This window comes from Quercus lobata, unplaced genomic scaffold (genome assembly GCF_001633185.2).
Source record: "Quercus lobata isolate SW786 unplaced genomic scaffold, ValleyOak3.0 Primary Assembly Scq3eQI_2023, whole genome shotgun sequence".
Classification (NCBI taxonomy): Eukaryota; Viridiplantae; Streptophyta; class Magnoliopsida; order Fagales; family Fagaceae; genus Quercus; species Quercus lobata.
In genome coordinates, this window is record NW_022154727.1 from 57,873 (window position 1) to 126,457 (window position 68,585).

Genomic DNA, 68,585 nt, shown 5'->3' on the forward strand with positions numbered 1-68,585 from the left:
AGTGGGCTTGAAAAGCTAGCCGTTGGTCGAGTGGCGTTGTCCGGTCATGGCTTTAGAGGAATCTACGTAGAAAAAGGGAATTGGGTATGAACATTTAAGCCCTAAAGCGTCGTACCCCGTGGGATGGAGCTCCTCGGAGTTGATCCGAGGTCCTGTTGAGGTCTTCTCTCGGTTGCCCAACGACGGACTTTCTTCCATGAAGTCCGGTGTTCCTGAGATGTTTTCCCATGTAGTCTCTCTTTTTTCGGAGGTGGAAAAAAGGGCCTCCTTCAGATCTACTTACTTCCTTATTTTATACTAGCTTGCATTCATTGCCCTTCGTCCACGTGTAGGGTCAATCTTTACGAACATTGACATTTGTCCCATCAGTCCAATCCCAGAATTGTTGGGGATGGTTTGATAAAGCTGCAGAGTACGGCTCTGTCAGGCGTCGGGCCTTATCTAGAAGGGTAGTATGGATAACTTCCCCAAGATATTCTGGATTTCCTTACTAATTCGTCCCTATTCCAGTTTTGCCCCTTTATTCTGGTGGGATTATGGATCTGCCGAGGACTAAACTGTCCTCGGCTGCTTCCCAAAAATTGTTTTGTGCTCTGCGTTGTAGAGCTTGGGCCACAACTCTCCTCGGATTGGGCCTTCGGACGCTCTAAGGATAAATGGGCTTGGTCCACGAATTGTTGGGCCCCACAAAAATTATCTCAAAATTTAAGGATGCAAATTGCAACTTAATTATTTTAAAAAACATTCAATCATCTCATTCTCTCTCGTACCCTCAATTCACCCATGTCTATATTTTGATATACAAAAGATTTTGCTTTGTTATAATGGGATAGGGATATGAAATAGGATTAAACAAATTGATTTATGCTCTTTCAAAGACAAATGTTCACAAATCTTTTTAAATTTCAATTACATCATTGATTTTGAAATATAATTCAACAGTTTGTAAATTGAAAGGAAAGATCAATGTAAAGATTTTCCAACCAATTGACTTCGAAAGTTATGCAATGAGACTTGACTTGGTCGTACAATATTAGTATATGACCAATCCCTGCTTTTGTTTGTTTATAAAAGTAAAAGTTCACTTTGCATGACCCCGTCCCCGCATGCTATCCCTATCTGCACAATATAATATCCAAAAGCTTCTGTACCCTTTTGAGTTTTCAACTTTACTGCTAATCTTCCATTCATTCTTGCCAGAGAAATAGAAGTTTACAGTTCATTCTTCATCGTCTCTACTCTGAACCATCCAATTCAAGTGAGTACCAGCTTCTCAAGCTTGATTACAATAAATTATCTGGATGCCTTTATGTTTGGTTTCTTTCTTTTGCTCTATTGATTGGAGTAATTAATTCTCTCGTGTTGGGTATCTTTTTTTCTTCTTCTTCTTCTAGTTCTTGGTGGAAAACAACCCATAAGCTTGTTTTGTGCTAGGTTGGTTTTTTTTTTTTTTTTTTTCTAAAGCACTAATATTTGGTTACCCTTTAACCACAAAGATGAAGAGAAATTTATGTCCAGGGCTTTTAGTGCCTCAAGAAATAAGCAATCACACCAAAATTTCTCTTGCATGCATGAACGTTGTTTCCAGGGGTGGAGCCACATAATGGCTTGGGGGGGCCGTGGCCCCTGCAAAAAATAAAAAAAATTTCCCATTAGACTATGAAGAAAAAATAATTAGGCCCCCCCAACCTTAGACAGTCGGCCCCCCCTACCAATTTCTCACCCATTTTCCCAGGCCTCAATCAAAAATTAGGAACATCCTCAAATTAAAAAATAAAATAAATAAATTATCTGTTCTACTTTCAAGCAAAAAAAAAAAAAAAAGCCCAAAAAAAAAATTGAACTAAAATCTGGAAAAAAAAAAAAAAAAATTTACAGAGAAGCCCACGGCAAGCTAAGCCCACAGTGAGCTCAGTAGCTCGCTCACGGCAAGCCCACGCATTCTCAACCAAAAAAAAAAAAATTACAGAGAAACAAAAAATCCAACCATCACGTCACTGGCAGAGAAATCAAATCTGTAAGGTTGAATTTAATCAACCATGTGTTGGTTTTATTCCATGACAAATTTGCTTGTAATATAGCACTTAGAAACCTTGTATTTAGGTGGGAATCATGTAAGGGTAGTGTGTGAGAGAGTGTGAAAAAATGCTCAAGACAGTGCAGTGAAGCAGAGACTCGCGACTAGGACTCGCAGGTGGCTCGCGGCTTGCAAGCCGCCAAAAGTTGCTCACGTGCAGAGCATGCAGGGGAGCTGAACAGTCACGCCACCTGGAGCACTACACGACAAAAATCCAGACTGGCCATTAAGTTAGCTCGCGACTTGAACTCGCGACTCAGTCAAGTCGCGAGGTCAAGTTGCCAGCCAGCCCTGTTTTTGGAAAAATTGACTCTTCATATTCCATTCTCACACCAGTATAAATACCCCTCATTCCCACAAGATATGTGTGGCCATTCAGAAAGAAAAACCCTAAGAGAGGTTTCTTCAAAACACCCACCCATTTAGAGAGAGCTACTCATTCTTAGAGAGAAATCTTTGTAGTCTCTTCTCATTCCCTCTCTCATTGTCATACCTATTGAGAGGAGATTTCTATCCAAACACTACCCACACCCATTTAGAGTGTTGAGTGTTTTAGGAGTTTTGGGAAGCATTGGAAGATGCCAAGGATGGCAGATGCTATGGTCTAGTAGCGGAATCCGGTAAGCTAGAAAAGAAAAAGGTTCGGGGCAACCTCGTTGGAGCAAGAAGCTTGGAGGGCTTAGGTACATTAGGTAGATTAGGCTTGGAGGGTCTATTGCTGTTCATGTATCCCAACTACATTTTCTAGTGGATTATTGACCGCTTGGAGGGCGGCGGAGAGGTTTTACGCCGAGGGCTTCGGTTTCCTCTTCGATAACACATCGTGTGTTGTCCTTGTGTTTGCATCTCTCTTCCCTTTATCTTTACCTTTTATTTTCTGCTGTGGATGTGATTTATAATTGGCTTAGATTGATTTCCAATTCTGTTTATAACTTATGTTCAATTTCCGCACACTTGTTGTTTGTCATAAAGCTTGAATTGGTTATTTTGTATTTGGGGGTCTAAACGTTCAAGGGTGTTTTATGCACGTTTTTGAACTTTCATTTGGTATCAGAGCGGGTACACTTGTTGTGGTTTAAATACCTAAGTGTGATCCTTGACCCCTTGTGTTTATTTGCCATGGATTGTGCTTTGTATGCCTCTTTGCATGATTTGGTTGGTGATGAATGTAACATGCCACATGTTTGTGAAAATGCCTCTATGAGTGTTAATCCTCATAAGTGTGATGACATGTTATTTGAATCCATAGGTGTTGTTGACAAACTCTTGAAGAAAAATGCTAAGAAATTTCAAAAGAATTTGAGCAAGTTATTTTGTGAAAAGGATGATTTGATTGCTAAGCTCAATGAATCCAATAAATTGGTTGAGAAATATAAAAAACTTGCTGAAATTTCTCTTGAAAAGCTGAAAGAGTTTGAATGTTTGAATATGGACTTGGATGCTAAACTTGTTTTGTCTAATAAACTTGTTGATGATCTTAAATGTGAAAATGAATCCCTTAAGATGCATGCCAAGTGTTTGATTGCTGAACCCATTGATAAAATGGATAATAATATTTGTTGCAATCATGTTGTGGTACCCGATTTTGTGCCTAGTGTGTGTTCTACCTTAAAAGACAAATCGGTGTACATTCCTCCACATAAAAGAAATCAAAAGGTGGAGAGAAAGACTGTTAAGTCAAAACCTTCGTTTAGGTCTCAACCTAAGGCTTTGGATGGATCTAAGTTTGTCCCAACTTGCCACCATTGTGGTGTGATTGGTCATATAAGACCTCAATGTCATAAGTTGAAGAGGGAACAAAACCATGTTGCTAGATCCATTCCCAAAAAGCCTAGTGGACCTAAACACATTGTTTGTCATCATTGTGGTGTCTTTGGTCATCTAAGACCTCATTGCTCTAAGTTTCAAGCTCTTAAAAGAATTAAAAGAAAAGAGAAACTTGAGCTTTTTGGAAGTTGTGCTAAAAAAAGTAAACTGGATTTGAGTGAAAATAGCATGTTGTTAAAGAAAATGTTTAATGCTCTTAACTCCTTGACTATGTGCATCTCCGATTCTCATTCTTCCAACCCTCGTCTCGCTTCTCTTGAGACACTCATTCCAAAAAATCGTTCCGTTTGGATGAGGAAGGGTTCCTATGGTTGAGCCTTTGCTCTTTTGGTCCTTGATTTAATTCTTTCGATCTTTATAGGACCCTTCATGCATTAAATGTCATAACTTCATGCATTTTATGCATCTTGCATCTATTTATATGCATTGTTTTGTTTTTTATCTTACTTTTATATTTCAGTTTTGTGTGAGTAAAAAATCCAAAACCACATAAAAAGTGAAAAATTCAAAAAGTTTGATCGTATATGTTTGAGCACATATCACATGTGAGTTTGGCCTTGTACCTTTGTACAAATGGCTTTGTGCATTTACGAGCTTAGCTTGTTATTTTTGCACTTATATCTTTGTGGGAAAAATCTTGACATCTTTGTGTGATTGTTGTAAATCGATCTTCAAGCTTATCATGAACGATTTGTCAATAGTCATGTTGGTTTTGATACATGCGTAGACTCGTGCTTATATCTATTCCCACTCTTTTATTTTTATTGTTTAAAGAGCTCAATAAATGTAAATCTCAAAATGAAAAGAGATAATGAGCTGCAAAAGCCGTCGCACATACTAGTATTCGACTAGGAAAAAAGGAAAGCGACTTATATGAAAATGTATGATGCCCAAAAAGTCAAAGGCTTGTTCATCAATTTGAAATATCAAAAATTTCAGGCATCAATCTCAAAAATGAGATGTATTGCTCAAAATGAGTTGTATTGCTCAAAATGAGTTGTATTGATTCAAAATGATCAAATGTTATGAATTGTAAAGAAGCCAAATGAAAAGCTTCATCATATGTAATCATTTTCTTGTGGGAGGTCATATATGTTCATTTCTATAATTGAGATAGACCACTTGATTTAGCACTAGTTGTGTATGACTTGATTGAATTGATCATTGAAGCTTCACTCTAGACTAAGGACTATTCCACATTTGATACACACACACAATACACATGCCTAATGTTCAATGAATGTCTTATTCATTTGTTAGATTGTACTTGTCTAAATGTGATGTGTGTGTGCTCAATCTTATATGGATTAATCTAAAAATATTTTTGATCATTTTATATGTTTTTGGAAGTGATTTTTATCATTTTTTGTGTTTATGTTTAGTGCTTACTGTGTTTTTCAATGTTTAAACATGTTCTGGTTTGAAAAACAAGTGTCAGATTTTTTGGCCACTCATTTTGGCTACTTGCGTGAGCTGCCAGTTTTGGCTACTCGGTTTGGCGGCTTGCAAGCCGCGAGTCTAAGCCGCAAGTTCATACAGAGAGGTTTCGCGGCTCACTCGCGACTCGCCAGTCGCGAGTCGCCCAGAATCAGCTTTTTAAAGAGCTTTTTCGTGGGAAACTTGTTTTAAACTTCTCCCATCCTCTCTAAAACCCCTCTTTCAATATTTTTACATCAAAACCCAACCAATTTGAATGGTTTTTCAATCCATTAACATCTCTAAGGTAATTATAAACTCTTTTCATTGATTTTGATCCTTAGATTATGTTTTGGAGAGTTTTGTGCTCTTGGTTGGGATTTTCATCATAGGGGTTGGGAAAACTTATTTTTTGTCTATTTTCTTCATGGGATTGGTTTCTTTTGTTGATATGCATTGGATGTTGGCCCCTTGTGGCAAAAAGAACATGTATTAAGGGTAGATTTCATGATGTTCATGCATTGTTTCACATTGTTGTTCATAGTGTGCATGCTAGGTGTTTGATAAAATGCCTCTTAGACATTTTCTCGCTTGTTTGGACTCCGATGAGTACCAAACTTTGGGGTTTCTCATGTTTCCTCATTAGGAACATGTTTGGTTCATTGGTTGTGTATTCTACACACCTTGCCCCACATGTGCATTTTTCATGCATTGGTCATGCATTGCACTTAGTCACCTCTTGCACACACCTTTGCTACCCTTGTCATGCATTGGTCTATACCTTGCTTCTTCCTCCTAGTATGTCATGTCTGTCTTATGCTTTGTAGCATTTTACTTTGTCATGGGTTTGAGTTTCATTTTCTCATTCATCTTGCACCCCTCATGCATCATTAGCATTGTTCATACCTTCTTCTCTTGCCCTCTTTTCTCATTGACCCTTTGTCTATTCCTAACAAAAAGGGGGAGAGTATACTCTAGAGAGTATTCCGGAGTGTTTTGTCATTTCTATATGACTCTTGTTATGACTCTTGTGCACATCCTTAGGGGGAGAAATTCTATTTCTCGTGCACATTTGTAGGGAGAGAGATTTTCCATAGTAGAGATGCATATACCAAGGGGGAGAAGACATTGTGTTAACTAGAAAACTTTGTTATGTTTGTTTTCTTGTTGGCTTTATGGGGCTTTGAATTATGCTTTGTTGTTCTCATTGCATCATGTTTGTGCTTTGGACATGCATACTTCCTTATGCTATTGTGCTTCATATGCATGTTCGGATGATTAATTGCTTTGCTATGTGTTCATTGTAGTCATTTCTATATGACTGTTTTGGTGTTTGATCAAGTTGCGCATATGTTTTACATCATGTTTACTTGCTCGCAATTTGCTTGTTACATTATACTTGTCCTTTTATTACTTGCTTTACCTTGAGGGTCTAATGTGTTTTGTGCAAGTGTTTCAGGTTACAAGTATATATGTTCCAAGTGCATCACAGCTTCTCATCACTTTGAAGGAGAGAAATTTTATGCACTTTTAGTTTATATTGTTTAAGTTTTTATTCAATATAATGTGTTTGTACCCATGTGCTTTTGTAAGCTTTTAGGGTTAATGTTTTATGCATAGTTTGTAGGCTATATGGTTTGTACCTTGCTTAGTGCAGCCTTTATGCTATGTTGAAATCAGTACTTTAATCTAAATGTTCTGCATTTTGGTTTATGTACTGTCACTCTTGTGCCCTTGTAGGATTGTTCCTAGATGCATATACCTTGTGTACTATGCATTGGTTGAGTGTTGAACATACAAGTGACTTGCCTTGTGCTTGTTAACTTGTATGTCCTTGTGTTCATTCCAAGTGTGAATGAGCACTGTGATCACTACCTTGTGGTGTTCACTTGGTTGATCAAGCCATGGTTTGTTTCTTAACTCCATCTTTGCTTGATCACATATTGCCTGTTTCATAAGCATTTTATGATTTTCTGCTTACAATGATCATGGTGTATTGTTGTGTTTCAGGAGATTCATGTTTATATGATTCAAGAGCTGCACAGCTTCTAGATTTAGGTGTGAGTGAGTTTTGCCATTGTTCCCAAACTCACGTTTAAGTCTAGAGTCTGTTTTAGGGTGTTTTGTCATAGAATAGCCAAAGGAGGAGATTGTAAGGTTGAATTTAATTAACCATGTGTTGGCTTTATTCCATGATAAATTTGCTTGTAATATAGCACTTAGAAACCTTGTATTTAGGTAGGAATCATGTAAGGGTAGTGTGTGAGAGAGTGTGAAGAAATGCTCAAGACAGTGCAGTGAAGCAGAGACTCACGACTAGGACTCGCGGGTGGCTCACGGCTTGCAAGCCGCCAAAAGTTGCTCACGTGCAGAGCATGCAGGGGAGCTGAACAGTCACGCCACCTGAAGCACTACACGACAAAAATCCAGACTGGCCATTAAGTTAGCTCGCGACTTGAACTCGCGACTCAGTCAAGTCGCGAGGTCAAGTCGCTAGCCAGCCTTGTTTTTGGAAAAACTGACTCTTCGTATTCCATTCTCACACCAGTATAAATACCCCTCATTCCCACAAGATATGTGTGGCCATTCAGAAAGAAAAACCCTAAAAGAGGTTTCTTCAAAACACCCACCCATTTAGAGAGAGCTACTCATTCTTAAAGAGAAATCTTTGTAGTCTCTTCTCATTCCCTCTCTTATTGTCATACCTATTGAGAGGAGATTTCTATCCAAACACTACCCACACCCATTTAGAGTGTTGAGTGTTTTTGGAGTTTTGGGAAGCATTGGAAGATGCCAAGGATGGCGAATGCTATGGTCTAGTAGCGGAATCCGGTAAGCTAGAAAAGAAAAAGGTTCGGCGCAACCTCGTTGGAGCAAAAAGCTTGGAGGGCTTAGGTACATCGGGTAGATTAGGTTTGGAAGGTCTATTGCTGTTCATGTATCCCAACTACATTTTCTAGTGGATTATTGACCGCTTGGAGGGCGGCGGAGAGGTTTTACGCCGAGGGCTTCGGTTTCCTCTTCGATAACACATCGTGTGTTGTCCTTGTGTTTGCATCTCTCTTCCCTTTATCTTTGCCTTTTATTTTCTGCTGTGGATGTGATTTATAATTGGCTTAGATTGATTTCCAATTCTGTTTATAGCTTATGTTCAATTTCCGCACACTTATTGTTTGTCATAAAGCTTGAATTGGTTATTTTGTATTTGGGGGTCTAAACGTTCAAGGGTGTTTTATACACGTTTTTGAACTTTCAAAATCGGTGGCAGAGAAAGCATACCCCAATGCCCAATACTGCCTATACAGAGCAAATCAGCCAGAGCAAATCAAACTCAACAACAAACCAAACACAGAGAACATAGAGAGACAGAGGTTTTTATCTTAAAAAAAAAAAATCCCCAATACACAAATAAAAACCAAACCCCAGCAAACCCACGGTCACGTCGCCGCAACGCCACAGCTCGCTCGTCGTCGCCGTTGTCGCTCGCCCCTCATCGCAGATCGAAGATCGCAGATTGCAAATCCCTCTGCCTCTGCTTCGGTGCTCCCTCCGGCCCTCCTTCAAGGTATTTCTCTCTTTTTCTCTCTCACTGTCACTAAAATGAAAAATGAAACGAAATTTTTGTAGATCGTAGACGCCAGACGGTAGATCGGTCATCACTCATCGGAGATCTGTCGTTGACTCGTTGCTTCCTCCGCTCCGGCTTCGGCAGTCTGGCCCTCCCTCAAGGTTTTTCTCTCTGACTCTCTCTCAGTCTCTCTCTCTCTCTCTCTCTCTCTCTCTCTCATTGAATGACCGAATGGAAAAATGGAAATGAAATCTCTCTGAGTCTCTTTATTCTTTAACTTTAATAGCATCTCACTCTTTAATTGGTTGATTTTTACTTTTTTTCTGTTTGTCTTTATAAATTTGTCTTATCCGGTTATTCCTTTTTGTTGGTCAATGGTCAATGTGTTGGTTTTTAGTGTAAACCAACATTATTAAATAATAATTAATATTTATTTAAAAGCTAATAATTAAATTATTAGCTATCATTTATTGCAATTTTTTAGGAATTGTTTAATTGCTTATTGCTATATTTTAGGAATTGTAACAAAGGATATGTGTTTCACTCTTTTAAGGCTATTTCTTAGGAATTGTTTAATCATTTATTGCTGTAGTTGACTTCAACTTTATCTCTTTAGTATTTTATAGCCCGTATGTTTCCGCAGTTTATAACTTTTGTGCGTTACAAACGGGAATGAAACTCTCATTCCAAAATAACGCATAATTTACTGTACAATTGGAAACAAATCGGCAAACCAGAGTTTTATTAATTGTTACGTATGTACGCGTATTTTACGTGTAACATACGCGTAATTACCAACTAGGATTAAAACATTATAATTAATGACAAATAAATTAAAGCAATATAGTTTATTGTTACGCTAAACAACAATAATTAAAGCTATATAATTAAATTAACCAATACATTATAAAAGACAAATTAATTAAATTATTTTTGTTTTTGTTTAAGGGGTTATTATTAATTAAAGTTGTATTAAAAATGGGTTGACTGTTTAAATTATATGGGAGATTTACTAAGGCTTAGTCCATGGAGCGGAGGCTTGGGCCGACAAAAAATTTTTGGCCCGTTTTTGTAGCCCATTGTGAATCCTGTGCGGAGGATATAAAAGCTGTTTTTTTTTGTGATTAGGGTTTTGTCTTCTTGTTGTTTTTGAGAAAGAAAAACACTGTAACTGCACACTGTAATTTTCTTTTATAATAGTGAAATCCTTGCAACTCTGTGGACGTAGGCAAATTGCCGAACCACGTAACTACTGTCTTGTGCATGTGATTGTTTTTCTTTTGGCGTTTTCTTTTCTCTATTTTTTTGTTTCTCACAGGTTTGGAATTTCGGTTGAATTCCCAACATGTTCAAGTATATGATGATATATGAAAGTTGATAATTTTGTATCCAATAGACTTAAGAATTATATTTAGTATATTTCTGTTATAACCCGACCCCCCCCAAGTATTCATTCCTGGCTACGCCCCTAGTTGTTTCTGTTTTTGACCATATATGTTCACATCTTTAGTTTTGCTTCTTTGCATTGTTAACTTCTTTAGTTTACCCATTCCAGATAGTATTTAAAGCAGAATATATATTGTTAAATGTTGTTGCGATTGAGCTCCAAGAAAAATGAAATCTTGGCTTAAAATATAACAGTAAAGGTATGTTTGGATATCGCTTATTTTGTTGAAAATTGAAAACTGAAAACACTATAACAAAATAATTTTTAAATGTGTGAATAGTGCTATGAGATCCATTTTTAATAAAAGTTTTGGTGCAAAAAAAGGTTTGTAGGTCCCGTAAACAGTGCATGAGACCCACTAGAAAAGACAAAAGCGTTGTTCTCAAAAAAAAAAAAAAAGGGTGAAACACTGGATGCCAGACATGGACTTGTATAAAAACGTACACTAAGATGTTGGAATAATTTTAATGTATACCTGTCCCGTACTCTAACATTTACCTGTTTTCAATTCAGTTATTTAATTTTCATTTCAGTCAATTAACTTCCATTCATTTTTAATGCAGTCCTTCTGTTCAATCAGCCCCATTATCCACCAAAACAATATCGTTTTTGAATGTTAAAAATAATAAATTGAAAAAAATTAAAGGACTAAAATGTAAAAGTATTGAATTGAAAATATGTTAAAATTATATGGTGTAATTTGTAATTTTAGCCCTTTTTCTATAAAACAATATTAATACTACAACATGAAAGTATTGTAAATTCTCATAACTAAAGATCCTTGAAAGGAGAAATTGGCCTATTAGTGTAAAGTATGTTTCTTCCCATCAGTACATTGTAGTTTTGTTCACTCCTTCTCTTAGACACCAATTAATTCTGAAAATTTCCATCTCACAATCTTGTTCCATTCTAATTCATGCTAAGGAAGACCAGAATCTGTTCTGCTCGCTTTGGATTGCATGTGTGATTTTTTTTCTACATTCAAGTACTTTTAAGATATCTACGTTAGACCAATATTTGTTATATGCTGATGCTAGGTCCTCTGTAAATTCTGTTTGAGTAATCTTAGACAGCTTTATCTGTCTTAGAATGTTGCCAAGTTGTCACTGCATCTCCATTGTTATATGCCCTGTGGTCAACTTATCTATGCAGGCTGTTAATTACATCAAGTTAAGATAGCTCTTTACGCATCAGTTGTTGAACTGAGTATCTGAAGCCACATTGCCAGCAATCATTCACTATTCTTTTCAGCAATTCCTTAAAAAGAGATGATGATATTTTGAATCATGAAAGAATATGACTGTATTAATTAATTTATTTTCATTAAAAATTAAGATAGGCTAAAAATTTATTTTAAATCATGAAAGAATAGTACCATCTTCTTCTTTATACCTTTATATCCTTTTTAGTATGACTATTTTTGGAGCCGTAATGATATCTTAGCCATAAAGAATTGGTCCTTAATATCAAATTTTGTTTTACTTCATCTTCCCTCTTAATAGGCATGTTGTCAACCTAGCAAAAAAGTTCTCCTATTCTTTTGCTTAATATGTTGATCCCTCTGTGTGTGTGTGTGGAACATCTCACATGGAAACAATGTGTTGTTGTGTACAAAACTTTCTTTTATATTGATTTCATTCCCAAGTCAAATGTGAAAGACTAAATTTTGCCTCTTTGGTATTAGGTATGGCAAAATTGGGAAAAATAATTGACATGGGGGAACAGCTATGCTATTGCAATAGCCTTGATGAAAAGATGCAAAAACTAAAAAGAAAATTGGAAGATCTGAGCTGCAGGGAAGCTGACATAAATAAAGAACTAGAATATGCAGAATCACTATATTTAAAGAAACGAAGGCAGCAAGTTGAAAATTGGCTGAAGAATGTAGAGAGAATAAACAGGCAAGTGCATAGCCTGGAGCAAACACTGGAAGAAAGGAGATTGCTTGGGCGTGTACAGTTGTGGAAACGAGTGGAAGAGCTGACTGGAGAAGTGACACAACTTGTGGATCAAGGAAGATTTCCTGGAGGGCTCACATTTGAAGCACATGAGACCAAGGGAGATGCATTGTTGACAACAAAATTGGTGGGTCAAACATTTCAAACAAATATGGATAAGATTTGGACATGCCTAATGCAGGATGAGGTCTTAATCATTGGCATTTATGGAATGGGGGGAGTGGGGAAAACAACCTTGGTGACTCATATCCATAACAAACTTATAGAAAATCCAAACACTTTCGATCATGTTTTTTGGGTCACAGTATCACAAGATTTTAGCATTCATAAATTGCAGAATGATATTGCAAAAATACTGCATCTAGACCTTTCAAACGTGGATGATGAAAAGAAACGGGCGGCAAAATTGGCCCAGGCTTTGATGAGAAGACAACAATCTGTACTCATTTTAGATGATGTATGGAATCATTTTGTTTTAGAGAAGGTGGGAATTCCTGTCAGAGTCAATGGGTGCAAATTGATTTTAACCACGAGATCATTAGATGTGTGTCGAAGGATGGGTTGCCAAGTTAAAATCAAAGTGGAGCCCCTTTCAAAGGAAGAAGCTTGGAGCTTATTTTTGGAGAAAGTGGGGAACGAAATTTCACTTTCTCCTGAAGTAAAAGATATTGCAAGGTCTATTGCAAAAGAATGTGCAGGTCTGCCACTTGCCATAACTGTACTGGCTGGAAGCATGAGAGGAGTGGATGACATCTGTGAATGGAGGAATGCATTGGAGATTTTGAAAGAATCAAAACTGGGACAAGATGACATGGAAACTGAGGTTTTTCAAGTACTGAGATTTAGCTATTGGAGCTTGAATGATTCAAAAGTGCAACATTGTTTTCTATACTGCTCACTATATCCTGAAGATTGTAAAATTAAAAGAGAGGAGTTGATAGAAAGGTTTATTGATGAAGGTTTCGTTGACAGAATGAAGAGTAGGCAGGTAGAGTTTGACAGGGGTCACACTATTCTGAATAAACTTGAAAATTCTTGCTTATTGGAGGGCATTATAGACAATTTCCCAAATGAGAAAAAGTGCGTCAAGATGCGTGATTTGGTTAGGGACATGGCACTTCAAATTGTGATTGTAAGTCCTCGATTCATGGTAGAAGCTGGCGTTGGGTTGGAGGATATACCAGATGAAGAAAAATGGACAAAGGATCTTGAGAAGGTTTCTTTGATGCACAACAAAATATCTGATATTCCTTCTAGTTTATCACCAAGGTGTCCTAAACTTTCAACATTGATGCTTCAACATAATAGTCTAAGAAGAATACCAGATTCTTTTTTTGTGCATATGCATGGTCTTGAGGTTCTTGATCTATCCTATAATGGCATCGAATATTTGCCAAATTCACTCTCCCACTTGGAGAATCTTACATCATTGTTGCTTAGAGAATGTGATAAAATAGAACATGTCCCTTCGTTAGCAAAGCTTTCTGCTTTGAGGAGGTTGGATCTTTGGCACACAGGAATTAGTGAAGTACCTAATGGTATGGAAATGTTGGTCAATCTCAGATACTTGGATCTCTATGCACCCAATCTAAAGATGTTGCCTGTTGGGACTTTCACTAAACTCTCTCATCTCCAATATTTTGTTGTTTACCGGTCATCTGAAACATTGAAAGTGAATGGAGAGGAGGTAGCACACTTGAAAAGATTGGAAACTTTTAGCGGACAATTCAGTGAACTCCAAAACTTTAATGCATATGTCAAATCCCTAAAAGTGGGAGGACCTAGCAATTACCTACTTCAAATGGGATTAGATGATCCAGATGTCACACCAATTGAATGCGACACCTTTGACAAACGTGTAATCTTAAAAAGGTGCATTTTAATTACAAGTAGAGGTGGAGGAGAATATTCCCTTTTGCTCCCAGAAGATATTGAGTTCCTATATATTCAAGAGTGCAATGATTTAAGAAGTTTATGTGGTATTTCATCATTGAAAAATGCCAATAACTTGAAGGCCTGTGTAATTAAGAAGTGCAATAGAGTAGAACATGTGTTGTCTCATTATTCATCCCCCTCTTCCATTCTCACTCTCCAAAGCCTTGAGACACTGCAGCTTGCATTTTTGCAAAACTTAAGTGACTTTATTAGATGTTGTTAGAGATATATATTAGACCTATTAGCCCAATGTAATAGGCCCAAGCCCACTCCTGCTTGTACTAGTAGTCTAGGGTTTAGTCGCCTATATATACTCATGTTAGGGTTCATTGTAACACAGGTTATTATACTACACTCTTATACATAATAAAGATGTAGCCCTTAAGGGATTCCTCCGTGGATATAAGCTGTCAAGGCTGAACCACGTAACCCTCGTGTTCTCGATGTTCCTATTCTATGCTTCCTCTTCCGCATCCACTCTAGCATACACAACATGGTATAACACATCACGTTGCTAATATTAATAATTATATTTAACATGGTATCAGAGCCAAACTTCGTTCTTGGCATCAAACAAACATCTCTACACAACAAAGAAGATTCTCACGTGCACACCACCATCAGAAGTCACACATGCTTGTCTGCTGGATCTAGACTCCATGGCATCTCGCAGCTACCATGGCTCACTGCTGTGTCCAGATTCTCAAGCCCAAGCAATCCGTGCCTCTCCCTATAAGATCTATGCACATCAAGCCTTCGCCTGATGAAACCAATAAGACATATGTGCTCCATGGCATATCGCGACCAAAACCCAGAAACCTGACCTCCAACGGCAGCCGCACGAGCTCCCACGCGCCGACAACGGCTCTTGGAACACTCACACGCGCCACCTTAGATTCCTGACTTCCAGATCGTGTTCTTGGTACACGCGCCGCCATGACGGCCTCCTCGTCCACCGATCTACAGAACCTGAGATTCCGACCCTCATCCGACATTACATGCACCTCCACGCGCCTCCCTAGTTTCTGGCGTCTCCTCCACACGCCGGTGAACATTGCACGCTCCTGCCAGGCACCGGAAAACTATTGCTGATGTCATCTGACGTCACCGGATGACGTCGTCACTCCACGTCAGCAGCCATGCAAGCACCTCCACATCAGCCCTAGTCCACGTCAGCAACATGTCATCAGCCACGTCAGCAGTGTCGTCTCGTCAGCACCACGTCACCTAGCTGACCGTTGACCATGGTGGCTGCGAGATGCCGTGGAGTCTAGATCCAGCAGACAAGCATGTGTGACTTCTGATGATGGTGTGCACGTGAGAATCTTCTTTGTTGTGTAGAGATGTTTATTTGATGCCAAGAACGAAGTTTGGCTCTGATACCATGTTAAATATAATTATTAATATTAGCAACGTGATGTGTTATACCATGTTGTGTATGTTAGAGTGGATGCAGAAGAGGAAGTATAAAATAGGAACACCGAGAACACGAGAGTTACGTGGTTCAGCCTTGACAACTTATATCCACGGAGGAATCCCTTAAGGGATACATCTTTATTATGTATAAGAGTGTAGTATAATAACTTGTGTTACAATGAACCCTAACATGAGTATATATAGGCGACTAAACCCTAGACTACTAGTACAAGCAGGAGTGGGCTTGGGCCTATTACATTGGGCTAATAGGCCCAAGTACATCAGTGCCTTTACAAGCAGGAGTGGGTTTGGGCCTATTACATTGGCTAATAGGCCCAAGTACACGTCATCTAGCCATGTTCTTTGTACACGCGCCGCCATGACGGCCTCCTTGTCCACCGATCTACAGAACCTGAGATTCCGGCCCTCATCCGACATTACACGCGCCTCCTTAGTTTCTGGCGTCTCCTCCACGCGCCGGTGAACATCGCACGCTCCTGCCAGGCACCGGAAAACTACTGCTGATGTCATCTAACGTCACCGGATGACATCATCACTCCACGTCAGCAGCCATGCAAGCACCTCCACATCAGCCCTAGTCCACGTCAGCGACACGTCATCAGCCACGTCAGCAGTGTCGTCTCGTCAACACCACGTCACCTAGCTGACCGTTGACCCGGACCGACCCGACCCGGACCACCCAGATCTGACCCGTGAGCATTTTGACTGTTGACTTTGACCCTGGACCAGTTGACTTTAACTTTTTGCGTTGACCTTTGACCAAAAGTCAAAATTTCCAAAAGGGCCTATCTTACTCAGTTTTTCGCGTAGATTCCAATTTTGGACTCTGTTTCTTCATTTGAAACTCCAAAATTGGTCAATTGGCACATTCTTCATTGTGGTTTCTTCAAAGGCATTCTTCAAGGCATCTCCAAGTGATCTTCTAATGCTTATCCAACCTCAAGCCTTCATCGAGCTTCCGCCTTGAGTTTGAGGGAGGGTGTTAGAGATATATATTAGACATATTAGCCCAATGTAATAGGCCCAAGTCCACTCCTGTTTGTACTAGTAGTCTAGGGTTTAGTCGCCTATATATACTCATGTTAGGGTTCATTGTAACACAGGTTATTATACTACACTCTTATACATAATAAAGATGTAGCCCTTAAGGGATTCCTCCGTGGATATAAGCTGTCAAGGCTGAACCACGTAACCCTCGTGTTCTCGGTGTTCCTATTCTATGCTTCCTCTTCCGCATCCACTCTAACATACACAACATGATATAACACGTCACGTTACTAATATTAATAATTATATTTAACAGATGTGACAGAGCTTTATCACAATCTCCACCATCAGGCACCTTAGCCTGTCTCAAAGAATTTAGAATATATAACTATCCAAATATAAAGAAGTTATTCATGCCTAGGTTGTTGATGTGCCTCCAAAACTTGGAAGAGATTCACGTAGAAGATTGTCGCCAAATTGAAGAAATAGTGGCAGCAGCATCTGATGATAATGAAGTAGAAGAAAATAAGGACAAAGGCCTTGGCACTACCATATTCACTCTCCCCAAATTAAGGTGTTTGCAATTGTGGGATCTACCACAATTGAAGAGCATCTGCAATGATAATGCAGTACTAGTTTTTGATTCCCTCCCAAGAAATAATAGTACGCTATTGCCGGAAGCTTAAGCGGATCCCTCTCTCACTGCCCCTGCTTGATGGTCAACCATCCCCACATCCCTCTCTTCAAATAATAAAAGCATTTCCAGAACAATGGTGGGAATCACTGGAGTGGGACCATCCCAATGCCAAGAATTTACTTCAACCCTTTTGTCAATTCACACGATATGTGTAACATCCCCATGTTGATAATTTCTTTCTTTCCGTCACACTTTTATTTGTAATTTAAGAAAAATTTCCCCTTAAGAATTTTAGACCAACTTGGACATGTGTTCAAATTGTTTACTTTGCATTGAGAGTTTCTAATTATAGCCCCTTCAGGTTACTAATCTTGCTCTTTGAATTTTCCAAATGTCTTTGTTGATATATCTTTTACCACTGAATCTTAACATAAAGCATATCATTCTTTATTGGGCTTTTTTTTTCATTTGTTTTTGTGTGTGTGTTCTTTTATAAGCTTCTGCCCCCCACAAATGGTGAGGTGTTGATTGAGAGAAATTCATCTTGGTGTACAGTTTATAGGTGAATATTGGTAAAATAATATAGTGTTTATACCAAAAGCATTTGTATGATTCTGCTTTATGCTCAATTTTGTTTTCGAATCATTCCAAAATGTCCTTCACCTTTGTGTAAACTTCAATGAACAGTGTGAGATGTTGTTAGGAACTGGGTATGGCTCTTTTCACTCTATGGTTAGTTCAATTTATTTAAACACAGTCATCAATATCCCACTTTTGTCTAGTTTCTCTTCCTCAAGCTCACATTGATATAGCACAGCAAGTGTCTGGAGAAATCACAAATAGAAAGAGAATCAGAGTAATGAAGAATAAAGAGCCGAGAGAAATTATATTATTACAGAGAAGAGAACTGAAACAATGACTACACAAAACAACGTGAGAAGCCTGGCCCTATATATAGAGGTGTGAGTCTCTCCTCTCTAATTTACACATTTAGAAGATTAACAAATTCATTTTTTATACTAACTAAACTGCTTAACAATAACTTAACAAATTCAACAACTCCAGGTTTACTTGGGCTAACCAATTACTGACTAGGACTGGAGGTATCACACGTATCTGTTTCTTTTCATCTTATTCTTATTTTTACTTTGTTTCTTGTAAGCTAATCACTTTTATTTATTTAATGCCCCTTTTAGACCAGCTATTTTACTTCTTTATAAGTATTAATTAAAATGCTTATCGTCGAGAATAGGGTCAAGGATGGCTGCACTTATGACATGATTCCATTGGCATGGTGTTATAGTGGTGCAAGAAGCATGTGGAAGAGACAGTCAGCAAGGACGAACTCAACTAGCTACTACAATTTACAAAGCTGATTTTGTTAAAGTTGATCAGGCAGTTCTCTATGATATCATCAAGGCTGCAAGTTGTCCCAAAGGCAAGGACTTGTTATACCAAGTATGCCAGAGAGCTGCAAACATAATTAAAGGTAAACAACTAGAGGATATACACAAAACATTTGTCATCAAGAATAATTTTACTCCTAAAGAGTAAAGCAAAAACAGCAAGGTGAATGCTTGGTCCTTTGAGTGATGTTTTAGTATTCCTTTTCCTATTTATGGTTAATTTTAAAAGTTAGGATTTGATACCCGGATTATGTGGATTGGATTAGATAAGTGTGTGTTATGGGAACGTGTGCTAAGTCATATTGATCTTTCCAAAATAATAGACGATGACGATGACGAAAATTTAGAGGTGTTTGGATTTTATATCCTGAAATATTAGAATTTGAATTTCACCCCTAAAATTTATATTCGGTTTGCAAAAGTAGCTTCTCTGTTCATATTTTCCATTAAGTGTCACATAAACATGTCACGTGTGTTTAGTTCATCCAATAAAATGATGTCACATAATTGATTATGCCAAGACATTTTTATTTTAATTGTTTGAAGTTTTGTTAAGCTCCTAAAATGATGTGGCATTGTTCTATTGGACTAACTAAACATGTGTGACACTCTTATGTGACATTTAATGAAATATATAAATAGAAGGATCGCTGATGCAAATGGAGTATAACTTCATGATATAAAATCTAAAATCTAAAAAGAAAGTAAAATCCAAAGATCTCCAAAGTTTAAGGGTGAAGTTTACACTTTAACCCCAAAAATAAAACATTTTAAACATGTTTAGAAGCAAAATTTTTTCCTAAATGTACTCATTACTTAAAGGAAAATGCTAAAGTTACAATTTTTTTTTACAAACTACTGATGTGGTAAATAGTTATTGAAGAAAAAAAAAAAAAGTGATATCAACGATAGGCCTAAATAAAAATCAGTAAGAATTTACCTAAAATGTTTTTTCGATATATAACACTCATGTCGATAAAATGATTTGAACCCTTTATATTATATTATAATATTTTTTTTTCTATTTATTTATTATTTATTGGAAAAAATTCTGAGTATTTCAACCCCTTTTTTTTATCCAATACTAAATCAATGATCTATGTATAAATTAAGAAAAATAATGTTATTGACAATTATTTATTTGTTCAGACGTAAATATTTATAAAATTGTTGTAAAAATGTTTTTGTTTGTATCATTACTATTACCTAAAGTACTAAATAGCCTCTATAAAAAGTCCTTAAAATGCTCCCTCGCCAATTGTAAGTATCCAATTGAAAAAAAAAAAAAAAAAAAAAAAAAAAAAAAAAAAAAAAAAGCCTTTATCCTTCCAAGTACCAACTACCAAGGAATTTAAAGAATTAAAAATAAAAATGAAAAAGAAAAAGAAAATAAAAAAGAAGACAAGTAGACAATATATTATTACATTGATATGATACGATAGGAAATGCTCACAAAACCCATTACACAAAGTACACACCACCGTGTTTGAATCGGAACGAAAACAAAATGGCTGACGCCGTTAGAATTGACAGAATCCGTATGCTGAAAGAGCAAGCGACCAATCCTGATCGACGGGACAAGATCAACCGGATCCTAACGGACCTAGGCAAGTTCGCCGTTGATTCCGCCGTCAACGACTCTCTCAAAGCCGTTAACGGTTGGTCCCTTCTCTCTCTGTCTCTCTCATTACGTTTATATGTGATTGTTTTTTAATTTTTAATTTTATTTTTTATATAAGGTTTGAATTTGATTTGTTCAGTTCAGTGCTCCCATCGTTTAGGCTTTGTTTGTACTTTGTACCTAGAAGTTGCTCATAAAACATCATAAATGATACAATTTCAGCCATATCAAAATCTAAGTGTGTGTTTTGCTAAGTCCCATATCGGAGAACGTATTTGGTATCAAAAGATAGAATGCGTGTGCAAATATGACCACCCACTAACACTCTTGAGAGTAGCAGTGGAATGCTGATACGGTTATTTTTGCATGCATGTCTCTTAAGTATTGATGATTTTATTAAGTATTAATGATTTTAATACGGCTGACATAGTATCATTTAATACTGAATACTTTTTTCCCACATCGGGTGTTTACAAGGTCAAATTAGTACACAATGAATCCCAATTGTAACTTGACTGGTCATTTTAGGGTATACCCCAAATGTGCCTAGCCATACCTATCATCACAATGTATTCTTCTTAAAAAAGCTATAATATGTATGAAATGTTTTTTTGAATATGCCTGGGTCATGTTTCCTGCCACAAACCAGCAGCAGGTGGAGCAATGAACTTCCCCTTCCCTGAAGTACTCAATGGGGAGGATAAAACCCATCCTATTTGGATCAGGCCGGAGTGGGAACTCTTGGGGAGAAATTAAACTTCGATCCCTAGTTGGATTTACTAGTTTAGATTTGTTGACTTTGGTGCTTTATTAGAAAGTGTGATTTGTTCTAAAATTGTTATGATTCTACTTTTTAATAAGTGTCACCTTTTTTTTGGGGGGCGCTTTAAGCCTTAGAAAGCTAGAGGAGCCTGATACTGGAAGAATATACAGTTCAAATTAGATTCACCGACGTAAAATTGAGTAAATTTTGTCATTTATTTATTTAACTTGTTTAGTGGTTGGGTTAGTCTTATAATGATACTATGCATTTCTTTCACTATGCAATTTTTTGGTAATTATATTGTTACAACAAGTGGGAGAAGACAGATTTGAACCCCGGTTCTTCTTAAAAGGGAGACTAGGTTATGCCACTGAGCTACAAGGCTATTGGCTATTCACTGTGCAATTTTTTTACCTCCTAGTAATTGTTTAAATTTGACACTAGTTTTGTTGTGTTCCATTGCTTTTTTGATTCTTTATTGAAAATTTTCAAACTCTCTAACAATGATCACCAATAAGACAATTTAAGATATAGAGATTTCCTTAAGCAAGCCATCAAAGGAAATCACCCATTTCGCCAAACTGCAATAGCCCTAGCTAATTAAATATGTGTCAGTGATGATATTCTGTAGCTCTATTATGTTTGATGTGGTGCATTTGGAGGGAGCTTAATAATCGCAAATTTGAAGATGTGGAGAGTTTGGGTAATTAGCTTTTGGCCTTGTTTATGGGCTCTTTGTTTGATTGGTCTTGGGCTTGGGACTCACATCTGTGCTGGTGATGATCCATTGCTAGAAAGTAGCTACATCCAAGGATGAGAGAGACTGAGATAGAAATGGAAAGGGAGAGGTGGTGGTGAAAGGGGTTGAGTAAAATAAAATGTGAGAAATAGGCGAACTTATAAGGAGGGAAATCGGAGGCATATATGTGTTCGTATGAACCTGTTCTAAAATCATATTCATTTACAGAAAAATTAATGAATGGAACAGAGAAAGAATAGAGAGTCCGATAGGGGTGTAGTTGAAAAAGTGGGCTACAATATAGGGAAAAAAAAAGTAGGATTTTTAGCTGCAATTTTGCTAAGAATTTACTCCGCTTGATGTGAATCCTTTGCCCCATAAACTTCTTTAGAGATGCATAAGCCTAATGATTTGCTATGAATTTCTGTAAAGTGCAAATTCCCAAGATGTTGGTATATCCCTGGCAATCTTTGATGGTTTCTCATTGAATATCTGCTTCTTTGCTGAAACTAGTTTTAAAATGCCAGTCTTATGCAGTATTAATTCTTTAGTCATAGTCATCATCTCAGGAAATCCTGGGTTCCTTATGACATTAGTTTTGAAAAATTATAAGATTCTGAAGCTCCTCTCGGACACTGCACATAGCATCGTTGAGAGATGCCCAATATTTGTTAAACCTAAAAATGGGACATGCTGCAGTATTTCAAGCTTAGAACATAGCCTATCCCATACCCATACTGGTGACCTTCAAAACAATGAGAAGATTGCTACTTCTACATTAAAGGACAAGGTCTGGCTATGCTACAACCAACAATAGGAAGATGACATGTGCAATGCACATGACTCGCTTAAGATGATTGTATACAATCACTTAAATGTGGTTTAGTAAGTCATGTGCATTGCATATGACGAGGACATATGACATCTTCCTATCATTAGTTGTAGCCAAACTTTGTCCTACATTAAATGCGGTTTTTTTTTACATGAAGCTGTTATTTTCTGTGTATATTTGATGATATTGCTTTCTTTTCAGTTGCATTATTAAGAAGTTATTGACTATCCAAATGATAATGCTTGTTAGTGATTCCAAGGTGTCCATGTGTTAACCTGTTATTTGACCAAGCGAAAGGTTTATGTCGTGAAACCTGATCAGCTGGAATAAATTTTATTGAGCTGTGTAGATTTCATACCTTTATGGCCTAATGGGTTATGGTTATGGGTAGATTTCACGCTGAGTAGATTTCACTTTTTTCTTAGCATGGGTTATGGGTTCAACTTTAGAAAGTACACAGTGCAAGATCACATCTTTCGATTAGACAACAGGTTGTCAACTTGGATATGCTAATGGTCCAAATCAAGTTGAACTTTACAATTATCATTTTGGATCTTTTGTTCTTGTAGAGCTATGACTCCATCTTGGGTTATGTTTGGTTTAATGTCTCAGAGTTGTTTTATTGAATTTGTAACTATCTATGCTGTCATTTGTAAATAGATCTTCTCTGTCATCTTCATTAACTGCATCTTTAGCTTTGAAGTTAATAAGGATGTATATTGTCATACACCATTATTTCTGTTTCCCAACCTTTAAAATCTCTCTTCTCACACTTGAGTATTGCAGGTAGGAAGCAGGTGCATCAGATTGTGCAGGAAGGGTTCAAGCATCAACCTCCTTCACCCTCTTTAAATGATGAGAAGAAGTCTGAAGATCTTAAATTAGTAATGGAGGAGCTGCAAGCTGTGATGGAGGAAACGCAAGAAGACATGCATAAAGCAAAGCAAGGAAATACGATAGCCAAATCTGTCAGTACATCAGAGAATCCAGAGCCTCAGAAGAAGACACCAAACGAAGGCAACAAGGAATTGCATCTTCCAAAAATGGATAAGAAAAGAGTTTTTATTCGTTCTCGGCTTTAAAATGGGATGAGTTTAACGACCTTGATGCCTGAAATATCGCAAATCATATTGTCGACATGTAATGGTAGTAGACTTAGAATAACATGTTGAGGATTTGTATATGCATTCTGCTCTACCTTATGCCTGAAATATTGCAAATTGTACTGTCAAAATGTAATGTAATAGAATCAGAATAATATGTTGAGGATCTGTATATGCATTCTGCTCTACCTTATGCCTGAAATATCACTAATTGTACTGTCAACATGTAATTGTAATAGAATCAGAATAATATGTTGAGGATTTGTATTTATGCATTCTGCTCTATCAAGTGCTTGTTCAGTATAAGTTTGAATTATTGATAACCTTGTGAATTAAAAATTCTAAAGACACTTTTGCATGCACTTTACTACAAATAGTACACGTCTAAGTGGAGATTGGTAGTGGGGGTCTTCATGTGTAAATGATGTAATCTGATCATACATTAATAAATGTGGAAGTTGTGTCAAAGTATGTGCAAAAGTACGTATCCAACCAGGGACGAACCCAAGTGGGGCCCAAGTATCCAACCAAGGACAGGCCTGAGTCACCCCTAGATCCAATTTTTTTTTTTTTTTTTTTAGTTATTATATATATATATATATATATATATTTTTTTTTGTAATTGGGCTGCCTTCCAAAATCTTAGGCCCCTCTTCTCTTCAATAAGCCTAATTAGCCTCACCCAAATAGTAACTATCCAATCCCAAAACTTAACAAAATCAATAAAAACATTCACAATGGTGATTGTATTTTAACCAAAAAAAAAAAAAAAAACTATTTTACCACCAAAGAACCAAAAAATTATATGTCATTGGAAAAGTTAAAACTTTTTTTTTTGCAACTATAGTAAACTGCTATAAATACCAGTTGACTGTAGTAAATTGTTAAAAATAAAATAAAATATTTTATTAAGATTATATCTCTTCTTTTAGTTAAAAAACTCAAATTATCTCACTTCCTTTATTATTTTAATGAGTTGTTTATATTATTTTAAATGAAGTGATTAAAAAAAATAGAACATTTATTTGACAATAAAATATTTTATCAATAAAACTAATTAAAACTCAATCATTACTAGTTTCTAATGAAAGTTTATTTTTCTAACAAAGAAAAACATCCATGTGTGACCCCTGATGCATGGCTTAGTGTTCGTATTCGATAATTAAATGAATCAAACCTTGATATATAAAATTTTTTAAAACTCAATTCAACTTAAATATGAAAAATAAATAAATAAATAGACATTCTTGGACTTGCACTCAATTCGTTTATGATCTTTTATTTTTTATTTTTTTAAAATCATCCCTAAGCTATTGTTTTCCAAACATATTTTCTATAAAATTAGTAAAAAGAGTATTTTTGTTAATAAACCATTTTAGAAAGTATTGATACCCCTTTTTTAATAAATAAATAAAATAAAATAAAATAAACACTTAGACATAGGCTTGGACGCTTGTTTGGTTGGTAATAAACCATTTTAGAAAGTATTGATACCCCTTTTTTAATAAATAAATAAAATAAAATAAAATAAACACTTAGACATAGGCTTGGACGCTTGTTTGGTTGGTACATCTTTAGCTCTTCCCAAAAAGAAAACATAAAAGCCCAAGGGCAATTTCAGTCATTTGGAAAAACAATTTCCTTTTTTTTCCTTTTGTTTTGTTTTGTTATTTTTTACTGTATTACACTCAAACTCAGCAGTCAAGTGTCAACACAACTGACTCTCTCAACTTCCATACACAGCACAGATACACACACTGAGTCAGTGTCTGGAACAATCTAACAAAGACTACACAAAACAAAACTAAAGAACACCGAACATCTTCTTATGGCGGCGTGGACAGGCGCGGCTCGCCAAGCCGTGAATCTCGCTCGGCTTTCCTCCCCAAAAACGCCTTCAACTGCTCAGGCCGCCTCCCTCATCCATCGGCGTGGTCTCGCCGGTGGTGGCGGTAATCTCTCATTCATTCCTTTTTACTTTCTTTACTCCTTGTTTGGTTGCTGAGAAAAAAAAAAATTAAAGAATGTAAATTTTCTTAAAACTAGTTCAGACTTTGGTATGTCATTTCATTCGTGTACTTGGGTTTTGTTTGGTTCTTACGTTTGTGTGTGATGGAATGTTTGTTTGAGAAACTTTCGTTTGGGCTTTTGAGTTGTTGAATGTGACCCTTGTGGTATTCAATTATGCGCTTTAAAATGCTCAATGCTCAAAGTCCCAAGGATTAAGCTCTTTGCTTGGCCGAAGCAAAAGCTGGTTTTATAAAACATGCATATGGTGCTTTTTGATTAAGCACAAAGCACACCTAGGTGGGCTTTTTTATTTCTGCTTCAAAATATAAGAATCTTTGAAATCAATCTTGAAGAGACTGACATGAGCCATTGATACACACACACACACACACACACACACACACACACATATATATATATATAAAAGGTGTTGTATACACATACAATTTTTTGTTCACATATCAAATGGAATGAACAGGGATAATTTACTATTCTTATGATTTTTTTATCTTTGTGTTTTAACCATATTCTTAATCATAGCTATTACCGTTATATGTTTTTATAAAGCGTAAAAGATTTATATATAATGTTATGTTCAAACTTCATATGACTAGATTATTATTGACTATTGTTTTCAAATTTGCAATATAAAAATATTAAGAAATTGAATTAACTTTTGTGTCATTGAACCAACCATTTGAGCTTAAAGGCAAAACATATTCTTATTTTAAATTTAATAACTTTTTTTTTTTTTTAAAATTATAAGTTATGAATCTTGCATTGTTTCGTAGTAAGCAGATGCACAATTTGTGTATTTGACGTACTTCCTCTATTAAAAGGTCATGCATAGTGTGCACAAAACTCCTATTTTTGTGAGATTTGGAAGAGGTGATTGAATAAAATTATTGTACTTATTATAAAAATATGTACTGAATCCTGCTTTCAAAGGTTATTTTATATTTTATATTTCAAAAATGTATGCTTTATTTTAGTCATGTTCACGCTTGTGCTTTGTTCTTTGCATTTAGGCTCAATGCTTTTACAAACAATATTTAGTTTGAGCATATTGCAGATCATCATGGACCTCCAAAGGTGAACTTTTGGCAAGACCCATTGAGCCCATCTAAATGGAAAGAAGAACATGTAAGTCCTTTTCTTTTTTGGAATTTTTTACAATGTGTGTTCTTCTTATGATGGGATTGCTTGCTGACCCAGTGAGATTAAGATTATACATTACTTTTTCATGGTGCTGGAGAAGTAACCATGTATCATATGTATGTCACTAGACACTTAGTTGTGGTTCTATTGAAAATAAAAGTTTTTTTTTTTTTTAAAGTAATGTTATGCACCATTACTTACTAAAACAAAAATGCTATACATATTGTAATGGTTGGTTACCTTTTTTTTATTCATTTTTTAATATGTTATGGTTGAGCTCTACCTCAAACGGCACATCTTCTCTCATCCGAACGGGGTGGTTGGAGGTTAAGGGCGGGCTTCTAGAAAAAAAGGAGTTCGTATGCAAATTATCAATTAAAAAAAGAATGAGTTATCTCTCCTCTATATTTTGACTTCTCATAAGAAAGAGAATCATCTCTTCTACATTTTGTGTTCATAACTATGTTGGTCATTGGAAAGACTTGTGACATAACTGAGAGCCACTCTGATTTCTGGGACTAAATTACTGATGCTAGGCTGTCTTAAGCATTTAGGGGGGAGAGATGTCCTGGATCCTTTTAGCCTCCAAGAAAAGAATGCTTTTCAGTTTTAATAATAATGGGTGTAGTACAAATTTGAGCTTGGGATCAAGGGAGAATGTAGTGAGAGAGGATATATATTCAACTATGAAATGAATTAGAAAATGGGATCATTTCAGTAAGAGTCTTACTACAGAGGGTCAAGCTGATTGAAGAATTACTTTGTTTATTGTTAATGAAATGTTTCACCAAGTTTTTTTTTATTTTAAAAATACCTTTTGCAGTTTGTGATTGCCTCTTTGACTGGATGGGGGTTACTTTTCTATGGAGGTTACAAATTTTTCACTAAAGGCAAAAACGGCAAGAAGGAAGAGGTATTGTGCTCTACCTTTTGATTTATGACCTTTGTTTGTTTCATATTTATGGTATGATTTTGCTTATCACATTATCCTTTCTAATCAAAAATGAATTTTGTAGCAAATGAACGAAAATATTGTTACATTAGTTGTTCATACTTTGCAACTAATGTAGAAAAATTTAACTTTAGGGATTTTCTGGGCACCTGTAGGTTAAAAAACAAGGTGCTCTACCATGTGAGTTAGTAATTTTGGTCTGGTTCAGATTTACAAATGAGTGCTCTTAGATGTCCCAAAGATAAAGGGTGTTTATATATATATATATATATATATATATATATATATGTATGTATGTATGTATGTATGTATGTCATAATAATCATATTCATGAAGTTTTTGGTTTGCTCTATCTTCCTGGCTCTGATGGGGCACATCATGAATCGCAAATTTTGATTTTTGTAATCCTAATTTGTTTTTCTGTTAATATGTGTTTGTATGCGGATATCTTTTCTGTGTGAATGTGTATGTATGTATTGATGCTGTTAATGAATTAGAATTATATAATAATAACGTGACAGGATTTTTAGATCAGATCCCTTACTTGAGATAGGAGCAAACTTTATTTAGTGTTTGCAAATTCCTAAGTTAATGCCACATATAAATGCTTGCTGACGTTGATGGCCCTCTTCCTTTATTGGGGGAGCTCCTCCATCAACAAGTGGTCTCATATTTCATCACCTCGTGGAGTAGCGTTGCTGCTATTACCTCTTGGGACTGGCCATGAGACTTACAATGATTTTGTTTTCTGAAATTATAAATTTTTAAAAAAAAAAAAAAAAAAAAAAAAAAGGAAAAAAAAAAAAAGAACTTTGTTAGGGATGTTGGGAGATTTTTGTTAACTTTATTCCTTTAATCCAAATTTCCAGGATGAAGTTTTAGTTTCCTTGTATCCAACTTTTTTCCTTGTGATACTCTGTATTCTAGTATGATAAGCAACCAAGATAAAATTACCCTGCGTACAGTGTAACTTTTTTTATCCTCATCAACATTCTGGAGCATTTTTAGCTTCAATGTCACATTGTCACCCTCAATAGATTTATGTGTTGGCGTTAAATATTCTTAATTCTCAAATTTATCTTCTGCCTAGACCTTCTTTGCATAACAAGTTTAGGAGCTCAATCTGGAGCTTAAAACTTAGCCATAATAAAAGATTATTTGTTTGTTAAGATTATCATGGATCTCATGATTGTTTATGCATTCCACCAATTTGATTAACTAGGGCATTTAGCACTTGCTATACAGGTTTCATTCCTTATACAATGTGTATTTTTTAATGGTATTCTTCATGAACCACAAACACTTGTTTAGCTGTTCATTTTTTTCCTGGACAATTTTATGCGTCTAAAAAATCAACGTTTTTTATTTTGTGTTGACTCTGACTTACCATGCCTGTTTGCAGAAGGTTGAAGAACCATCACACTAGATTTTCTATGGCAGTTCTGCATGCAAATAAAATCCTTGCTTGGCTTAACGATCTCTTGAATGAGGATGTTTGGCCTTGTTGTGTAATGAGACATGCTTGTTTTGAGTTCTGCTTTAGTTGTACATGAATACTAAAAATAATGGATTTTGAATGCTATCACCCTCTCTCTCTCTCTCTCTCACATATGGTCGTTTAGATACTATGATTCATCTAATACACCTTTTCTTGAGTTCTATCACTGGACCACAGGAATTTTTGTAGATTGATGCATTTTTAGACCTTCATATTGAAGAAGATTTATTATGTTTAAGATTTGGGAGATGTGCTCAACTCGTACAATTTGGGCCCAGCGGAGGAAAGTAAATGTGGAAAATAAAAAGGTTATGAAGGCAAAATTCCACAAAATCTAATATAATGGACGCATTCACAATGCCAAAATCAATTGATTTCACAACACATAACCAGAATTCATTGGAAGTTCAAGGTTGCAGTTTCCGATTTGACATGTTCCAATGGGTTCTTCATTGGTCAGTGGTCACAGAGGGTGACTTCTGAGACGCAAAACAATTTATGCCCTTTATTTTAGTCGAGTTTGAAAATATTTTTCTTTTTCCAAAAAGAAGTTTGAAAATACTTTTAGGCTGACCAACATTAAAGTTTGAAAGTATTTTTAGGTTGACCGACATTTTCGACCGAATCAAATATAGATCAGGGAAAATTTTCTGGAAAACATTTATGTTGAAACAAACTCAACCTTCTTAGTGAAAGTTCAAAAGAGAATTATGATATACCAACTCTACTAGGTGTGGAAGTCCACCCTGATCATCCTATGATGAAAAAAGAAAAGACAAGAAAAAAAACCAACTCTTAGCCCTCCCAAATTTGGATCACCCTGGATTAGTCCACCCTGAATCCCTGATCATCCATGACAAAGGATGGCCCATTTTTCAACAAATGACTTGTAAGTTGTAACAATTATTTTTTCCACCGAAGATGCCTAGAACAGAATTTTTACCAAAACAACATGCATGACCACTTACAAAGAGCAAATACATTTCTAATGAAAGATATTAGCACATGCCTTGCACGTTGTCATTCTAGTTAAGAGAGTTTCTTCAAGCAAGTGTGAGTTAGCATTGGGTGGAAGTGAGACAATTTACTTCAAGCTCGTCTGAGAGTCCGTCTATTAAGTAAACAATAACACAGCCTTTTTACAATTCTACTAGTTTCTATCTCAACAAACTTGTTACAATAAATGATTTACAAAAAAATATAACACAAGAAACATCAATGTCAAAACTTATATTACAGTTTGCGATGTCACTTAGCTAACCGTTCCTCCCTAGTATTGTTGGCCCCTGTTCATTCAGGTTGTCTCCAGTTCACTATAATACCTGCGTAAGAGGCCCCGACATGGAATTTCTGAAGAGTTATCTTGAAGGGCAAGGAGTAATGTCCGCTGGCGTTAAAAAATAAATAAATAAATCTTTTCGTTCTTGAAATATATCCCAGAGCTAGGCTCTGTGTTCATCCTTAAAATTAAAAAATGTTTAACATTTTGTCATTCTGTCCACTCCTATTAAGTTTCAAGGACAAAGATAAAACTTGGATGATATGTCAAAGACAACAATAGAACCTCAACTTTTTCTTTTTTTGTTTTGTTCCTAAAATATAGTTTAAGTCCTATTTTAGTTTTTAAAATATCAATTCTATTAGACATGCTGACACAAATCAAAACAAAGTGGACTTAAAGACAAAATAGGTGACAGTATAAAATTTTCCAAGATGAAAATAGAACCCTTTTTTTTCAAACAAGGCAACCAAGAATATTTCTACAAAGCCTATATTATCATCACATTAAATCAATAATTTGAAAAGAGCATCACAAGGATCTTTACTGCATACCAGGCTATAATGGCTATGAGGCCTCAGTCTGCATCTTTTATTTCTGCTTCAACATCAACAACTACTTTAGAAGAATCTTTTCCTGGAAAAGACACATGTTCAGGAATATAAATATACAGGTGCTGATAACCATAAAATGCAGTATTATTATAAAAATATAAGAACATATAAAACTTACATATTTGATTGCATAAATCCTCAATGAAAAAAAAGCAGCAAGCTTTGTAGAGAATACCTTTCTTGGAACGGGAAAAATCATTGAAAGCCTGCCCAAATGTTGTAGATTCGTTGGAGAACTGCACAGAGTCCCTTACAAACTTATTGTCCACCACTGAAAATAAAGCCAACTGTCAAAATGAGAAAAATGAAGACATACATACATATACTATAAGTTACCAGAACAAATTTATTCGAATCTATGAGAGACAAATGAATTGCAACAACTAGGATGTTGGCTAGAAAATCCATAACACGGCTAAATAGAGCCATTGATAAGACTTGTTAGGATTTTAGTGTCATTCACTTCCATGACTTTGGTAGTAATCAAATTTCAAGTGGGTGTAATTCGATTATGGTAAAAAGTCTATTATAAGCTGTCTTGAAGCTGCCTGAAGAAGTTCATTTGGAGAATTTCTTGTGAGCAAAGGTATGGATCTCGCTCAAGCGAATGAGGTAACTTGCTCAATAAAGAGATAATCTCGCTTGAATGAAATGATAAAATGAACCCGAGACTTCGCCCGTTCCTTGCTCAAGGCTAACTTAAGCAAAAATGCCCAAATTCATTTCCCTGGTTCTGTTTTGACTTTTGACCTAGTTTTGTGCCATCTCTTAAACCTTAAATTTGCACCTATATAAAGCTACATTTGCATGCTTCTTCCAGTGAGTAGAGGCAGCCACACTGTTATGGAGAGAATACTTTGTGCCTCTTTTCAATTAAGTCAAACTACAAAAACCTTAGTTGTTTACTCACTCATCTAGTGAGCTAAAGAGTGCTCAAGAGATTGAAACCACTTGGTTCTTTTCCCAATAAGGATCACTGCAGAAAAAATTTCAATGAGGTTCTTTGGAGAGCCAGGGGTTCTAGTTTGTGTGGATGAGGAGTTTGTGGAGGAGATTTGTTGAGGAAGATTCCAAAGGTTCTAGGCTAGAAAAGCAAGCAAGGTGTTTGCAGTGGTGGCAATAGAGAGTCTAGCTATAGAAAGGTTTTCTAAGTAGACTATTGTAACTATTTTTTCTTAGTGAATTTTATAAAGATTGGGTTCCCAAAGTTGTTTTTCCATCAAAGAGGTTCTTATTTGGTTTTCCACTTCGTTACCAAATCTTGTGTCATGCTTTTATTTGCTTTCATATTTATTTATTGCTTATAGATTTGGTATTGATATCTGTGGTGAAATTGTACTACCTTGTGGATTACTTAATATGCGATTGAACAATAAATCCATAATTCCACCGTATTAATCACATAAGGGTCTAAATAGATTTTTTAGATATCTTAACTGTTGTTGATCATCTTCATATATCAATAAAGGACTTTTTTTTGTCTAAAAGAAGAATATTTCAGGGCTCTGTGTTTGATGCATCTTTAGAGCTTCCCTAGTTTGTTCCAGTTTTGGACCACCTTGAAATTTTATACAACACAATGATCAGTGCAAAATCCTTTCTATCCATAGGCAGAGAGGTAAGGGGAGAAAAAGGAACGGGGTGAGAGCCAGAGAAGTGGAATTAGTTTGAATCACTTTCAAGTGCACTGGAAGTTGATCAACAAACCAAATGGAGCACAACAAAATAGTGTCAACTAACTCCCTTCTGATCACATCATTATGTATGAGTATGACAATATTGGTCTATATTACATATAATGACATATGGATAACATAAAAACAGAAAATCAAGGTTACATGATCTGGATTTAAAAAATATGTAAATTAAAATAATAATAATAATAATAATAATAATAATAAAAGATAACAACAAAGTCAGCTGACTAAGTTTGTCAAAGCTGCAACTAGGAATGAAAGGACAATTTTCAATATCAAACAGTAAAATACAAATGTTCCACTTGACAACTCTAAAGCCTTGCTAAAAGTTAAAGCTCAATGATTATACACAACTAACGACCAACTTAGTGAAATTTTGCCAAATTATGATTAGAAGTATCACTGCAAGTTAAATGCCTACACCCTACTATGGGAACAAATTGATAAAAGGAATTCAGGAAATTCATATTTAACTTTACCAGAGAAAGGTTGAGTGCAGAAGGGGCAAAACTGTAAATCATCGTTTAGGGAGGATCTGCAATGGATAACATTACTGTAATGTCAGACAACTCATATGGCAGTGTCATCAACAATAGTGCAAAACCAAGTCTCTGCAAGCTAGTTTGACATCATTAAATGTCTCAACAACTCTTACTTGAAAACTTGAAAATCATTTCCACAGTTTGGGCACTGCAAATATACCACAAAAAAAAGGGGGAAAATAAATCAAAGTCATGAGATGGAAGAAGAATAATTATTCCTTTACCTTCTAAAAATATCCACAGGAAATTGTTTGTAAAATATTAGATGAAAAGTAACTACATATTCCACATTGTAAGAACATATAATTTTTTTTTTTTTTTTTTTTTGTATTCAGTAAATAGGTCATTATTTATTTTTAACACAATTTCTGATATGGAAAGAAAGGTTTGAGCATCAAACATTTGGTTCATGCTAGACATCATCCATAGAGAAACAAAATTAACCAGCACTGCATCCTGTTTATCCAGCTAGATCATCCAGTCAATGGTACAACTATTATATAGAAATTAGAAATCCTGATCATCTAACTAATACATATGCTATTCATTTCCAAACAAAACAAATCAAACAAAGCCGATGAACAAACAGTCAATCCTCCATGTGTTTAGGATCTCTAATGAATAGAAGCCCCTGATGAATTAAGCAGGGTAAACTTAGTTTATTCAATAGGGGTGATGACTTGCCAGTTGCCACATAATTAATTAATCCCGTAGTATATAACCATCCACTCATATGCATATTTATGCAACATGCTAAGGCCTTAATGATAAATTTGAACACAGCTCGACCAACAGTTGTAAAAAATAATCTTCAGTACTTGAACCAATGTTATGAGTTACAGGTTCACGAACTATGAAAGAAAAAAATTAAGTAACAATTTTGAGTTACAATTTTATGAAGATAATAACTGCTTTGTACAACTCATAAATAGCCAGTTGAAGAAACCAAATATTTTCAAGAAAGGAAGTAGCAGAAAATTGAAGCCTCACAGTGCCTTGAACTATATCCCGTCCAGCCCACCAGAGAAAAGCACCCAAGCCAACGATTGGTACAAGCACTGCAAAGAGCTGTTTGTGAAAATGCATCAGCTAATTAGATTTAACCACATATACTGATGTCACAGTCAACATGAATCTATAAAGTGGCCTTGCAACACAGTTATTCTATTAGATTCATACAAGTAGAGAATACAGTCAATACACACACACACACACACACCCCAAAATCTACCAGGTGTAAGAAGCTGGGAAAAAAGTAGGTAATTCTTGATGAATAGACAATCATGTACAACAACATAATAGAACAGACAACTCATACTTCACATAATTCCATGAACTGGAAAAGTCAAGTCGGGTATAGAGACTTATTATTAAACAATTGCAACAAAGAATAATAAATTGAACAAACACCAACAACAACATCAGGATATAGAGCAAACCATCACACTATGTAACGCTAAAAAAACTAAATGAGTGAATAGGACGCTATAAAGGAATCCATATATCAGTTGAATAAATTGTACACAGCACACTCATATTTTAGTTGAACTAAATCTACCCACACACACACATATAGAAAGAGAGAAAGAGAGAGAGAGAGTAATACCCAAACGGATACAATTGCATCCAGAACCCAACCAAGCTGGCCAGTAAATGAAAGATAAGTCAGTCCAATAGCCAAAGCAAGATTACCCAGAAGTCTAGCAGTGGCACCATCATCTCTCCCACCTCCACCACCACCACCACCACCATTAAACCCAAACCCCTGATTAAACCTCACCACAACCACTCTTTTCTTCCTCTTCCACCCTTCCTCTCTCACCAAAATCCCATCCCCACACTTACTCCCACCCAACAAAGACCACCTCTCCTCATAAGCCTTCAACTTGAACCTGTTGTCATGCAAAGAACCAAGCTTTGCTCTTGATAGAGAGTAACAATTACTGGGTTTTTTCTTGCGTATCTCATACTTCAGTAAAGATTCAAACTTGAAGGCTGAAATATTAAGAGAGATTTGCAAAAGGGATGTCATGGCAAAATATCCAAAAATATATGTTAACCATAAAAACTATATCACTGGTTTTGGATTGCGTAGACTATTGGGAATTTCATTGTGGCTTAAAATGGAATAGAGTGTTTTTTGTCAGCCTTTATTTCCTTTGGTAACGCTTGTACATTCTAGTCTCTAGAGACACAGTTACCTCTCAGTCTCACTCTCTGTCTCTCTCTGGACAAATGCATTAGTATTATCCTCTGTGAAGGTAGCACGTGTGATTCAAGTGGCCAGTTTGTAGTTTGGATGAGATGATTTGTTCAATTTTTCTCTCCAATTAAACGACTAACGTTTAGGCAGAACGACAAATAAATGGGTCCCATAACCCATTCCCAAGATGTTTAGGGTCGGATCCAAAATTGTAAATAGCTTTAATATTTTTTATCCAAAACTATGAGTAAATGTGGATCATTTAAAGGTAATAAAATGTTCATAAGAACTCTTTATCTCTTAAAGGATCAATACATGCAGGACCTAAATAGGAATGAGTCACTAAATATGGCAAACGGGCAGGTTAGTTTGGGTTATGGGTAAGCTCAATCAAGTTACGGGTCAAACGGATTAAGAGTAAGAGAAATAAGAGAGAAATGAAGACGATAGTGAGAATTTTAAAAAAGATGAGTGTTTTGTAAATTCGTAATAAGAAGTTTATTTAAAAAAGATGGAATTATAGGACTTGCAAGAGGACAAAATCACATATAGAGACTAGAGTGACACTAGTGTGTGTGATGCCTATCAAAACTTTTTTAATGCCAAAGTTAGCACTTTTAATAAATATATGGAGTGTGTTGGGGAATTTCATACCTTGGCATGAGCAATACCTCCTCGTTTTGCCTCACGAGGGTTTTCCCCGCCCCGCAAAGGTCATGGGGCACGGATGGGGCGAGATTTTAGCCCCGCACTATGGGGCGGGGCGAGAATTGGTTTAGACTTTTTAGACTCAACTCGCCCTGCCCTGCGGCCCCCGCCCCACCCAATCCCTATCTTGCATTGATAAGGGTTAAATTATAAAATTTTCATACCCTAAAATTCTACTATTTAAACAAACATATCATCAACTTATTTTATTTTACCCAACAAGGATTTCTGCCTCTCTTTTTTTCTCTAGCAATGTTGGAAATAAGGTACCAATTTTAACATTTTCTTTTGTTTTTATTATAAATAAATTTATATACTATTAAATCATTGATTTTGTATTATGAGATTTTTGTTTTTATTGTGATATTGTCTTGTTAAACACTTTAATGATATTATTCAATTTTTGCTAAAAATTAGTTTGATTTGATGGGATAAATTTATTTTTAATTTTAAGTATATTTTTATTAATGAAACAGGTTTTATTAAAAATAATTGCAATAGTTGTGGGCAAATTAACAAGAAGTAGAGTTTTACGGGGTGGGGTAGGTCTTTGCGGGGCTCCAAGGGACGGGGATGGGGCAAGAAAATTTTTCCCATCATGCAGGGCGGGGTGGGGTGGGGTGGGAATGGGGTAAGACAAAACCATGCGGGGTGGTAGTGAAGACCTCATCCTTCGGACCCGTCTTGCCCCATTGCCATCCCTAATTTCATGATTTGGGTCATGGGGTGTGTAGAGGCAACAGTTTAGGGCAAATATGTTGAGTCATGCGTTGACCATTAATGGGATCGCAACTATCGCACACATACTCTAGTAATGTTGCTTTATTTGGAAATGAATTGTCTGATATGAACAACACTATATTTATAAATTATTTATACACACACTTGGAAGAGGCAAAATCCCTCTTTGTCCCATTCCTATTCAGGAGAGGAAAAACTAATGCAAAACAAAGAAGAGCTGATCAAATTGGATTGGGATCTATAAACCAAAATAAGATATTCATGGTTGACTATATTTTGTGAGTTACTTTTTATGTTAGGAATTTAGGTGTCTTTTAGTGTGCTCCATGGTGTCCCATGATAATTAGCACATTAACATTTCTTCAGTGTGATTTGCTGTTAAGATTTATATAAACTTCCATGTATTTCATTTATTTTTTTGGCTAAATTACAAAAAACCTCTCTTAAGGTTTGGGAGAATGACACTCAGTCTCAAACCTTTAAAAAAATGACACTTCCCTTTCTTGAAATTTGGGGAAATCAACACATAGCCACATAAGCTGCCTAATTATTTATTCTCAAAGAATAAAATTCTAAATAATTTTGATAAAGGTGCAACATGCACCATATTGTATAACAACAACAACTAAGTTTAGTCTCATTGTTTCTCCCAAAAAAAAAAAAAAAACGTTTAGTCTCGTTAATAAATATCATCATTCCTCATGAGACAGCTATAACGAGCATCATTCATTTCTATCAGTACTTCAAAGTTCTCATCCACATTGGTGCGGGTTCCAACTTCCAATCACTCTTTCTTTTTATCTAATTTCACGCTTGATGTGTCATTGTTTCTGTATGGTGCAACATTGTATGCATATTGCTGAAAAGCAGCAAAGAAAACCATCTCCACACACACCAATAAATTTTGGAGGGCTTCCTCAATATGCTCCACATCTAGCCAGACATGATGAGATCGGATTATACCTAATGCTACAAGAATATCCAGCACAATACCCTGCAAAATAGAACCAAGAAACAGCTTTGTAAACACTTGAACATCATGTAAGCAACCCTGTTCTTGATTCAACCAAGTATATGCACGCTCAAAATTCTCAGGAAAAATAGATATAAGATTTCATAAACCAATTGATAAAACATAAAACTATCAATATTTTGAAACAAGGAACTGGCAATAGAATAGAAATGGAGTTTGAGGCTTAAATGCGAGGTTTACTAATACAAAACTGGAATTCTCGAGGCCAATCAGGTGATCTAAATGATCGATGAAATGCCAAGAACTGATCTGCCATTGCGTAATGCCTTTCTGCTTGAGCGAGGGCGAACTTAATGCATTGATGGAGACATCCCCCGAAGTGGAACCAAAACCACTAAATGAGTTACGCATCACAAAGTAAACTCTATGTGTATCACTAGGCTAGCACAAGGACAATTCACTCTCAACGTTTTATACAAAGACAAGGTAATTAACATGTTAATAATCTCAAGAAACAAAAATCAAATATGCAGCATCTGTCACACATCGTGCTGCTGTTAAGAGCCTCAATGAAGTGTCCAACATGTACCAAAAAAAGACAATATAAGATGTCCTTAAATGGCTAACTCTTGGCGTATTGTAGAAAACAAGGGAGCTGATAAGATCAGAGACATTAACATGAAGAAACATGCAATATCTTCCTAGTGACTGAACATACAGAAAAAGGATTACATGGAAGAGTATATTGTCCTCCATATGTGATCAATACTGCTTTATGAAATTCTAGATGGGAACATATTTTAATTAACAGTGAGAATCAATCACTCATGTAAAGCACTCTTTGATGAAACTTCCCATATGGAAGTATTTATTTTTTTAAATAACTGACATTTAAAAATAAAATAATTTGGAAAGGTTTTTAGAAGAATATGTTAAAATGGTAAACATTTTGAATGGCCAGAAGGCAAAACAAAATCTTTCAAAAAAATGGTTTTCCAAAGAACCTTGATCAGAAATGGCTTTCAGTCACTAGTCACTCCACAGTACACATTTGACAGAAGCATGAGCTTGAAACTTTATAGTTTAATGTGATCAAATTGATTTCAAAATATGATCTGAATTATGGGAAAGCGTGAGCAATTACCTGCCAAAAGCAGAAGAAGACAATCCCTTTAATGCATAGAAACTTGGCAAGAGGATTGTGTGGTGCCAGCTCCTTAGCAAACACATGGTAGAAAACAACAAGAGAGTACAAAGCCAATGATACTGAAATGTTAAGAATGATTGTGAATGTCCAGCTGACCCAACTGGGATATGCTCCAACAAGTTGAAGAGTTATCATCAAGATGGAACACACAGGGCGAATCACAACAAACTGCCATGTCCAGTACTTAAGAAGCTTCAATGTATTGTGGTTCAAATGAGCAGTGTGAGGCTGCAATTGGTAGATACCATGATCAGAAAGTCAAATATGTACCCTAACATAGCCAAGTTAACAAAACTGTTTTAAGGCACTGCCTAGTTTCACCAGCACTCTGCTACTTGTGAGAAATAGTAACCATTTGAATAGCTGGTGGGTCCCATTCATAACAAAAAAAACAGTTGATTGATGTGCAACTAACTTTGAGTTCTTTAATAATAAAAGAAGTGCTTAATACAGATAAGTTAAAGAGGTGTACTCTACTTGTTAACCTGATAAAGTCATTAGGTGAGCTTCAGCAACTTAATTAAGAAATGGGGCAACATACCCAATTGGTGTCAATATAATAAGGGCATAGCATAATTAATGCCAAAAGCTATATTCATTGGTTTCTAGATATTTTTTGGTTGCACTGATATGCGACCTATTGATTCCATCATGGATGCAACTTAAATATTCTGGTTTTGTAACACATCAATATGGCAATACCCTTCCTAAGGGTTCCCCAATTCAAAAACAAGTTGTCATCGCTGTAAAGGGGGTGATAAACCCTGATATGATTTTAGGCATCAGCTGTGATTGTTGTTTAATGGTCCCCATTACTACTTTGTATATAACCTAAGACCCGTCATTGGTCACAGGGATACAACCAGAAGTCCCTTTGGTGACGGAGGCAAAATGAAACATCACCTTTGCAGAAAGCAGTAATTTCTAAAGCATAAAATAAATCATGCAAAAGAGAAAAACTGAAAAGCATGAAATGGTAACCAGTTTAATTAATGCAGAGTATGATCCCTTAGTTTATTTTGTGGATCATCACCTTGATGCCACAGGTTCTTAACTCTTAGATTTAAATCCTATTGTTCTAAAAAGAAAAGGATCATTACCCTAAATATTGCTTAACAGAACCTGCGAATGCAAGGATCAGAAATTTTGAGTTTCATTAGTCTACAGCAAAGTCCCAATGTCAGATATTATTTGGAGAGAGAGAGAAGCCCCTTAAGTGATGATATTAGTGATTCACCTGAAAAAGTGTCATTGGAAATGAATGATGAATCTGTCTTCCTTTGATCTCATCTGGCACTATATTTTTGCTTATGGATATGTTCAAGTAGCTGTACATCAATGCCAAGAACTTGGCTATCACCTGCACATAACAAACGGAGAAACTGATACGTATGTCCTGAATTACCAATGCCAACAAATCTTCACTACCAAGCAAAACAAGAAAAATAAAAAAAATCTCATTTCCCTCCATATATCAAAATCTTACCAGAGCCTCATAGCATTCCTTAACCGAGTCCAAGAACATAAAGAACGCTTTGCTCCCTTGAAAATCTAACAAACCAACAAAGGAGTCAATAGCATATATGGGGGCCATAAGTGTGATAATTACTATGGCTTTTTGCTCCTTCGGCTTCTTCCAATGGAAAAGATGTTCCGAGATAAGTTGCACTGAGAAATGCGCAGTAAGCATCACACATATTGTTGATCCTATCAGGATGACTTGTCCAGGATTCATTGTATCTATCTCTGTCGTTAACCACAGAGGTAAGATAGATATAGGACCTGCAGAAGAGAGCCAAAGCGTTTTTAGGATATAAACCCCAAAGGCCTAAGAGTCTAATGCCTTGCATAAACATTTAGAAAAAGAGATCTTTCACTAATGCAAGGAGATTCTAATACACAGAACATCTAAGCTTGCTACTCAGAAGTTTTACATACCACATATTTAGTCCAAAATTGATCGATAATGGTTTCAAAAGAAAATTATTCAATATTACAGGAGCAATGCTTCCTGCTCTCACATAAAACGGAACCCACTATTATGTGAGAGAAGGCAGCATTGCTCTTGTAGTACAAAACAATTACACACGTTTCATCCTCACAGTCACAGGTCATGAGACTATAGAGGGCGGTTTGTGAGTCCCTTCCAATTTTTCAGCGAAACCGGGCACCAAAAGGTCATGAGACATAGCAATAAGATGCATAAATTTCTAGGCTAATTCAGTGTCTTGTGGATGCCATTACCAGAAATATAAATGCATATTCCTCACCCCCATCATCTTGATCAATGATCTATAAGCAGTAAAGTGCATCAAACAAACATAGAACAAAATCTTAATAAAAAGCAATCCTTTAAAGCTTTATACCTAAACGTACACTCACTCCCCATCAAAGAAAGAAATCAATATGGGTTGAAATGAAAGAAAAGAAAGAAACTTATTATTATGTGCAGTAATGCTGTAGCACCTGGGAATATTGAGATTTTGAGTACAAAGCTGATAACTCTTAAGTAAACAAACTTACTCTGTAGATTTATATTTCAAAGAGGTTGGACTGAGTGACTAACACACCAATTTGGAATTGGAATGGGTTTTATTTATTTTGTGAGAATTAATCAAAATATAAAAAGATCACTTACTTGGGTGGTGGTGGGGGTGGGGATTCCTTAGTTGTGATGGGTCGATGCTGAATTTATTTGTGTAAAAGGAGTATTGAACGAAATGCAATTATTGGAAGGTAAGAAAGGATTGGCAGTGGGAGGGCTTATAGTAAGACTATGTGGTTGCTAAAGTACTGTATCAGCACGGGTGTTTTATAGGAATTAATAAGGAATGGTTTTTCAAGATTGTATTGATGCTGTTTTTGGTATGATTTCGTCTTATTATTAATTACAATACACTAGAGGCACGGTTCGGATTCTTTAAGGATAATATAAGTAAATGATTATAAAAATCAGCAAGCGGGGATAGCTCAGTTGGGAGAGCGTCAGACTGAAGATCTGAAGGTCGCGTGTTCGATCCACGCTCACCGCATGAATTCTTAATTTTTTATAATTACGATTATTAAATGTATATTTGATAATTTTATTATGATGCATTTTATTGAGAACAATTCGAAGGCTTGGGACCTACCCCACCACCATCTCTAGCTTCTGATCAAACAAACTTGAGAGATGGGAATGGCCCCCACTTGATTTGTCATTGTTTTGTTTTTGGAGATTCTTGATTTGTCATTATTATATGACTCTAGTGTGTTCCACTTGATTTTTTGTGCCAACCTTCTAAGTTCATTTGGATCTACAAATTAATTTCACTTAGATCTGATTTATTAAAATTTGTTGTTGTACTTGTAGTTGCGTAGTCTAAATTTTTTGTCCCACTCTTCCTGCTCTATCATATACTTTATAAATAAAAACATGTCATATATCCATCTATTTTATTAAATGCTAAATTTATAGCTTCTATTATTTCAATGTCCTAAATATGAATAAATAAATAAATAACCCATCATATTTATGTAATTGAAATAATAGAAGGTATAAATTTAGTATTTAATAAAATAGATGGATATGTGGTATGTTTTTATTTATGGAGTATATAATAAAGCTGGAAGATTGGGACATGAGATTTGGACTCGCTCTAGAACTAGAGCATACGTCTTAGACATTTTGTTTCAGTTGAGTCTCCCTCCATCTTGGTGTATTGTTTGTTTTTCTTTGAATAAAATTACTGCCGCTTAAATAAATAAATATAAATAAAATAAAAAGAAAGAAAGATCAAATTGGTTTTTTGTCTCAATCATATTTATCCATTTGTTCTTCAAACTACTGGTTAGTCTTCTTCTTTCCTCGCCTTTTTGGTTTTCGGCTTTAGAACTAACTCAGTCTTCTTTAATAAGTATGTACTCAGTGAGTGACTTTTTTCATTTTTAGTTTTGGTTCATTGCGGTAGTTATGAGTTTTTTTGGACATTATCCAGGATGGCCATACCTATTGGGTAATGGATATCCAACACTATCCGATCCAATTATTTTGGGTAATACCCAGTTCTTAATGGGTAGAAGGTAATTGGGTAGGGTTTGGATATTACTCCAAATATTTTGGGTAGGATTTGGATATTACCCATTTACCCATTATTACCTATTTAACTAATTAGATCTAACTCAAACCCAACTCAACCAAATTATTATGGGTAAACCTCAACCCACCCAATTACCCAATAATCAAAATTACCAAATTGCCCCTAAAACTTGAAAATGACCAAATTATTCCTAAAATCCTCTAAAATTGCCGAAATGCACTCTAAACCTAAAAAAAGACCAAAATACCCAAAAATCTAAAAATTACCAAAATATCCCCGAAACTTAAAAAATGACCGAAACACCCCCAAAACCTAAAATATGACCAAAATACCCCCGAAAACTAAAAATTACCAAAATACCCCATAAACCTAAAAAATGACCGAAAGACCACCGAAACCTAAAAATTACCAAAATACCCTCTAAACCTAAAAAATGACCGAAATACCCCTTGAAACCTAAAAATAACTGAAATACCCCCATAAACTTAAAATTACCGAAATACCTTCTAAACCTAAAAAATGACTGAAATACCCCCAAAACTTAAAAATTAGCAAAAAACCGCCGAAACATTAAAAAAAATGATCGAAACACCCACGAAACTTAAAAATGACCAAAATACCTCTAAAACCTAAAAAAATGACCAAAATACCCCCGAAACTAAAAATTACCAAAATAACCCCTAAACTTAAAAAATGATCAAAAGACCACTGAAACCTTAAAAAATGACCAAAATACCCCTGAAACCTAAAAATTACCAAAATACCCCCTGAAACCTAAAAATGACCAAAATACCCCTATAAACTTAAAATTACCAAAATACCCTCTAAACCTAAAAAATGCTGAAATACCCCTAAAATCTTAAAATTACCAAAATACCCCATAAACATATAAAATAACAAGAATACCCCCGAAAGCTATAAATTACTGAAATACCCCCCTAAATCTAAAAAATGACCGAAATACTCTTGAGACCTATAAAATTACCAAAATACCCCAAAACCTATAAAATGACAAAAATGCCCCTAAAACCTATAAGATGATAAAAATACACCCAATCCTAAAAAATGACCAAAAGATCCCAAAACCTAAAAAATAACCGAAATACCCCCAAAGCTTAAAGAATAACCAAAATACCCCCAAAACCTAAAAAATGACCAAAATACCCCTAAAACATAAAAAATTTACCCCTAAAACCTTGAAATTACCAAAATACCTCCGAAACCTATAAAATTACCAAAATAGCCCCAAAATATAAAAATTACCGAAATACTCCTAAAACCTAAAAAATAACAAAAATGCCCCCGTAATCTAAAAAATGACTGAAATACCCTTAGAATCTAAAAAAATGACCAAAATAACCTCGAAACCAAAAAAAATTACCAAAATTCCCTCAAAACCTACAAAATGACTGAAATATTCTTAGAACCTTTAATCTTGACAAAAATACCCTCAAAACATCCAAAATACCCCAAACCTCTATTTTTGTAATTTAAGAGGTTACAAATGTATTTTGGTCATCTTTCAAGTTTAGGGGTACTTTAGTCACTTTCAAGGTTTCAAGGGTGTTTTGGTCATTTTAGCTATTTTCTGGGGGTATTTGGTTGTTTTAGAGGTTTAGAGTTATTTTGGTCGATTTATAGGTTTCGGGGTGTTTTTGGTAATTTTAGAGGTTTGGGGTTATTTTTGGTCATTTTAGAGGTTTTGGGCGTATTTGGTCATTTTACAGGTTTAGGGCTTATTTTGGTCATTTTACAGGTTTGAGGGTATTTTAGACATTTTATAGGTTTTAGGGGCATTTTTTTCATTTTATAGATTTCGGGGGTATTTTGGTCATTTTTTAGGTTTACGGGGTATTTCGGTCAATTTTTAAGTTTCAGGGGTATTTTGGTAATTTTTAAGTTTCAAGGGTGTTTTAGTAAGTTTTTAGGTTTCAGGGATATTTCGGTCATTTTGCTCATTTTAGAGATTTTGAGATATTTTGGTCATTTTAGTGGTTTTTTAGCATAATTGGTGATTTTAGAGATATCATGGGTATTTTGGCCATTTTAGAGGTTTCATGAGTATTTTGCTCATTTTAGAGATTTTGAGGATATTTTGGTCTTTTTAGTGGTTTTTGAGCATATTTGGTAATTTTATAAAAATTGGGTTTGGGTAGGGTATGGATTTCCATGGGTAAACAAACTGGGTAACAATTGGGTATGGATACTAATTAGGTAAGGTAATTGGATATCCATGAATAAATTAATTGGGTTGGGTATGGGTATACCCTACCCATACCCTATCTATGACCATCCCTATTCCAGCGTGCACAACAGGATAGGTCCCGTTTTGCTCTATTTACATGGACGGCTTCGCTAATCTGGATGCGTCGAAACAAGCTTCGATTAGAGGAAGATACAATCCCATTGGAGAAGATCAACTCTATGGCTTGTGAAGGTCTTCAGTAGTATCAGCAACTGCGTCCAATCCATACCAAGATCCCACGCATAGCGAGGTCAGTCAAATGGCGCCCTCCACCATCAGGTCTACTCAAAGTTAACTTTGATGGAGCATTAGGCAGAAGAAAACAAGGCTGGCCTTGGTATTATAATCTGTAACGATGATGGATTTGTTCTGGCTGCTTTAACACAACAGATTCCACTACTTGCTTCAGTAGAGATGGTGGAAGTGCTAACAGCGCACCGAGCTCTTTGGTTTGCAAAGGAGTTGGGTTTTCAAAGATTGATAGTTGAAGGTGATTCCGAAGTCATTACTAACTCAATCAATGGTGGCAATATGACCCAGTCTGAGTCTGGGCATATCTTACAAGACATTACTTTTCTTTGTTCTTTTTTTAGTCATGTATCTTTTCATCATATCAAGAGGCAAGGGAATTGTGTGGCTCATAGACTAGTTAGACGAGCTGTAACTAATCCTTTGGATGTTTGGATGGAGTCTGTTCCTCCAGACACGACTGATGTTTACAATTTTGATCTTCGTTTTACTACTCAATAACACTCCCCATTGATAGGGGTTTCTCAAAAAAAAAAAGAAAAAGAAAAAAGAGTTTTCGTTACTTTATCAGTTAATTTAGTATAGTTTACTAGATGTGCATAGTAGTTCTTCTCCAGGTGCACCTAATATGTTCCTAAAAAAAAAGAATAAAAAAAAGAAAAAAAAAAAAAAAGGGGTGCACCTAATATCTTATGATGATCCCTTTCAAAGCTAAAAACCATCAGCCTCAACTAAGAAATATATGCTAGAACCAGTTGGATTGTCCGAAATTTAGCTAACTTGAATAAGCTAGGATAAGCTAAAGCTCAATCCCAAGTTCAACAAACCCTGAGTGCTTGAGCCCATACGTGACAGTATACCCCTAATCATGGTTCTAATAGGAATATTCCCAGGCAAAAACATATATACACGTACATAAATGTAGGGTTGTAAATGAGCCGAGTTTTGTCAAGTAGTGCATGTTCAAGCTTGGCTCATCAGGAAAATTCAAAAGCTCAAGCTTGGCTCAAGCTTGTGACAAGCCTAGAAATAGTGTTTGAGCTTGAGCTTGTGAGAAAGCCAAAAAACTTGAGTTGAGCTTGACTTGGCTTGATTACTTAGTCAAGCCAAGTTCAAGTTTAATATTAAGCTCAAACTCGTGTTCAAATTAAGCTTTTGAGGTTGAGATCTAAAAAAATTACATTATTAAATCTTTAAATCTCTAAAATTAAGAGCAAAAAAATAGTATACTCATTTTATCATGCGTCTAATTCTACGTATGATTAGCCATTATTTAAATTAAAATTTTACATAATTAAATTCATCCATTCGTCATTCGTTGTTTATAGTTTTAGCAATTGTTCAAAACACAATTTTTACATTCACATTAGATGGTGAAAAACTAGAAAAGCACTTGCTTGTAACTATTATGAATGAAAAAATATATGTTTCATAACTTTACTTTAGATGATTGATAGGAAATGATCATATGTGGCCCATTTAATTTACTAATTTATTTTTAAATGTAACAAGAGTCTAAAATTGTTCTTGATCAATTTAGAGGAAAGGAAAAAATCAAGGCAACGGGTAGAGTCTAACATGTTTCATAATTTTACTTTAGATGATTGATAGGAAATGATCATATGTGGCCCATTTAATTAACTTACTTATTTTTAAATGTAACTAGAGTCTAAAATGGTTTTTGATCAGTTTAGAGGAAATGAAAAAATTAAGGCAATGGGTAATGGTCCCATGTTGGTCATGTCATTATTAAGATATGTGTAATAAGTATATTCACGTAACACGTATAAACTTATAAATAAGCCCATGCTTGAATTGTTTTGTATCGCGCCTAATAACTCACGAGCTTGTTCGTGAACAAATATTTTTGCTTGGGTTCTACTTGTTTATTAAATGAGCCTAAAACTAAGGCTCCAGCTTGGTTTATTTATAAACAAACAAATATGAATGAATTTTTTATTGAACCGAGTTCGAGTTGTTCACGATTGGCTTAGCTCACTTACAGCCCTACATAAATGCTTGTGTGTGCACGCAACTATATAGAGGCATTAGATGCACAGATATCCACATTTAATGAAATATGGCAGCAATGCAAGTGTTAATATCCCATGCCGTGTACATGACAAGCTTGCAGGGTTAAACTGTATACAATCCAATATTGAACAGAAGCAAGCCACAAAAATTTTAACAAAAACCTGTAATAATACTGAAAACTGAAGAATAAAGTACTCGCAGAAGCCAGTTGATGCAAGCATCTACAATTATCAAGACAATGCCTATCCTTGCTTGAGTTCTTCAACAACTCCTGCAGCTAACTGTTCATGCAAAAGCAGAACATTAAGTATTAAATCAAACCCTCCAGTAATTGAGCAACTATCCAATTATCAATCTGAACTTAAGAAAAAGTAAGGTAAAGCAGCTATTGCATTCTTTTTTCCTGTTCTTTTAATCTATATTGAGGAGGGGGAAAAAAGAAAAGGAGAACAGTACAAATGTTTTTCCTTGATCTAAACATTTAATACACACATAAAAATGGGTCCCTTGATCCATTGATCTAAACACTCAAAACGTCCAGCAATGGACAACTTCCAACACTATCATGATGCCGCAAATTTTTTTTTTTTAAAAAAAGGAGTGACGGGGCGGTGTGGGAAGAGATATATCACAAACACCCCTAATAAATGAATCCAGCATTATTTCTGGAAGATACACAGATCATAGGAACATTGTTCCTCTTATCATCTATAAATGTGCCATGGATCTTTAGTTGGCTGAAATTACCAATAGTCTCCACACGAACAACTCCCATCCTCAAAATAATGGAACCGATTTGAATCCCTTACTATTATTTTCCTTTGAACAATCTTTGAAATAAATTTAATGGCAGTGTGGCAATCTACACAAGTTCTTAAATTCTTGAAAACCCTGATTGTCGTTCCTGGTGGAGTTGAAATGATTCCAAATGCAACTGCAAGCTTCTCACTGTGGTAGGAGAGATTTTGTTCTTTTTGCTCCTCCTCAACATCATGTAATACAAAATTTGTGTCAGGGACATATCCTTTTTCCTTCATCTGCTTTGACAACTCCCCTAAAAAGTTATGTATATCATATGATTTTGGGTGGGACTTATCCCCAACTAAGAATTCATGTTTTTCTCTCTTAATCTCAATCCAACTCAAACCTGGTTTCTTTACCACCCCTTTGTCATCCATAGCTTTTCTAACCTTTGCCACCTCACCCCACATACCAGCAGTAGCATAAATGTTGGCCAGGGTAACATAGGTAGCTGGATTCTCAGGCTCTATCTCAAATAATGCTTCTGCTGCTCGCTTTGCCAACTCAAGGTTTCTATGAATTCTACAACCACCAAGTAAGGAAGCCCACAAGAATTTATCAGGCTTCATGGGCATTTTGTCAATAATATTCTCAGCTTCTCCAAACCGGCCAGCTCGGGCCAATAAATCAATTATACAAGCATAATGATCTGCTGTATGTTTTAATCCATGTTTTTCCTTTATTGAGTGGAAATATTCAAGTCCTTTATCAACTAATCCAGCATGGGTACAAGCAGAAAGAACCCCAACAAAAGTAATGTGGTCAGGCTGAGTACCTGATTTGAGAAGCAATTCAAACAATTTAAGAGCCTCATTTGGTTGACCATTTTGAGCATATCCAACAATCAAGGAAGTCCATGAAACTAAATCTGGTCGAGGCATCCCTTTAAATACCCTTTTTGCATCCTCAATGTTCCCACACTTTGAATACATATGAACAAGAGCACTTGCTGCAAATGAAAAGGGATCAAACCCTATCCGAGTCATGTAACCATGAACCTGCTTGCCCAGGTCCTCTGCAGCATGATCAGCACAAGCATTTAAAACCCCAGCAAACGTAAAATCATTAGGCCTAATCCCCGATCTCATAAACTTTGAGAACAAATCAAATCCCTTTTCCCTCCTCCCATCCTCAAAATATTTATCAATCATTGCTGTCCAAGAAACAACATCCTTATCTACCATCTTGTCAAAAATGTGCCTAGCCTCCTCAATACTCCCGCATTTCCCATACATATCTGATAAAGCACTCCAAACCACTTCATCCGAGTCCAATCCAATCCGCACTATATTTCCATGAATCTCTTTTCCCATACGTAAATTTGGAATCGCTGCTGAGGCCGCAAGAGCACTAGTTACCGTGAACTTATTTGATTTTGAATTCTCATGTCTTAACATCATTCTATACAATTCCAAAGCCTCTTTAGGTCGAGCATGGTGAACATACCCCGATATCATAGCAGTCCACGAAAAATTATCTCTTTCTGGCATTTCATCAAACAAGTTTCTAGCTTCATCAAGCTTCCCCACTTTTGCATACCCAGATATCATAGTGTTCCAAGAACACAAATCCCTTTCACGCATTTCATCAAACACTTTCTGGGCATCCCTCAAACTCCCACATTTCACATACATATCAAGAAAACGATTACAAATGAAAACCCCGGGAACAAACCCGGAAACTTTAGTGTGAGCATGAACCTTCTTGCCCTCTTCAAGAGCACGATGCTGGGCACAAAGTTGAATGAGATTCGAATATATCGAAGCAGAGGGCGGTTGGTCTATTTGACTAAGCAACTGTACAGCTTCTCTTAAGCGCTTTTGGTCACATAAGTGGGATATGAGTGAGTCCTTGGTATTGGATTGGAAGAAGGTTTTGTGAGAAAGAGGGTGTTTGTTTAGCTGGGTCTTTTGAGAGGAAAATGCGTAAGTTCTTCTAGGGGATAACAGAGACAAAGAATGAGGAATTTTGAAATTCAGAAATTTCATAGTTGAGACAGAGCTTCTCAACAATTCACTCCAAAATCTTTCAAGAAACCCAGTCCATGAGAGTCCCTCTTTCCTATAACTTCCTCTAATGTGTCATAGGGAGCACCAGCAAGTAGCAACTGCCAAAAGCTGATAATCACATTAGTCCAAATCATATTATATATTGAAGATACAAGTTTGAAATAGAGATTGAAGTGCACATAAAATTAAATCAAAGTAATAGTTCACCTCATTCACCTAAAAAATATTAAAACACTTTTGGTTTTCTCTTCATATACTACATTTTTCTCACCTACCAAGCAGAAAACTATCCAAAATACAACATTGAAAACTGCATTTCTTTACTTCATGGTTTTTTAAGACAAGCAAGACAAAACTGAGCCAATGTATCATAGGCTTAAAAGATTATATTTTTAAAAGTTTCCCACAATTCCCATAACCAAACAGAGTATTAAGCAAAATAAAATTCTGGGTTCTTGCTTATCGGGAAAAAAAAAAAAAAAGAATTCTGGGTTATTGAAATGAAAGAGGAATGAAACCAAAAAGTACCTCTGGTACAAAAGGATGGCCTTGATGATGATGATGATGATGTTGTTGTTGATGATGATGAGTACTCATAGAGACTGAGACTTGAGAGCTTGAACGAACTGTAAAAGAAGGTCGAAGAGAGTGCGTAGGATAAGCAGTGAATGCGTGCGATACGGGTCAAAATAGCCAACTGATCCTAAAATCGTAACTATTTAGTTAGTAGACTCCATTTACAAACTATATCAGTTACTAGCATCTCGAGTCTTTGATGCTCGATTTTCGCTTATAAATCGAGTCTCGAGGACTCGATTTCCATGGTCCGATCTGACATATTTTTTGACGTGGCGATGACATGGAAATCGAGTCTTAAAGACTCGATTTCTAAGTTTTATACCTACAACATCCCACAGCCCAGCCAGAACTTCATCAGAGCAGAAAAAAAAAAAAAAAAAACACCAGAAACAGAAAGAGAGAACATCGAGATTGGAGCAGACCACCGCCGCGAGACCCAGGCCGCGCACCGTGAGCGAACCAGCGCCAGCTCGCGCGCGGCCTGGGTCGCGCCCCGTCGCGACCTGGGTCGCGCGCAGGCTGCGCATCGTGCGCGAACCAGGTCGCGACAGCGCGAGACGCAGGCCTCGCACCGTGCGCGACCCAGGTCGCGATGGTGCGCGACCCAACGCGCGACCCAGGTCGCGACGGGGCGCGACCCAGGCCGCGCGAGACCCAGGTCGGGCGCGACCCAGGCCGCGCGAGACCCAGGTCGCGCGCGGCCCAGGCCTGCTTCGGCTCCTATCTGATCTGATTCTTCTTTCTCCCTCTGATCTCCTTCTGGATTTCTTAAATTTTTTTTTGGGTATTTGGCTTGTACGAGAGACTGAGACTTAGAATTTTTTCAAAATTTTTTTTATAAATCGAGTCTTAGAGACTCGATTTCCAGGTGGGCAACAAATGCCAGATCAGAACGTGGAAATCGAGTCTTTGAGACTCGATTTATAAGCGAAAATCGAGCATCAAACACTCGAGATGCTAGTAACTGATATAGTTTGTAAATGGAGTCTACTAACTAAATAGTTACGATTTTAGGGTCAGTTGGCTATTTTGGCCGTGCGATACGACTTGGGACTTCTATGAAAAATGGTAAAAGTAGGCCCATAAAATTTTGGGCTGTAATTTGAACCCAACTAAAAGTTCCATGCTAACTTGGATAGCTAGCCCCTATCATTTTGTTTTTCATGAATACTCAAATTTATAACCTCCCTCTTTTTATGCCAATAAAACAATTGTTTGAATTCCTAAGTGGGCAATGCCAATCAATTCGATTCTTGTTTACTTGTTTGCTTTAAAGAAATACTATTCAAACTTTGAAGATTTACTGGATATGTAAGAATTTATTGTTAGTTTTATTCAAGAAGATTTTAGTTCTTCTCTTCACTCATATCTTGAGTATTGTGAGAATCCAAGGGTCAAGCATTAAGGACAAAGAGAGAGAGAAATTGATAGACTAGGATACTTTTTTTTTGAGAAGGAAATAGCTATTCATAATATTAATCAGGGGGCTTAAAGTCAGCCAAGATAACAGCATCTAAATCTGGTGGAACAGACTCCATCCAGACTTGTACAGGAAAGGAAAGTCTCGCTCTCTGAGCTAAGGCATGTGCGACTGCATTGCCTTTCCTATTGACATGAGAGAAAGAATAGCTTTTTAACAAACTAACATAAGACAAAGTGTCTTTTAAAATATGACCAACAGCAGATTTTTCCATACCACTACCACATAGAGACTTTACTACAACCTCCGAATCACCCTCAAAACAAGATTGTTGGAAACCTGTTTCAGAAACCAAGACTAGGATACTTAAAGCTGAACCTCGATTTGAGTTTTTTTTTTATAAACACCTCGATTTGAGTTATGATCAAAGATATGCGTGCGTATGACAAGGAGGGGTGGGCATCATACATGGATAAGAATTGATAATGAGTTTCTTAATCTTTGTTCATTATTATGATTTCTTTCTATATAACCAGTTGTTTAACAAATATGAGTCAACCACGTATATGATTCACCTTCTTGTGTAATGTAGTTGAGTAATGTCACTCTTTTTTCTATTAATTTTCACATAACACTTGAGTTTCATGCAGAGAAAATCGAATAAATATCATTGTATCTTGGTTAAATAAGAGAAGATTAGGGCACTTAAGGCCTAACATCAACAAAACAAGGATATTCTTGAAAGCAACCCAAATTTGCTGAATATGACCCGAACGAAAAAACAGCAAGCAATGCGAATTTTCCTGATTAAGTCTACAACTATAAATTATGATTTTCTGTGTGTGATAAATTATAATCTTTTGGTTTTAGACAGTCAATTATCATATTGAAGATCGTTTAATGTTTTCTTTTTTCAAATTTCAAATTATTTGCTATGTTCTATATGTTAACTTTAAATCAAGACAATTATATTATTAATTGATTGTTCTTAATTAAGCATCTCAAAAATTAGGATAATCAAATGATCTGGAAAAAAAAAAAAAGAGGTAAACACGGTTGTGAATTGAAATCTTCCCCTCTTAGATGGAGTCAGCAAGATTTCTTTTCTGTTTTTGTTTTTTATTTTTTTTTTTTTGGGGGGGGGGATTTTTTTTTTTTTTTTTTGGTTTCTAAGTATTACCATCATTGCTACTTTCTGGATTAACATTTTCAATCTTATTAAAAAAAAAAAAAAAAAAACCTTGTTGTTTACTGTATCAGATCATTCAAGATAAAATGTAAAACATCAAATCCAAAGAAACACTAGATATAAGAAACTTAACTAGTCAGAGACAAATGTCATACATAATGAATGTAAAACATCAAATTCTCTCGTAAACAACAAGAGAATTTGAAAAGTTGCATGCCTCCTATGCAGTAGTGTGCTTAACTCTATGCCTATGCTTTAAAGTTCAAATAGCCGCTTCCTTAAAGTAGTTAGCTAACTAAAGCAAAAAATGTAACCTTTTAAAGAGCAAATATAGAGAAAGTATACAAAATGGGATGTGAATGTTCTTAACAGCTGACCCAGAAAAGAAAAGTTCCATAACTCAAGATATTCAATTTCAAGTAGAAGTGTTCTTCAAGAATAGACCTACGCTAATTATGTGTGAAACTCCATACTGATACAAATTGACGTGCGTTAGACATCACCTCCTGTGTGTCAAGATAGCTATTTTGCCAAAAAAATCTAGAGAGTGCTACAACTTTATAGCTCAACTGAAATTCTGTCAGTCAGGTCAAAAAAAGCCATTGTCTCTAATAGTCTATCATTGTGAGACCTTGTTTCTCTCGCAACCCGAAACTGGTTTTAGCTTAGATGGATTTCAAAATCTCTCCTAGAACTAGTCCCCATTGCGTCCAATGGGTGCCACCCTGCATCGAAAAATCCAAGCAAATAAGAAATTAAGGATACAATAATTGCATTAAGTAGTCAACCACTATCTGATGACAAGTCCAGGGCAACTCAATATTAAAATACCAGAATATGCGAGCATGCAAGAGATTTCAAGTGGAAAAAAGAACCATCATGAAACAAGCACATACCTGGCAGTAAACAGCAAATGGCTCTCTTAATGGTCCATCACATGAGAGCTCACTTGTACTCCCATCAATGAAGGTTCCATCAGCAAAGATCACCTGAAAAATAACAAATAAAATATCTGAGTCAGGTTAATAGAAATAAGGGTTTCATAAACATCATTGCAAATATGAGGACGTCTTATAACTAAATCATCTGTAATAAAAGCTGGTATAATGTGAAAATTAACACCTTTTTGGCTATATATTTTAGATAACTAATCAACATAGTTAAGCTAAGAATGGGTGTCAATTTCATCAAATTATGAACCATTCTCCATATTATGTAATAATTTAGGACTTGAAATTGAAATCATTCCCTTGACTAATGTCCCCATAGGACTGCAGCTGCAAACTAGACACCACCCGTTACACCACACGTCATCCTGCATATATGCTGCTCGGAAAACAATATATGAATAACAATCTACTCCTTTACATGAATTGAATTGAAACCACCTGATGCTAATAGAAGCCTAAAGGAGCGTGTGATGTCTAACATTATCATCTTGTGAACTTCAGAGGACTCAGTTTGTTACAGAGTTCAGCTCTTTTACACACTAAAGCATCATAGATCTTGCAAGTGAAACAATTTCAGAATTGAATCCCCAAGACAATATGCAATTGAGTGCAAAAATATTTTTAAAAAATGGCCAGACCTCTGATGCATATCCAGGAGTTGTACCAGCGACTGGTTTAGTAAATGAGCCAACTGGAGAGCTTCTCTGAACAGCCTCACAGAAAGCAAGAAGACACTCACGGCTTCCGAGCTGTACAGCCTGAAAATCATTACAGAGTGCTTTTGCGTTATATCTTGATTTTTCTTTCTGCATAACTTTTCCCAAGTTACCAAAGGGCGAAGCAGAATTGTCAAGTCAATAACATTATCAACCTTAGACTTGTTCAAAAAGGGGAGATCAGTTTTCAAAGTACAGGTCATCAGTAACTGAAGAAACTCGTTGTGGGTTGCACCACGTGAACAAATCTCACCAACCCATGATTATAATTTAAGATTCATTTGGGAGGACGTAAAATGAGTACAGTAGGACAAACCTGAACTATATCATGGCGTTGGACACGAGGAAGTGGCTGAACCTTATACCCTTTCGATGACATAACTTCAGCAACCAGAAAGGTTCCCTTTATTGCAGAATACAAATAATATTTACTGCAACGTAAAAGTAACAAAAATACATTAACTTGACATGCAGAAACCAGTACCTTGATTGCCTCACCAACCATTTGAGGCGAAAGGAATAACCCCTGGAAAAAAGCTCTCATAATATCACCGGGAGTTGAGCCACAATCAACCCCAAGCCCTGGAGCAGAGAGACGAGCAGCAGCTGCTTTTACCCATTTTTCCTTCCCTGCAACATATCCACCACATGGTGCAATGGTTCCACCAGGATTTTTTATCAAACTGCCTGCAATCAAATCTGCACCCTGTGCAGGCATTGATAATATTAAAGTGCCCTTCTAAAGAACCAGGTATGCAGAAAATGTCACATACCACCATTGGGGGTTCAATGCTTTCCACAAATTCACCATAGCAATTATCCACCATGACCAAGCAATTAGGATTCTGCATCTGTAAACATAAATTCCAGGGGAGATTAACAGGATGAAAATCTAAGAGTACAGAAGTTATAGGACAACTCAAAGTAATTGCTAATAATAAAGTGCCTGCTTTAAGCAATTAAATTTTACAAAGTCTTGAAAAAACTATAGATTTGTCCAAGTAATACTTATCCTTAGGGGTGATGGGGTGAGAAATGTAGTAGTTCCTCCTAAACATTAAATATGTGTATATATATATTTGAAAGGTAAAACATGAAATACATAGCATATGATTGGGTTAGAACTCATGAAAACACTTAATTTGGATGAACACCAACTTAATTTAAAGGTTTCAGTTGTAGCCACTTCCATCAAGTTTCTATCCTTTCTGCCAGGGAAAATTATCAATGCCAGAGGATGATGCATCCACTAAATATCAAACCCTTAAGGGTTGCATTGACCAACTTTTACTGACTGACTCCCAGTATATACAGCTCAAATCACTTTTATTGCTCATTCTGAAGGCTTACCTTAATTGTCTTAATTGCCCTTCCAATTTCATTTACGCTTAAACTCTGACGCCATGAATAACCACATGACCTCTGTATGAGTGCACATCTTGTTTGAGGTTTAACAGCACCCACAAGTGCATCCCAGTCAAGTCCACCATCCCCAGCAAGCTGAAAGAATAATGTTAAACAAAGATAACAAGTCACAATGAGAAGTCTGCAAACTTGTGTTCAATTTCTATCAGTAACATACTGGAACTTCTCTGTAGTTCACTCCAAAATCTTTCAGAGAACCCAGTCCATAGGAGTCCCTCTTTCCAATAACTTCCTCTAATGTGTCATAGGGAGCACCAGCGACAGCCAAAAGCTGACAATCGTATTAGTCCAAATGATATTATAGATATAAATTTGTAAAAGAGATTGAAGTGCAGATAACATCAAGACAATAGCTCACCTCATCCCCTGGCCTTAAAAAGGCGAACAATGCACAAGTGATCGCATGAGTACCTGAAAAAAACTGATCGCAGAGGAGCCGTGATTTAAAAATTAATTAAAATACTGGTAATTGAAAATAAGAACAACTATATATCACAAACCTGTGAGCGAACTATTGCAGATTCAGCTCCGACAATTTCTGCAAAAGCTTGGTCAAGTGCTTCACGTCCCCCAGCTTCATCATGGCCATAGCCAGTACATCCGCCAAAGTGCTGATTTAATCAATGACAAATTTACTCTTAAGGAGTAGTACTGAAGATGACCACTGCTTAACTTAAAGAGATGTTTGAATAGAGAAATTTAGCATTATTTACATTAGTTCTAACTACGGAAGTTAGAACATGATTGCAGAATACTGTACTTACAAATATTTGAGGGAGAAAATTAATCAGAATAAAGATAAACAAAAACTTATGGGCATGAGAATCAGCATCCACAAAACTAAAGTTGAATGCATCAAGATTTCATTACATGGAATTAATTTATTTTCAAACTGGAAACATGTTATTTTTCTAATTTTTCCTAGCTTGAAAAGCAGATATAAATTAGAAAAGGTTCCCTCGCTTGAAAGAAAAAAGCAGAAGAAAATAAAATTTGGCAGCAAGCTTTCTTCTTAATATGTTAGAAATTCTTATTATCATTATTATTTTTTCAGTCTTTCTTCTCACAAACTCAACAATTTTAAATTGGCTAGAATATAGAAACCACAAAATAAATTAAAAAAACTGTAAGTCGTTGCTAACCTTATAACTGTCTTATGGTTCTATTTGTTACAAGCTTCAAGCTCATAATAATTGGCTATTATGCATTTCTTTGCTGCTTTCATCCCTCTTTAATTCAACAATTATAAGTCTGCATCTATGTCTCATTCTATGTAAAAAAAAAATTATTCCTTCACAGCAGAGTTTGCACCTAATGGCAACATTCTTGCTTTCATGCTTGACTATGACATTTGAATCAGAGATTTATGAGGTTTCTGGTCGTCTTATAACAAAATTTCACCGGTATCATTTTTAAACCCCCCAAATAGCTTTACCTCGTAGAGTAGACAAGTGAAACAAAAGGTTGTAAATATTGGTGTTATAGAGTTTGGAGGACTACTATAACAATAATAATATAAAAAGGTTGAACTCAGTGCACAAAGCTCCCACTTTTTCTTGGTCTGTGAGAGGAGATTGGAGGACTATGAGGACTTAAATTATAGGCTTCTGTGAATCCTACATTTATTTAATGTATGTTTCATACTTGCAGGATTGTTGACAACTAATGCTGGAAAACAAATAAAATCTACTGAAGTCAATATCAAATTTTTTCGAGTCTGGCCACAAGTAATGCCAACCCTATTTTTAAGCATAACCACATGACAGCTCCAGCTTGGCAAAACCTTGCAAGGTGCCATTATTGTTGTGGATGATTAAGGTTAGCAGCATACTGCCATAATTTCCTTGTGCAAATTTTCCGAGGAAGACATAACATACAAGAAAATTTGTTCTGTAATTTTAGGTCCAGAAGATAGATAGAATATTCAATAAATTTTGCGAGCCTATAATATCTAACAGAGACCTCAGAATGAGGCAGGGTTGCCCGTTGAGAAGGATATGAATGTTAGGACAATAAAAAAATTCTGCCAGGGACAAGCTCAAACAAGTCTAAGCTTTATGTACTGAGATTGTTCAGTCAACATTGAGCACTTAAGCTATGATGAAGCTAAATCCTGATTCAACGTTTGATTAATCCTGAGCTTGTACATGCCAACTCCGTATATTCATGATTCTAATGGGAATATCCCATAACACTGAAACAGAAATATCTTGGTTTCTTTTGTTAGTGGTTACTTACAGCACACACATAAATGTTTGAGTGTGCATGAACACATACAATGGCATAAGATGCGTATGTATCTGCATCTAACAAAACATGCAGGCAATTCAAGTGTTTTGCCATTGTAGGGAACATACCAGAAGCCTTGAGACCAAGACATGTTGCCTGACATCTAAATGACATCCAAGTAAACTAGTCATGTATCAATTTGGACATTATACTTGAATCAAGAACAAACTTACATGAGATCCAACTCGAGCATTCTGGAAAGCTTTTAGAACACGGGCGGTATTGCATGCCACCAAATTATCCACAGCTCTGAATTCTGAATATAAGGAGTCCACTGCTTTCACAACCTGCATTGCAAATAAAAGCACTCAAGGAATTTGTACAAAGGTCTAAGCATCAAAGTTTTCAGCACGTGAAAACAAACAGTAGGCTTCATATTCACCGCAACCAAAAGTAAAATGTATGATTAGTACTTAAAAGTATTTATGAATGCTTAAATGACCCGATCAAAATTAGAAGACATGTTTGAAGATATACATCTAAAAGAATGAAAAGAAAACTCAAAATGCAAAGGTGTTAAGTTTGTTTTGAATCCCAAACAATTAAAAAGCCACCAGAACCAAAAGAAAGCGTTATAGTTGATCTCATTTAAAAGAAAAAATATGTTTATCCAGTCCAATATATTTATACAAGATAGATAAAATCTAGAAATGGGGTTTGTCTCTACTTCGTGCATTTTCTCGAAAACCAAACGATTCGTTGAATAAATTACAGCAATGTTTCGCCAAAAGGGCACGAAAATTGCAAAAACTATTAAACTGATTCAATCATGATTCATGGTATTAGTCCCACTCACCCAGAATATATATATACACACACACACACACTTAAAACTCCACATACAAATAAATAACAAACTTTTGGTTTTCTCTCCATTTCCTACATTTTCTAACCAACCAAACAGAAAACTATTTGCTATACAGCATTGGGTTTTGAGAGTGAAAATAACAGCCCATGAAAACTGAGATTATATTCTTGTATGGTTTTTTAAGAGTTTAAGACAAGCAAGACAAAACTGAGCCAATGTTTCATAGCTTCAAAGGTTAGTTTTTTACAATTTGCATAAACCAAAGTACCAAACAGAGCATTAAGCAAAATAAAAATCTGGGTTTTGATTTAACGCAAATGAAAGCAAAAAGTACCTCTGGTACAAAGGGATGGTCTTGATGATGATGAAGAAGAAGTTGTTGCTGTTGTTGTTGTTGTTGATGATGATGCGTACTCAAAGAGACCGAGACTTGAGAGCTTGAACGAACTTTAGCTTTGGTTTTGAAAGAAGCTCGAAGAGAGTGAGTAGGATAACCAGTAGAGGCGCAGGATAAGACCCACATCATCATCTTCAAGCAACGAGTTGGGACTAGCAAGTTTAGCTAATGGTGTTAAATTCATGAAAATGATAAAAGTAGGCCCATAAATTTTGGGCTCTAATTCAGTAATTTGAGCCAAACTAAGAGTTCTATACTAACTTGGATAGGTAGCCCATATATTAATTTCATTTTTTTTTCTTCTTTTTTCTCTTTCTCGTGAATTCCCAAATTTGTAACCTTCCCCTTATTATGTCAACTAAACAATTGTTTGAATTCCCAAGTTGGCAATGCTAACCAGTTTGATTATTTTTTACTTGTTTTTCATGTCATTAAATCTGAGTTGTGGTTAAAGATTTGTGTGCGTATGACAGTGAGAAATGAGCATCATCTGTGGATAGAAATAGATAATGAGTTTCTTAACCTTTATTCATTGTCATGATTTCCTTTTGTGTAAATAGTTTAACTAATATGATTTGACCGTGTATTTGATTCCCCTTTTCGTGTAATGCAGTTGAGTAATGTCACTCTATTGCCTATTAATTTCCTTGTAACATTACAATTTCATGTAGAGAAAACCAAATAAATGTGATTGTATCCTGGTTAATTAAGAGAAAAACATTCAAACATTTGAAGATTTACTTAAGATGTTAAATTTACGGGGGAAATTACACTTTTTTTCCCATAAATTATACCTCATTTTATGATTACCCTTTGTTGATACCCCATTTTCGTAACACATTTTGTACAAGCCCGACTTCCTTGTGGGCTCAATTCATGTATTATATTATATTTTATTTTTTTAAGCATGGTCCAAGCCCATGTGACTTATTGGAGGAAATTAAGGAAGTGTGGTTTGGAGAGTATGGGTCGATTCCTTTCGGATCTTTTGCATGAGCCCAGCCCATGCATGCTACCAAGTGGGTAAGGGACATTGGTAGCACCTTAGGCTCAAAGAGGAGGTATTGTATCCAAAATTTCCACCCCAAAACAGCTTTTATGCTCTGGGTGACTGTGGCCCAACTTTTCTGCTCTACCATTTTTTTGCCTAAAACACAAAGATGACCCTAAGTGGCTGGCTTTGTCTGCTGCAACAATCAAATGCAATCTCCAAGGACTTGCCATGTCTAGGTAACATTAGCCCATGAATTTAGGCTACTTTATTTCCCAAATTATGCAAAAAGCAAGGCATCCCTCTTACCCAATTAAATCAAATTTGACCATAGCTTCTTTGATTGATACCTTAGGGTTCAAAACCTTTTCTATTGACCAAAAACAGTCACTTAGAGCACCCCAAGTTCGATACAAAAGCCCCAATCAGATTCAAAAGGGACCTATCACGTTCTACCCACATACTTGAAACTTCAGAACAAAAACTCATTCAACTAGTCAACATTCTCACAATTTTGAACCTTAGGGGTGGAAATATGGGTACAGGAGAACCTTTCCTCTTTTCCTCACAACCTCTCTCAATTTCCTCTTCTCGGTGACTATGGGTCGAAATTTCAGACCTGTTATGCTTTTATGCTTTTTCTGCACTTTTATTATTAGCATTTTGATTCTCTCTTGTCAAAGCACCATTAGCCTTTGTTTTTTATATATTGTGAATTTTGGGCTTGATTCTCCACAAATAAACACTTCTAAAGAACTCAAGGGGAGATTTGGGCTGTTTTCGCATTTTTGGCCCTTGTCTCAAAAACGTCCCCAACACCCTTGAACTATAAGAATGCACAATTGGCCTATTAAACTAAAACCTGTGTAACATTTTACCCCCTCTTGTCAGGGGCGACTCTACATTGCATCTAAGGCCACCCTGAATTGGAAAAAAAATAATTATTATATATAAATTTTAAAATTTTATGATTTTTTTATCCTTAAAAAAAATTTGTGACCACCCTAAATTTTTTTTATACCCAACATAATTAAACTTTGGACAAAATTTGGCAACAAACTTGATTGTAGTCTTGTAAACTAAAGTTACAACTCTATTTAATATATATATATATATATATATATTTATTTATTTATATTTTAATGTGAATTTTGACAAATCCACTATTGGATTACATTTTTTTTTTCTTATATTCTTTATACTTGCAAAATTTCAAGAAGATCAAAGTTCAATAGTTATATTATCAATCAAATATTTAAATTTCAAGTTTTTATAGTCTAAAATTATACCTGAAACATAAGTTTATGGATTAAATATTAAATAACATCCAGGTGGCATGAAATTTGACATGTGTTTTAAGAATATAAAGAACATGCAATTCAATAGTTAGATTTTCAAAATATGTAGTTATGTTAATTTGCTTAGTGAAAGTTGTAGCCTTAGACTATAGCTAAGTTTGTAGTCAAATTTTGGTCTCCTAAACAATATATTAGGTCTTTACAAGTAAAAAGAAAAGGCCCAAGGAAATTTTATTTAAATAAAATTTTGAAAGAGATGTAGCTTGATAATGAAACTGTCATGTTACAATTTCAAAATAAGAAAATTTGTGGAAGAAAATTGTAAGACTTTATGTATTTGTGAGGGTTTTTTTTTTTTGGTCAATATATAAAATTATCTTTTTATTAGATTTTTTTTATAATTTAAGTTTCTTAATAACCATCCTGGAATGAGCCGCCACTGCCTCCCGTCTACTACCAAGTTAAGTTGGACGGAAAACTAAGTAACGCACAACTCACGTGACGCTTACATGGAACTCCTAAAATGACCAAAATTCTCTCCTCTCATTCAATGGGTTTGAAAGAAATTCTAAGAGAGTGTGTAGGATAAGCACTAGAGGTGCAAGATAAAACCCACACCATCATCTTCAAGCAACAAGTTGAACTTGAGACTTGCAAGTATAGCCAATGGTGTTACAAATTTATGAAAATTGGTAAAAGTAGGTGCATAAATTGTGGGCTCTAATTTGAACCCACTAAGAGTTCCATGCTAACTTGGATAGCTAGGCCATAACTTAATTTCATTTATTTTTCATAAATTCCCAAATTTATGGCCTCCCTCTTTTTATGTCAACTAAACAATTGTTTGAATTCCTAAGTTGGCAATGCTAACCATTTTGATTTTTTTTAATTGTTTTCTTTTTCCAGTTATAAATCGGAGTTTTGATCAGAGATATGCGCGCGCATGATAGTGAGAGGTGCACATCATTTTGGATGGAAACTGATAATGACTTTCTTAACATTTGTTCATCATCATGATTTCTTTTTGTGTAAGCAGTTGTTTAACAACTATGAGTCGGCCACGTATATGATTCCCCTACTTATGTAATGTAGTCGAACAATATCACACTTTTGCCTATTAACTTCCTTGTACCATTTGGAGTTCATGCAGAAGAAACTGAATAAATATAGTTGTATCTTGGTTAATTAAGAGAAAATTATTCAAAACTTTGAGGATTTACTTTATATGTAAAAATTTATTGTTAGTCTTATTTAAGAAGATTTTAGTTCTTCTCTACACTCATCTTGAGTATTGTGAGAATCCAATAAGTAGGTCAAGCATCAAGGACGAAGAGAGAAAAGGAATATTGATAGGCTAGGCCACTCCAAGCCTAATCTTAAGATAAATCGAGGATATTCTCAGAAGCAGCCCAGATTTGTCGAATATGGCCCGAAGTAAGTCTCCATTTTATTATTTATTTATTTTTGTTATTGTTGTTGGATTTCATGATCTTTTGCATGCATTTTGATGAAAACAAAGGTATTGAGTTTTTTGTTTTGTTTTATTTATTTGTTTATTTTTATAAATTAAAAAAATTCAATAGTTACAATAGTGAGAGAAAGGAAATTTAAAGTTTTAAACCTTTATTATCCTCATAAAAAAGAACAGATAAATGCTATTAAGTTATAATGCTCTTAGCCAAAGATCAAGTTCATGATTTTGACCTTTGATATTAAAAAAAAAATCACAAACTCTATAACCACTTGAAAAATTACATGCAATGTGAATTTTCCTTATTGAGCTTACAACTATAAAATATGATTCTTTGTGTGTGATAAACTATGAATCTTTTTGTCTTAGACAGTCACTTGATTACCGTAATAAAGATCTTTAAAAAAGAAAAAAAAAAAGAGTACTGAAGATCTTTTTATTTTTTATTTTTCAAATCTCTAGTTATTTGCTATATTTCCATATGTTAACTATAGATCGAGTTAATATTATTAGTTGATCGTTCTTAATTAAACATCTGTAAATTAGAAGAACCCACCTTTTCAATTAATTGATTTAGATTAGATATACTATCCAATTGATTCTATTAAAAAAAAAAAAAAGATATATGCCAACTTATAAACGAATTTTTTTTTTTTTTTTTTTTTTTTTGAGAAAACATAAATCCGGATCTTACATTCAGGTTTTTTGAATTTCTATTTCAGAATTCAGACACAATATATCTTTACTAGTTGAATGAAATATAACAGGGAAAATTAAAAAGAAAAAAAAAGAAAAGAAGAGGAATAATTATATTTGGTCCAACATATTACATAGGTGTAGACAACGGCATGTGTGTGTGTATATATATATATATATTTAGGAATATAGAATATTAGGATGATCAAATGGTTGCAGCCCACCCAATTTAATTTATATTTTTTGTACCAAAGATTTGCTTTATGCCATAGGGATGGCAAGGATTGGATTTCTAGATCCGATTTGACCCTAATAAGATTGGTTTAAAATTTTTAAATGAGTATGAGTATGGGTACGAGATGGATTATTAGGTTTCAATTTTTTTTTTAATTAGTTTTTATATGTACAAAAAAGTTTCAATTTTTTGTTGTTGTTGATAATTTGCAAATTTTTTTTTTCATTTGCTTTTATATAAAAAGAATGGTTCAATTTGTTCCCCCCTCTATTCTTTACTCAAACAACTTCATAGTTAATTTTCCAGCAAATTGAGTGTGTCAAATATATATATATATATATGTGCTTTTTGTTCAAGCCTAGTGGCTTGTTGGTTTGGTTGAGTCTGTTCCTATTTTTTAATTTAAGTTTATTTTTATAATTATTTATTTTATTAAAGCACGTAGAAGTTGTTTCAACTTGTTTTTGATTAATGTTTTGTTTTAGCAGTGCCCTGTCTCGTTTTGCTTTGCTGAGATTTAGGCTTTACTCTTGTACATTGATTATCTCCTTGTTAATAAAATCTTACTGATACACATATATATAATTTAAAGTTATAACTTAGAGTGTAGTCCAGAATTTGCATTCGTCATGTCATTGCAGGAACTCATAGAAGTGCTAATTATGGTATTGCATTACATTTTTGGACATTCAACAAATATATGGTGGACCCATCAAAAAAAAAAAATATGTATATGTATATCTATATATATATATATATATATATATATATGGTGGGGTGGTAAGACATATAGTCATGGACATACTTATTGCAAATTGTGATAAAGTAAGGAACTCATAATTTTAAAGAGGGTATTATCATAATATTTGAGTATATAACCAAAATTTCCTTCTTGTTTTATCAGTTTAAACTTTTGGATTAATATATATTATATTAAAGTGGAACAACAATTAAAATTTCAATTAGTTTTAATTGTTGTCTAATTTTGCATCACGTGTCTAATTAATTGATTATTTTTACTTTTGGTATCAAGTAACCTATTTATAATATTTAGTGCGAAAGTTGAGATGATCAATTCATTCATCTTGGTAATATCACCTCATTATCAATAATTTAAATATTTTCATGCGTAAACACATGTTACAAGCTAGTGATAATTTATTTTGGTATCTTAGTAGATGGATCTTTGAGTTGAACTTTGTCTCAACTCTAAATCCTCCCATTTGAAATAAAATATTTTATGTGCAAGGTAGCTCAAATTAAACCCTTAAATTTAATAATTTAAAATTAAACCTTATTGTTTTAGGGAATTTCAAATGAAATCTTTCAGTTTTATAATTACAAATTAAATCAAACACTTTTAAGTTAATTCATTTCCAACCCCGAGCCTTGTTGGCTGTGACAGAGTGTGAAGAGAGGGTTGGAATTGAAACATATTTAAAAGTTTATAGTTTAATATGTAATTTTTGAAATGATAGAATTTTAATTTGAAATTCCTTTATACTATAGGGTTTTTATTTGTAACTAACGAAACTAGATTGTAACTCATGTTTACGTATGAAAATATTTAATAATAGTGATAATGAAGTGGTCTTACTTAGGTGATTGAAGTTGTTATCTTGATTTTTGGGTCGAGTATTATGGATGAATTACTTTAACACCAAAATTAAAAAAAAAAAAAATTTAATGGACACTTAACACAGAGTTAGACTATAATTAAAAACTAATTTGAATTTTGCTTGTACTTTGACTTTAATATATTGTATATGATAATAAGGCTCAATTTAAATAGATTTCTAAATTATAGGGTTTAAAATATAATTTTCCCAAAATGAGGAAGTTAAAAGTCAAAATGGGTGGAAGAGCTAAGAGGAAAATAGGTTGAAGTAGCTATGCAAAGCTTCTAATAGTAGGTAATGTTTGGATTTGAGAAATTAAAATCAATGGATGTGAAGAACGATTGCATGTATTGTTTGTTAAAAGTTAAAAAACACATGATGATATGAGCTTTGGACATTTTGCTCAAATAAAAAGGCTTATGACACCATGTATTTGAAATCACATTTTACACCTAGTCATTTAAAAAATTCACATATTAATACAACGCAAATCCTTTCATAAAATGCATCAATAGAAAATTGTATTATTTCGTACTTTATATTCCTTTATCCATACAAACCAGTAGTGTATCACATTAATTAGATCTGTTTTAAAAATTGTACCATTTATCTTTTCAGATCATGCAATGCAAATAGCACCACTACTCATATTCTCCCATGATTCTCTCAATCATCTTTTCGATATTGACTTTATTAGTGCATACTTGTTTACTGTGTCCTGATGACTGCATTTCAGCTTCTTTATGCATCCGGATTTAATATCCATAGACAAAGTTTCTCAAATAAGGTCTAAGACACATAAAAACATTGTTCCAAAAATTCCCACTACATATCTTTGTGTTACTACAAAAATCTACTCGGTATCCTATGGGGTTTGGTTGATTTTCTTTTATGACAACTCTGGAAACTTTTTTTTTTCCTCTTTTGGTTTGTGTCACAGCAAAGCGTACTGTAAGGAGGTTTGTGGCTAGGGATGAAGGGGGAGGTGTGATCAGGTTCACTGAGGAAGAGTTGAACAATATCAGTGAGCTTGAGAGAGGGCCAAACTATATTGAGGTCACATGTGGGTGCACAAACAAGAAGTATGGTGATTATATCGGCAAGCTTAGGATTAGTTGCTTTGGCCATTTTAAGATCACCTGCACCTGCAGTGAGAAATGCAAGCAAGGCAAGTCTCATTCTTTAATTTTTTCATTTTTCCTGAATGGTTCTGGCCAATAGGTAAAATTTGTTTCTGAAATGGAGCTCTGTATCTGAATATGTATTAATGCAATACTATTACTAATATTCTGCAGTATATTTAATATATTAGTTAATTTGGTAGATTATTTCTTTCTAGTGAAACCAACTTTAGGTGAAGCAGTTTCTCAAAAAAAAAAAAAAAAAAACTTTAGGTGAAGCTCTTTAGTGATAATATTCCAATCATAAATTGTGTACTTACAAATTGATTATGGCATATAACATGAGATGGATGTAAAGCATTAAAGATATAAAAACTACACATTGAAGTCACATTAAAGTTTGAGAAGCTTAGAGCTTCACAAGAACTAAAATGTAGGATATTTTTATGCTGTTTAAGAAGTTCCTACAGTTTTCTTCATCTTTCTACAATAAAGTTATCATAATTAAGCTTTGTTTCTTTCATTTATATTTAGTATTTACACTAAACCAAAGTCATATTTTGTTCTATTATTCCTTTCCCTTTCTAGAGTTCAACACTTTAATGCAGAAGACACTATAATACCTTATA

General features: G+C 35.2%; 6 protein-coding genes, 1 long non-coding RNA gene, 1 other non-coding gene and 1 pseudogene across 17 annotated transcripts; 5 read left to right on the plus strand and 4 right to left on the minus strand.

The window, feature by feature from the left end:
* Positions 1 to 1,175: 1,175 nt before the first annotated feature.
* On the plus strand, positions 1,176 to 12,100 carry LOC115973163. The gene is made up of 2 exons (XR_004087635.1): positions 1,176 to 1,258; positions 12,020 to 12,100. It is a non-coding gene; the product is annotated as an uncharacterized LOC115973163 (long non-coding RNA).
* Positions 12,101 to 12,336: 236 nt separating this feature from the next.
* Positions 12,337 to 17,603, plus strand: LOC115973160 (annotated as a pseudogene). The gene is made up of 2 exons (XR_004087634.1): positions 12,337 to 14,348; positions 16,969 to 17,603. The product of XR_004087634.1 is annotated as a disease resistance protein SUMM2-like (transcript).
* A 2,478-nt stretch (positions 17,604 to 20,081) lies between these two features.
* On the plus strand, positions 20,082 to 24,042 carry LOC115973161. Its single transcript, XM_031093406.1, has 2 exons — positions 20,082 to 20,353; positions 23,437 to 24,042. The coding sequence occupies exons 1-2, from the start codon at positions 20,203 to 20,205 to the stop codon at positions 23,730 to 23,732; spliced, it is 447 nt and encodes a 148-aa protein (XP_030949266.1). The 5' UTR covers positions 20,082 to 20,202; the 3' UTR covers positions 23,733 to 24,042.
* A 1,388-nt stretch (positions 24,043 to 25,430) lies between these two features.
* Positions 25,431 to 29,532, plus strand: LOC115973166. 2 transcript variants are annotated; one of them, XM_031093415.1, is made up of 4 exons: positions 25,431 to 25,705; positions 26,836 to 26,906; positions 27,745 to 27,834; positions 29,279 to 29,532. In XM_031093415.1, the coding sequence occupies exons 1-4, from the start codon at positions 25,582 to 25,584 to the stop codon at positions 29,297 to 29,299; spliced, it is 306 nt and encodes a 101-aa protein (XP_030949275.1). In that variant the 5' UTR covers positions 25,431 to 25,581; the 3' UTR covers positions 29,300 to 29,532. The 2 variants fall into 2 exon arrangements, with proteins under 2 accessions (XP_030949275.1, XP_030949274.1); XM_031093414.1 differs by having other exon boundaries at positions 25,434 to 25,705; positions 29,276 to 29,532.
* A 903-nt stretch (positions 29,533 to 30,435) lies between these two features.
* On the minus strand, positions 30,436 to 35,757 carry LOC115973167. 2 transcript variants are annotated; one of them, XM_031093417.1, is made up of 7 exons: positions 35,110 to 35,757; positions 34,494 to 34,571; positions 33,617 to 33,651; positions 33,441 to 33,496; positions 31,440 to 31,535; positions 31,205 to 31,286; positions 30,436 to 30,693 (listed from the first exon to the last, which is right to left on the minus strand). In XM_031093417.1, the coding sequence occupies exons 1-6, from the start codon at positions 35,533 to 35,535 to the stop codon at positions 31,228 to 31,230; spliced, it is 750 nt and encodes a 249-aa protein (XP_030949277.1). In that variant the 5' UTR covers positions 35,536 to 35,757; the 3' UTR covers positions 30,436 to 30,693; positions 31,205 to 31,227. The 2 variants fall into 2 exon arrangements, with proteins under 2 accessions (XP_030949277.1, XP_030949276.1); XM_031093416.1 differs by having other exon boundaries at positions 30,436 to 30,758.
* A 1,963-nt stretch (positions 35,758 to 37,720) lies between these two features.
* Positions 37,721 to 42,112, minus strand: LOC115973159 (transmembrane protein 184C-like). 3 transcript variants are annotated; one of them, XM_031093404.1, is made up of 5 exons: positions 41,974 to 42,112; positions 40,822 to 41,117; positions 40,573 to 40,695; positions 39,273 to 39,563; positions 37,721 to 38,149 (listed from the first exon to the last, which is right to left on the minus strand). In XM_031093404.1, the coding sequence occupies exons 2-5, from the start codon at positions 41,068 to 41,070 to the stop codon at positions 37,940 to 37,942; spliced, it is 873 nt and encodes a 290-aa protein (XP_030949264.1). In that variant the 5' UTR covers positions 41,071 to 41,117; positions 41,974 to 42,112; the 3' UTR covers positions 37,721 to 37,939. The 3 variants fall into 3 exon arrangements, with proteins under 3 accessions (XP_030949264.1, XP_030949263.1, XP_030949265.1); XM_031093403.1 differs by lacking the exon at positions 41,974 to 42,112 and adding an exon at positions 41,859 to 41,965; XM_031093405.1 differs by lacking the exon at positions 41,974 to 42,112 and adding an exon at positions 41,802 to 41,858.
* Positions 42,113 to 42,294: 182 nt separating this feature from the next.
* Positions 42,295 to 42,367, plus strand: TRNAF-GAA. Its single transcript has one exon. It is a non-coding gene; the product is annotated as a tRNA-Phe (tRNA).
* A 6,015-nt stretch (positions 42,368 to 48,382) lies between these two features.
* LOC115973164 (pentatricopeptide repeat-containing protein At4g37170-like) lies at positions 48,383 to 51,415 on the minus strand. Of its 2 annotated transcripts, none has more exons than XM_031093408.1 (2): positions 51,281 to 51,415; positions 48,383 to 50,850 (listed from the first exon to the last, which is right to left on the minus strand). In XM_031093408.1, the coding sequence occupies exon 2, from the start codon at positions 50,729 to 50,731 to the stop codon at positions 48,686 to 48,688; it is 2,046 nt and encodes a 681-aa protein (XP_030949268.1). In that variant the 5' UTR covers positions 50,732 to 50,850; positions 51,281 to 51,415; the 3' UTR covers positions 48,383 to 48,685. The 2 variants fall into 2 exon arrangements, with proteins under 2 accessions (XP_030949268.1, XP_030949267.1); XM_031093407.1 differs by having other exon boundaries at positions 48,383 to 50,860.
* Positions 51,416 to 54,236: 2,821 nt separating this feature from the next.
* On the minus strand, positions 54,237 to 60,701 carry LOC115973165 (uncharacterized protein YnbB-like). Of its 4 annotated transcripts, none has more exons than XM_031093409.1 (12): positions 60,463 to 60,701; positions 59,494 to 59,607; positions 57,532 to 57,642; positions 57,390 to 57,452; positions 57,189 to 57,302; positions 56,957 to 57,106; positions 56,380 to 56,457; positions 56,091 to 56,312; positions 55,923 to 56,009; positions 55,529 to 55,696; positions 54,837 to 54,929; positions 54,237 to 54,665 (listed from the first exon to the last, which is right to left on the minus strand). In XM_031093409.1, the coding sequence occupies exons 1-12, from the start codon at positions 60,655 to 60,657 to the stop codon at positions 54,606 to 54,608; spliced, it is 1,455 nt and encodes a 484-aa protein (XP_030949269.1). In that variant the 5' UTR covers positions 60,658 to 60,701; the 3' UTR covers positions 54,237 to 54,605. The 4 variants fall into 4 exon arrangements, with proteins under 4 accessions (XP_030949269.1, XP_030949271.1, XP_030949272.1 ...); XM_031093411.1 differs by having other exon boundaries at positions 55,529 to 55,648; positions 60,463 to 60,700; XM_031093412.1 differs by lacking the exon at positions 55,529 to 55,696.
* Between the last annotated feature and the right edge of the window lie 7,884 nt (positions 60,702 to 68,585).

Bases quoted from the DNA above. Each gene is read 5' to 3' on its own strand.
- LOC115973161 (XM_031093406.1), top strand. From the start codon at position 20,203: ATGGCTGACGCCGTTAGAATTGACAGAATCCGTATGCTGAAAGAGCAA. The intron at 20,354-23,436 runs GTTGGTCCCTTC...TGAGTATTGCAG, and splicing joins CTCTCTCAAAGCCGTTAACG to GTAGGAAGCAGGTGCATCAG.
- LOC115973166 (XM_031093414.1), top strand. From the start codon at position 25,582: ATGGCGGCGTGGACAGGCGCGGCTCGCCAAGCCGTGAATCTCGCTCGG. The intron at 26,907-27,744 runs GTAAGTCCTTTT...TACCTTTTGCAG, and splicing joins CTAAATGGAAAGAAGAACAT to TTTGTGATTGCCTCTTTGAC. The intron at 27,835-29,275 runs GTATTGTGCTCT...GCCTGTTTGCAG, and splicing joins AAAACGGCAAGAAGGAAGAG to AAGGTTGAAGAACCATCACA.
- LOC115973167 (XM_031093417.1), bottom strand. From the start codon at position 35,535: ATGACATCCCTTTTGCAAATCTCTCTTAATATTTCAGCCTTCAAGTTT. The intron at 34,572-35,109 runs GTATTACTCTCT...TTTCACAAACAG, and splicing joins ATGCAATTGTATCCGTTTGG to CTCTTTGCAGTGCTTGTACC. The intron at 33,497-33,616 runs GTAAGAGTTGTT...TATCCATTGCAG, and splicing joins AATGATTTTCAAGTTTTCAA to ATCCTCCCTAAACGATGATT.
- LOC115973159 (XM_031093404.1), bottom strand. From the start codon at position 41,070: ATGAATCCTGGACAAGTCATCCTGATAGGATCAACAATATGTGTGATG. The intron at 40,696-40,821 runs GTAAGATTTTGA...TGTTATGTGCAG, and splicing joins AGGAATGCTATGAGGCTCTG to GTGATAGCCAAGTTCTTGGC. The intron at 38,150-39,272 runs GTAATTGCTCAC...TCTATTTTGCAG, and splicing joins TCTTCTTCTGCTTTTGGCAG to GGTATTGTGCTGGATATTCT.
- LOC115973164 (XM_031093408.1), bottom strand. From the start codon at position 50,731: ATGAAATTTCTGAATTTCAAAATTCCTCATTCTTTGTCTCTGTTATCC.
- LOC115973165 (XM_031093409.1), bottom strand. From the start codon at position 60,657: ATGATGATGTGGGTCTTATCCTGCGCCTCTACTGGTTATCCTACTCAC. The intron at 55,697-55,922 runs GTTTGTCCTACT...AAAGTTATGCAG, and splicing joins AACGCCATGATATAGTTCAG to AAAGAAAAATCAAGATATAA. The intron at 54,666-54,836 runs GTATGTGCTTGT...TTTTCGATGCAG, and splicing joins CATTTGCTGTTTACTGCCAG to GGTGGCACCCATTGGACGCA.